The 71870-nt window shown below is 42.2% G+C and overlaps 3 protein-coding genes across 12 annotated transcripts in view; 1 reads left to right on the top strand and 2 right to left on the bottom strand.

The window, feature by feature from the left end:
* The window catches only part of LOC123929349 (zinc finger protein 883-like), an 11167-nt gene extending 1122 nt beyond the window's left edge, over positions 1 to 10045 (bottom strand). The window contains exons 1-2 of the mRNA XM_045984898.1: positions 9890 to 10045; positions 2366 to 2592 (exon numbers count right to left, since the gene is read on the bottom strand). Coding sequence (XP_045840854.1) covers positions 2366 to 2592; positions 9890 to 10045 — 383 coding nt within the window. The remainder of the gene's footprint in view (positions 1 to 2365; positions 2593 to 9889) is intronic.
* A 1972-nt stretch (positions 10046 to 12017) lies between these two features.
* Positions 12018 to 14625, top strand: LOC123929348 (tripartite motif-containing protein 16-like). Its single transcript, XM_045984897.1, has 2 exons — positions 12018 to 12098; positions 12901 to 14625. The coding sequence occupies exons 1-2, from the start codon at positions 12018 to 12020 to the stop codon at positions 13495 to 13497; spliced, it is 678 nt and encodes a 225-aa protein (XP_045840853.1). The 3' UTR covers positions 13498 to 14625.
* Positions 14626 to 20873: 6248 nt separating this feature from the next.
* Positions 20874 to 53209, bottom strand: LOC123929579 (zinc finger protein 624). Of its 10 annotated transcripts, none has more exons than XM_045985416.1 (7): positions 51859 to 53206; positions 50925 to 51238; positions 46996 to 47084; positions 43998 to 44063; positions 31683 to 31809; positions 30880 to 30975; positions 20874 to 23955 (listed from the first exon to the last, which is right to left on the bottom strand). In XM_045985416.1, exons 3-7 carry the CDS (start codon positions 47080 to 47082, stop codon positions 21737 to 21739), a joined length of 2595 nt encoding a protein of 864 aa, XP_045841372.1. In that variant the 5' UTR covers positions 47083 to 47084; positions 50925 to 51238; positions 51859 to 53206; the 3' UTR covers positions 20874 to 21736. The 10 variants fall into 10 exon arrangements, with proteins under 10 accessions (XP_045841372.1, XP_045841373.1, XP_045841370.1 ...); XM_045985417.1 differs by lacking the exon at positions 50925 to 51238 and adding an exon at positions 47971 to 48093; XM_045985414.1 differs by lacking the exon at positions 50925 to 51238.
* Between the last annotated feature and the right edge of the window lie 18661 nt (positions 53210 to 71870).

Genomic DNA, 71870 nt, shown 5'->3' with positions numbered 1-71870 from the left:
GTTTCATCTACATTAAAAAAAAAAATCGATTTCCCCATATAAACCCGGCCTTAGGCATCTGGATCATTGCCTCAGTTTGTAAGGCAGACCTCATTTAAACCTCTTCTTTAGTAAATGTAAGAAAGGAAAGCTACCTGGCTTTTCCCTTTATCTTAGAAATGCAACTCAAGATGTAGGCATTGATATTCCATTCCTTTCCTTTTATAAGCATAAAGGAAGGCAGAATTCAGTGTATAAACTGCCATTTGTTCTTTGTATTTTAGTTCTTCCCAGACCCCTTTCCGAGGATTTCCATGACAGTAATAGCTAATACTTGTAGTAAAGGTTTACTCCATGCTAGACACAGTTCAGGCACCTTCATATGCGTCAACCCATTCGTTTCTTCCAACAACGCCCTTAAATAGGCACAGCTTATCCCTATTTTGTAGAGGAGGCCACTAGGACTCAGAAAGGCAAAGTCACTGGCTGACCTGGAAACAGTGTGGGGCTGAGATTTAAACTCAGGGAGTCGGGCTCAAGAGTCCTTGTTCTTACTCTTTTTACTCCACTGACTCTCTGCACATGTGTATATGTACGTGTGGCCCTGAGATAAGGATCGAGGAAGGCTACTGAGTGGGCCAGTCCCCAGGGCACAATGGAAGCACTCATTAGGCATGGTAGAAGCATCAGGGACTGATGGGATTATAATGTCAAAGGAACGAGACTGACACAAAGTGAAAATCAAGCAAAGCTTTATTTCACACCAAGCATCAGAAACCAAACCAACCGGTCAGGGCCACCTCTTACGTAGAGGTGACAACAATGAGGACGCCGCTCCCGATGACGAAGAGGCGAGGACGACAACCCTGATGACAGACTCTGGTACCCATGAGGCCACTCCGACAAGGCCACTCCCTGGAGGAGGCCACTCCCCAGACGAGGCCACACGCCAGACGAGGCTGCTCCAGACGATGAAGAGGCCGCTCTGGACGAGGCTGCTCAACTAGGAGGCTGCATGCCAACGAGGCCGCTCCCCGGAATGACGCCGCTCTGGCGAGGCCGCTCCAGTGAGGCCTCGGCTGGGGGCGGCGAGGCCACTGGCGGCGCTGCTCTCGACGACCCAAACGCTATCACTCCTACGACTACCCTAAGGGTCCCAACAGCCACTCTAAGGGCTATTCTAACTCCTCCTACTTCTCCCCCCTCCCCCCAGCCTCACAGACGAACCTTTATAGAGGTGGCTGAGCCCGGCCCACACACAGGTGGCCAATGAGATTTCAACTCACCACAGTTAATATATGCGCACCCCACTGATTGGATACGGCTATCTGGCCTGGCCCGCCCCTATATCCGGGGTTTACAGTTCCTCTGGCTAATCAGGCCCCTACACACTGACCGTGGATGCAGCGGAGGAACCCGGTCCTCCTGGGGGGTGGGGGGAGGGAGCGCGGGGTCATGTTCGAGAGTGCACAGGACTCCGTCTGGAGCCTTTGGCGCCTGCGCGGGTGAAACTGCAGGCCAGATTGTCCCGAGCCGAGGAAGGCCCCCGTTCGGATGGTGTCTTAAATCCATGTGGGGGGATTTCCAGCAGGGTGGGCTGGGTGCTGTCCCGGTCTCCTCCTGACTCCTCTTCCTGCTTCAGGACTCCCGTGTTGGTGTGAAGGAGCCCTAATCCGGCCCAATTCCCTGCACGTGGATGCACTTCTCCGACTTTGCTGTAGTGCTGAGGGCTAAGATTTTATTTCTTCCCTCTTCACCACGGCATTGAACTTCTCAAAGAGTAAAGATGGGAACCCTTTTGTCCCCTCCCTCACTTGGGGGAGAAATATTCAGGCCGATTCTTTAATGACAGTAAAAATATTATGTAACAGGGTAAGAAAATGTTTCCAGGTATTTGGGGTGTGCAAAATAAAAGTCCAATATTTTAGTCCTTACTATGAATTAATGTCTCTAAATTTTTATTTCAAACCTTCCCTCACCATCAAATTCCTCCTTGAAAGACCTAAAATGACTTATAAAACCATTATGAATTTTCTAGTGTTAGGGTCCATGATCAAAGGAATGAGACTGACACAAAGTGAAAATCAAGCAAAGCTTTATTTCGTGCCATGCATCAGAAACCAAACTGACCGGTAGGTGCCCGAGCCTTGCTGGGGGCCACCACCTCCCTGGCCTGGGGACCCTCCTGGAGGCTCCCTGCCCCACCCTCACTCTACCACAGGCCGCTCCCTGGACGAGGCCGCAGCCAACGAGGCTCCCAGCAAGGCCAAGCATCGAAAACCAACCAGTCGGGGCTGTCTCTTACAAAGAGGCGCTGACGACCAGGACACTGACCCCGACTACTTCCCTTACCCAACGACTCCCGCTACCCGATGACTCCCACTACCAGACGACTCCCGCTTCCCGATGATGACGCTCCAGCAGCGTTGCTCCCTGGCGAGGCCGCTGCCCGGCGACGCTCATGACGCTCGGGCAGCGCTGCTCCCAGTGAGGCCACTCCCCGGCTGGCGAGGCCGCTGCTGGGCTGGCTAGGACACTCCCCGACTGGCGAGGCCGCTGAGGCTGCTCCCAATGACTCCTCTCCCAGCTTCTGACTCCTCCTGCTCTATCCCCCTGCAGCCGCACAGAGCAGCTTTTATAGAGGTGGTTGAGCCCCGCCCACACACAGGTGGCCAATGGGATTGCAATACACAGAGAAAACTGCACAGTCATGCTAGGTCGGCCACACACAGAAAAAAATGGCTAGGTAACACAGAGGTGGCCAATTGAATTTCAATTTGCCCTAGTAGATATATGTGCTCCCCACTGATTGGATGTCTTCACCTGGCCTGACCCACCCTTGTATCTAGGCTTTGCAAGTAAGTTCCTCTGGGAGGGGTGGGGTCAATCTAAGTTCACTACATAAACACAGAATGACTCCCTCTGGCCAACCAGGCCCTTACATTAGTAGAAACACCGAAGTAGGCTTAAAGAACCAGTGTTTTGTTTTGTTTTTTTAAGATTTTATTTGTTTATTTGACAGAGATCACAAGTAGGCAGAGCGACAGGCAGAGAGAGAGAGAGGAGGAAGCAGGCTCCCTGCAGAGCAGAAAGCCTGATGCAGGGCTCAATCCCAGAACCCTGGGATCATGACCGCAGCTAAAGGCAGAGGCTTTAACCCACTGAGACACCCGGGCACCACTGAAGAATCAGCTTTGAAAGGAAAAATGCTCACCAGGGAACTGCAGACTAATCAATTAAATGTCTGACTTTACAAAACAATTTGGGTTTGAGGAAGTAACCTCTTGCAAAGCTTTACACAACAGTTTGTATTTGAGTAACAGTTAATTATTGTTTTAACAAAATGGCTCTTGGGGCCTTGGGTGGCTCAGTTGGTTAAACAACAGACTTCCACTTGGTTTCAGCTCAGGTCTTGATATGGATGGTGGGATCCAGCCCCATTTATATGGGTTTGTGCTCAGCGAGGGAGTCTGCCTGAGGAGTCTCTCCCTCTACCCCTCCCCACCTGTGCACGTGCTCTTTCTCTCTCTCTAAAATAAATAACTCTTAAAAAAAGAAAAAGGCCCTTATAATTTTTCCGTTATTTTTTTCCTGTGTGTGTGTGTGGTGAGGATAAGTCAATACGAAGACCCATGAATCACTTAGGGGTTTGGGTTTAAACACGCAGTCTTAGCATGGGCTTCCCCAACGCTGACTCAGACAAGAGTTTAGGAGGCAAGTAGTTAATCTGGGGATGATCCTAAGAAGCATGGTGAGGGAATGGGGGAGTGAAACAGGAAGGAAAGTCAACAAAGGGCAGTTAATGAGCAGGTGACCATTGAGGCTCACTGCTTCTGTGGACCCCCTGAGAGACTTCGTAGACGGTGCCTCAGACTTGCCCAGGAAGGGTCCAGGAACCTGGGTATTTATTCACCAACTTCCATTCCTCATTGGTTGAGGTTTGCTTTTGGAGTCTTAATTGGCACTTCTGTCCAACTTTGACATATAACTTTTTTTTTAAGATTTTATTTATTTATTTATTTAGAGAGCATGTTAAAGGCGGGAGGGCAGAGGCAGAGGGAGAGAATCCCAAGCAGATTCCACGCTGAGTGTGGAGCCCGAGGTGGGCTCGATCTCACGACCCTGAGATCATGACCTGAGCTGAAATCAAGAGTCTGATAACTTAACCGGCTGAGCCACCCATGTGTCCCATGAGTGGTTGTATTTTTAAGATAAAGTGCCAGGAGTGAAATGGCTTGGTTAAATTATACACATATTTTATATATATTTTTTTAAAGATTTTATCTATTTGACAGAGCGAGAGTGGGAACACAAGCAGGGGGAGTGGGAGAGGGAAATCAGACTTCTTGCCCTGATGTGGGGCTGGATCCCAGGACCCTGGGATAACGACCCGAGCCAAAGGCAGACACTTAATGACTGAGCCGCCCAAATGCCCCCAGATAATACCCGTATTTTAAACACGTATTGTCAAGTAGTTGCCCACCCAAAAGTCACCTACGGACCTTCCCCCAGAGCTTGTGTTGCTCCCTTGGCCGTGTGAGCAGAAAACGGAAGGGCTGCTTGTGACCGGAGAATCGCAGTGGGTAGGCCGGGCAACTGGGAGGGCTGGGGCTAGGCTGAGGGGAAGAGTTCTTCATCTCTTACTGCTCACAGAGGACAGAAATGGCAAGCGAGGACAATATCAACGACAGATTTCTTGTACCTCATTTAGATGCTGAGGGACAAACTTCCCGATATTTTTTAGGAAAACAGTAAGGCAAGCATATAAAAAAGGGGATTTTAAGCTAGGGAATCCCAAATTTTTTCATTTTTAATCGGAGGATCGTTGACATATGCGTGTCAGTATACAACACAGTGACGGGCTGATTGCACGTGTTATGGAATGCTCACCATGGTAAGGTGGTCACCATTGATCACCACATATTATAATGCTATCGGCCATATTCCCAAAGCTTTACTTTTCACTTCTGTGACTTATTTATTGTATAACTGGAAGCAGTTTTCTTTCCTATTTTGCCTATCCCTCTACCCCCCTGCCTACCCTTTGGCAACTACCAGCTTGTTCTCTGTATCTCTGAGTCTTTTTCTGTTTTGTTGTTTATTTTTTTAGACTCTACGTATAAGCTGGGGAAACTTGATTTTACACGTTCTTTATTGGAGAGATGCACCTTCTCTCATAGAGAGCCACGTGTGGAACTTGGTACACCCAAGGGTATGCTGGGAAATTCTCAGCAACTAGCTTCTGGGAGGGAGAGCGGGGAGAGTCCCGATTTGTAGTATTAGCCATTTTCTGCGGTGCAAGTAATGCCGTCATGGCTGATTTCAAGCTACCAACAGCACCGTCAGGAAAACGAGCACGTTTCCTAGGAATTTGAAATATCTTGACATTTTCCCAAGTGTCTCCATAACCCATAGTCTCAAAGATCCTCTGTTTTCTAACTCCCACCTAATCCCAACTGAACTGTATATCTTTGCCATATAACTATCTTTTTTTTTTTAAGACTTTATTTATCCTGTTAGCAGGACCACTTTTAAAGATTCCAAGTGACATCAGCACCAGCGTCTGTGTGAGTGGTGACCCCATGCCCGTGCCCGGAGTTACGTAGAGCACAGGCTCGGAAGAGTAGTAGAAAGATTTCTGCGGAATGTCTCTTCTCGGGAACGTCCGTGTTTGAATAAGACTGTGAACGCCTGAAACTAATATAACACTATGCTCACCAAACTAGAATTTAAAATAAAATGACATTACGGTGGCGTAGTCAGTAAAGCCTCTGACTCTTGGTTTTGACTCAGGTCATGATCTCAGGAGCATGAGATTGAGCCCTACATCAGGCTCTGTGCAGAGTGCTACGCCTGCTTACAGTTTCTCTCCCTCTCCTTCTTCCCCCCAACCCCTGCCAGCTCGCTCTCTCTCAAAAACCAAAAACCAAAAACCAAACCAAACCAAAGGCTTATGCTAGAAAGAAGCCGTACAATGCAGTAAGTGAGGAACGGCCTTCAGTAATCACGGAAACCTAATGTGATATAAAATAATCCATACTTGAAAGAAACCCTCCGAATATTTCAAAAGTGGAAGACCCTTGACCGTGACCCACATCTTACTCCTCCAACACTCACACCAGAGAGAAGAATATGGATGCAACCACTGTGTCGAAGCCCCTGGTCTTAGCTGCCCCCTTACTCTTTTTCGGACAATTCACACTAACAAGAAAGCTTACAAATGCTGTGAATTTGAGGGGACCCTGTCGTCACTGAGGTTTTACTCTGCCTCAGTGGATTCATCCTAGAGAGATCATATAAATACAGCAAAACCTTTTGTTTTCAGTTAACCTTAATCAGCACCAGATAACTTACATATAATGCATACAATAAATATGAATATATTAATATAATGAAAGTGAGAATACAATTCATATAGTATTGATATCAGATAATGCGCACTGGCAAAAACAACACCGCCCCAGAAATACAATAAATGTATCGGGAAGCTGTGGTTTAGAATTCTATGCTTATTCAGCAATTACAATTCTTATAGGACCCCCAAATCCTGGAATTAAAATAGATAAATAAAAAGACTCTGATAACACCAGCTCAATTTTACACAGGATAATCCTTACTGGAGAAAATACGTACATTGCAAAGGGCACAGCAAAGCCTATGGCGGATCATTTCCAGTCGTCTCTAATCATAGATTTCAGAACTGCAAGGGAGCTTCAAATATCTAGTATTAATCTTGTTTCATAAAGAAGGAGATCGAGATCTGGAGAGATTAACTGTGATGCCCAAGGCCATGTTTGAGGTTTTTGTTTCTGTGGTTTCTGTGGGTTTGGGGGTGCGGGAGTAATCAATAGCAGAGGTGAATTTCCACAGACACCCCCCACCCCACTCTCCACACCCCACCGGCCAAACACTTCTTGGTAACCTGGAGACTCTAAGGCAGTAATACTGTGAGTGCAGTGGACATAGGGATGCTTCCAAACAGGGTCAATCAGTCGGCTGAGTGAGGGACAGGAGACGACCAACTTACTGTTTTGTGGCACTTACTGACAGGCACTGGGCTGAGGCCACACTGTAGGGGGCTGTGAATTCCTGCTGTAGGTCTGGGAGCGGGGTGTGGGGCACCCGTGCTGGGATTTACCGGAGGCAGTTGGGGATTCACTGGATAAGAATGGCTTTTCTTTTTCTTTCTTTTTGAAAAGATCTTATTTATTTATTGGACAGAGAGAGCACAGGCAGTGAGGAGGGGCAGAGGGAGAGGGAGAAGCAGACTCCCCACTGAGTAGGGAGCCCAAGGTCATGGACCCCGAGATCATGACCTGAGGCAAAGGCAGATGCCACCCGGGAGCCCAAGTATGGCTTTTCTTGCTACTGAATTTAAGCGTCAGAATATTGCAAAGCTATGAAAAGAATTGTGTGTGGGCGCAACCATGGGTCAGAGGTCGCTGGTTCCAGCTGCCATTAGAAACAGATCTCGTAAAGATAACTTGCCTACTGTAATATTTTTTTAAAGATTTTATTTATTTACTTGACAGAGACATAGATCACAAGTAGGCAGAAAGTTAGGCAGAGGGGGAGGAAGCAGGCTTCCTGCTGAGCAGAGATCCGGATAAGGAGGTGGATCCCTGGACCCTGAGATCATGACCTGAGCTGAAGGCAGAGGCTCAACCCGCTGAGCCACCCGGGAGCCCTGCTGTAATATTTTTGTGAGTGAACGAATGAGCACATCTTGTATGTTTACTGTACATTCACGAGACGTCCGTTCTCTTAGATCAGGGCTTCTCAACCAAAGTCAGTTGTGCCCTGTCCCCTTTGTGGGGGGAGAATTGCCAGCCTAGAAACCTCTTCAGTTGTCATAACCTAGGGAGAGGGTGTCACTGGCATCTAGAAGACAGAGGCACGGGACGCCACTAAACATCCTACAGCACAGGGGACAGCCTCCCCCCCACCCCACCCCCATTTATCGGGCCCCAAATGGCAAGAGTGCGGACACCGAGAAACCCTCAGACGCGCAATTTACCATGACTCTGTGTGACCACCAGATGGCAGTCATGACGCCTGCTGCAGAGCCGGTAAAGGAGTTCCCCAAGGGCAGAGGTGGTTGGAGCAGTCTTTCTCCTTTCAACACAGGCACAAACTGTTTTTACATTACGAAAGTGGAAAGAATTTCACAATAGGTTCAAATAATATACAGGTATATACACTGGGGGCCCCGGGTGGCTCAGTCGGTTAAGCGTCTGCCTTCGTCTCAGGTCAGGATCTCAGGGTCCTGGAATCCAACCCTGCATGGGGCTCCCTGCTCAGCCAGGAGTCTGCTTCTCCCTCTCCCCCTGCTTGTGTTCTCTCCCCTTCTCACTCTGTCAAATAAATAAATAAATAAAATAAGTATATAAATTAAAAAAACAAGGGTTCTTCTGTTCCCCCTTCAATTCCTACCCTTTAGAACTGTTTGATGTGGACCTGGCCAGATTCCTGTGTCCGTGTGTATGTACACACACATAACTATAGTCTTTTACTGTTGGTTTTGTTTCACAACTTATTTTAATTCTCAACATTATACTGTGGACCTAAGTAATTTAGGCTACCTCATTTTTTTTTTTTTTTTTTTTGAGGTACTGCATTTTTTTAAGTGGATACATAGTGTTCTGATAGTACAAGGACGAGAATTTATTTATATATATTCTTATTGATAGGCATTTGGGTTTGTTCCAATTTTTTGCTGATACAAGCAGTTCTGTGGTCTTGCTGTTATTTCTGTACGACAGGCTCCTGGAGATGTGAGAGCTGGGTCAGAGTGTAGGTACATTTAGAATCTTGATGATTGGCAGTACTCATCCGTACTCCCATGAAGTAAAGGAATACCTATTTCCCCATACTCTTTCCTACACTGGATACGATCAATATTTTATCTTAATTTAGATTTTACTATACTGCATTCTTAGTGATTCACCATTTCATATACTTATCTGTATTTTCATCTTTATCAGTCCATGAATCGCCCATTGAATTGCCCATTCATTTCCTTTTCTCATTTTATATTGACCTGTTTTCTTTTTATGAATTTGAAGTACATTTTTAAAAATTTTTTATTTATTTATTTGACACAGAGAAATCACAAGTAGGCAGAGAGAGAGAGGAGGAAGCAGGCTCCCAGCTGAGCAGAGAGCCCGATATGGGGCTCGATCCCAGGACGCTGAGTTCACGACCTGAGCCAAAGGCAAAGGCTTAACCCGCTGAGCCACCCAGGCGCCCCTACTTTTCACGTTTGAGACAATTTCAAACTCACAGACAGTGGAAAAAATCAGACAGAATTCTGGTATACCTTTCATCAGACTTCTCTGAACATTAACACTTTCTGTAACTACGGTACATTGACCAAAACCAGGAACGAGCATCAGTTCGCTGCTATTAACCAATCTGTAGAATTATCCGAGTGTTTCACCCAGCGTGCCAACCAGTGTCCTTTTTCTGGCCCCTAGTCTGATCCAGGACCACAGATGTTTCCCTGCCTCCTTAGTCTCCCCCAGCCTGGGCCCAATCCCTTAGTCTGTCTTTCATGAGCTTGGCACTTGGAAGCTCCTGGCTAGTTACCAGATGACTCCCTTTTAAGTCTGGCTTGGCCAGAATTGGGTAACCTGGTGTCCTGTCATTGTGTGGTGCTGACCTGGTCTGTTAGCGTGTTTTAGAACACTGTTTCCAAGGGCGCCTGGGTGGCTCTGAAGGTTAGGTGTCAGCCTTTGGCCAAGTTATGATCCCCAGGGGTCCTGGGATCCAGTCCCGCACCAGGCTCCCTGCTCCTTGGGAAGCCTGCTTCTCCCTCTGCCCCTGTCTCTCCCTCTGTCTCTCATGAATAAATAAATAAAATCTTTTAGAAAAATAAAATAAAACACCGTGTTTCCGATCAGGACATAACCAGTCCATATGCTTTCATCTCCCCGGAGAGGCAGGACTGCGTATTTTTATGACATTTGGCAAATTTATCTTTTTGGGACATGCCGTTGAATCCTGTTACTGGGGGTGTTTTCTGGGGTGACCGCTGGTTGGCTAAAGGCGGGACCTCCTCCTCCATGGAGCCCCAGGTTCCGAGGACCGTTTCCTGTTTGTGCCGCGACTCCTACTTTTCCTCAACCTCTCCACTTCCACATAGTTTCCTTTATTTATTCTTTCCTGCTTCCTGAAGGAAGCACATCTGTGTTGTTAGACACAGATCCAATGAACACAAGAAACCAAACACGCTTTATTCCTGACATTAGGATAAAGATGAAATAGATCGTATTATAACCTATGTTCTTAGGCATGACGGAGGTCTTTTTCCATACCCGATATTAACTTTGTCTTTTTGGGGATTGTTACGAACTTTGAGGCTTTTCTAGAGTCCACTTGTTGGACCTGTCAAAGTCATGCGGCTCAAATTGCCAACTTGACCAGTGGGGACCACTCTTTCTCCTTTAAAGAAAGGATTTATTTTTAAAAAAGATTTTCTTTATTTATTTGACAGAGAGAGATCGCAAGTAGGCAGAGCATCAGGCAGAGACAGAGGGGGAAGCAGGCTCCCCGCTGAGCAGAGAGCCCGATTCGGGGCTTGATTCCAGGACCCTGAGATCATGACCTGAGCTGAAGGCAGAGGCTTTAACCCACTGAGCCACCCAGGTGGCCCAAAATATGCCTTTTTAAAACACATTTTTGGGGGCACCTGGTGGCTCAGATGGTTAGGCATTAGCCTTGGTCTCAGGTCAGGATCTCCAGGTTCTGGGATGGAGCCCGCATCAGGCTTCCAGCTCAGCGGGGAGTCTGCTTCTCCTCCCTCTGCCCTCCCCCTGCTTGTGCTCTCTCTTTCTCTCTCTCTCTCCCACATTTTTTGAGATATTACTGACATATAACGTATACTGGTTTTGCGTGTACAAGGTAATGATTGACATACACCTGTGTTCTGAAATGAAGAGTTTGGTTGGCATCCGTCACCTCACATAGTTACAAAATTCTTTTTTTAATGATGAGAACTTTTGAGATCTACTCTCTTAGCAGCTTTCAGATCTGCAGCACCGTCTCCTTAACGATAGTCACTGTGCTGTACACGACATCCCCTGGGCTTCTCTTATAGCTGGAACTTTGTACCTTTGGCTGCCTTCAAAAATACGGAATGCTTCACGAATTTGCATGTGACCTGTGCCCTCGGACTGTGCTCATTTCTGTATCATTCCCATTTTGTATAGACGCTGCCAAAGTGAACATCTGTATGCCTTCCTATGGTCCTCGGTTCACATTCATGTTTTTTTTTTTAAGATTTTGTTCATTTATTTTGAGAGAGAGAGCTGGGGGAGGGGCAGGTGGAGAGGGAGAGAGAGAAAATCTAAAGCAGATTCCATGCAGAGCCTGACATGGAGCGCAATCTCACGACCCTGAGACCCTGACCTCACTGAAATCAAGAGTCGGACAGCCAACCGACTGAGCCACCCAGGCGCCCCTTCATCTTTACTGTTAACTTTGTAGATTGATGTGTCCTTTTTTTCCTTCTAAAGTGATTCATTGACGGCTAAGAATTTCCCTTACAAAAACAAAACAAAAAACCCCACAACAACAAAAAGGAATTTCCCTTCCCTAGACACAAAGAAATTTGGAAAACTCTGGGTTAATCTAAAATAATTTTTTATATTAATAGATTTTAAATAGACTGGAATATGCTAATTCACTTGGGAAATATATACTGAACATCTCTGAGCCAGAAGTCCAGAATCCAGTCCCATGAGAAAAGTGGAGTTTATAGATTAGAAGGAAGACAGGCACGAAACAAACCCGTAAATAAAGAGATGATACCCATTGTGTGGAGTACCATGACGCTTGAGAAGTCGGAGGACTCTGAGAGAAAGTGGTGGCGAGTCACAGAGGGCCTCCTTGAGGACATGAGCCCTCAGCTACAATTTGAAAGAGCAGCAGGAATCCCCCAGGCTCAGGTTAGGGCGATGTCATGGAGAGAATGGTCTGTGCTAAAGCCCCGAAGTGGGCTCAGCGTGGCATGTTCCTGAGGTCGGGAGGGCTGGACCATGACCATCAAGGGCCAGAGGGCAGGAGACAAAGCTGGAGACACGGGAAAGGGCCAGTCATCCCTGGCTGTGCAGGCCGGGGTGAGGGGTCACTGCTTCCCTCTGTGGCAAGAGGCATTATCCAAGGTCTTAAAGCTGGGGTGACATGATTCACCTTAGCCTGTACCCTGAAACCTGCTCCATGGCTCTGGGGGGGGCAGGGGATGGGAGGGGGTCAAGACGGAGCCTCATGGCCAGCAAGGAGCCAGTTGTATGACTCTGGACTAGATTGGGGGTGAAGCAGTGATTTGCACAGAAGTGGAACCAACCAGGCGTGGGGCTGTCTGTGTGTTGCGGGGGGGCAGTGGTGAGGGTGGGGGCAAGGAAATTTCCAGAATAACCTCAGTGTGACTCCAGAAACGGGGCACACGGAGGTGCCATTATTTTTGTATTCTCTGGGGTTGGGAAAGGAGTGTTTGAGGGAATGGGTGAGACTTTACCGTGCTAAGTATTGGTCAAATTAAAAAAAAAGAATCAGGAGTGGGAATGTGAGTGCCTATTTCCCCAAACCCTGGTCAACAGTGAGAAGACGTCGAGTGCCCGGCTTTCAATATGTATTTTTCGAATGAATGAGTGACTAAATCAGGGGGTTTTATTTCTTGGTTCAGCTCCGCACATCGCACAGTCAATGCCAAGCAATTTGAACTTCAGAAGGGAAGGAAGTGGCGTGACTTGTGTTCTCTGCTCCCTGGTCTTCGCCCACCGCTTTTCTGCGGGGAGCAGTGGCCTGGGGGAAACAGAGCCGAGGAGAGCGATGGTTTCTCTTACCTGGGGAGCGGGATGGGTTCCGAGTGTCCTGTCCGGGGCAGCTGTCCCTTCCTGACCTGCCTCCCCGCCCTTCTCCCATGTCCCCTCAGATGCATGTGACATCTCTTTTGACCCGGACACGGCGCACAGGTATCTCCGGCTGCAGGAGGACAATCGCAAGGTGACCAACACCACGCCCTGGGAGCACCCCTACCCGGACCTCCCCAGCAGGTTCGCGCACTGGCGGCAGGTGCTGTCCGCACAGAGCCTGTACCTGCACAGGTACTATTTCGAGCTAGAGATCTCGGGAGCGGGCACCTACGTTGGCCTGACCTGCAAGGGCATCGACCGGAAAGGGGAGGAGCGCAACGGTTGCATTTCTGGAAACAACTTCTCCTGGAGCCTCCACTGGAACGGGAAGGAGTTCACAGCCTGGCACAGCGACACGGAAACCCCGCTCAAAGCCGGCCCTTGCCGGAGGCTGGGGGTCTACGTGGACTTTCTGGGGGGGGTCCTCTCCTTCTATGGGGTAGAGCCCGATGCCGTGACTCTGATCCACAAGTTTGAGTGCAAGTTTTCAGAGCCGGTCTACCCTGCCTTCTGGCTTTCCAAGAAGGAAAACGCCATCCGGATCATGGATCTGGGGGTGGAGCCCGAGAAGCCCATGCCAGTGTCCACCGAGGCTGCGCCCTAGACCCCGGACTCCTGCTGACCACACAGACCGGCCGGCAGCCTGCATCTTAAGGGGGCCTTGGGGATGGAAATGTCTGCCAGTGGCTTTAGGAATCACGTGGGTTCCTGCAGGAGGAGAGAGGTCTCTGGCTTTCCCGTTACTTCTGCTGGGCTGGTCTCCGTGGTCTCCACTCCCTAGGCACCTACACCCCGTTTCTCATCTTCTAGTGATGTTCTCCTCTCTGCTGAGGTGAGTGTCGCACTGTGCCCGGGCTCGGTGCCCTCTTCAGCGCGATCACAGAGATGCGGAGTGATCAGAATCCATTGCAGACGCTATGCTGCGTCGCCTTCGCCCCAGACACTGTTCTGGATGCCGCATGGCCATCGACTCCCAGCTTCACGGTAGCTCCCTGGGGTTCCAGGCTCCCGTCATCCTCAGTTCGCAGATGAGGAACCCGTGGTCCCGGGGTGTGGGGATGGTCAGTGAACTTGCTCAAAGTCATTGCACTCACACGGTGAGCGTGCGGCAGGGCTGGGGTTGGAACCTGGGCAGGTGGGTGCAGAGATTTTCACCACTGCACGATGCTGCCCTCCTCATTCCATCCCGGGTGCTGTGTGTAAGGGAATAAGCTACACGATGAGCTCCTCAGCGTGGACATCGCGTCTCTTAAACCCTCCGTGCCTTCGTGCCCACTCCGTCTGGGCGGGCCGAGCAGCTGAGACCTCACTACCTCACCCCGCAGCTCATCAGACTTTTGGATAGTGACGATGCTAAGAAGTGTCTTCCCAGAGTCAGAATCTTAGTCCTCATGACCTCTGGGGAGGGTCACCTCAAGATGTGGACTTGTCCCATCTCTCATTCAGAGGTCCGCCCTTCAGATACTTGGAGGCAGTTCTCACGCACACCCTCCGGGAAAGTCATCTTGTTTTCACACTACATTTCCCACTTTCCTTCATAACTTCTGGGTCGTTTCCTGTGAACCGTGTCAGGCAAGTCTCCTCCTCTGTCAGTCTGATGGTCCTTTCTCAGAGTACTTCGCTTTGAGTCACTTACCTTGTGTCCAGAGACCCTGCCCTCTATTGTGTCCAAGGATTTATACAGTGTAGGATTTGAATCGTTTTGATCGCATTTTTTGAAATTTGAATTTTACGGAGCTCATTTTTTTTCAACTTGAATTTAAAATTTCATTGCATCATTGCTGCTCCCTGAGATGCTTTTGATTCTTGATTCTGGAGCCCAGAGATGAGTGCTCCTTCCTAACCTGCTGTCCCCCACAGAGCTGGTCAACTTCCCTAATTAATCTTATTGATACATATTGATGAGGGGAGGGTCAAAGACAGAATCTGGCAGCCCCTAGTCAATGCCTTTCAAGTTTGCAGTAAGTTACGCTTTGGAAAAATGTGCACGGAGGTTGCCCACCTTTAGCCCTTCGTCCACCAGACACCAGGAAGGACTTTTCCAAAGGGAGAAATCAAGACACGTCTGTCTTTCCTCGTTCCACCTGTCTCCCAAGGCTCCCAGGAGAGAAAAGGAGAACACCTCGGCCTGCCTTGTTTTTATGGAACCACTGTGGCTTATTGGTGCAGCTGCTCTCTTTCCTAAATGCTCACCCACTTCTTGATTAACCCGTTTTCAGATTTCTCTGCTGTGAGTTAACATCAAGTTGATGAGTCTGTTGCTTCCAGAACCTACCTTATTTTTCTTTGTAAAAGCTGAGACAGTTTTGTGTGTCCCCATCGTCTATCACTTTTCCTCATTTCTCGAAGATCACTGCCTGGCTTTGGTCACATTGGCAAACAGTGTCTGTGTCGTGAGATGTAGCTTGTTGAGCTCAGAATGCCGGAACTCTTATAGAGGGACCGTTTGGGCGGCTCCTTGACCGACTCGACTTCTTTCCCTGCCAGCTCCTTTGTTCATTCAGTTTCAGTGTCCACGCTCCCTTTTTGATACGGAAGATCAAAGCAAAACTGAGAGTTAGAAACACCTGCTTTCTGTCTGTCACTGCTTCCACTGACGGGCTTATCTTTTTGCTTATTCTTCGTTCCCAAACAGGAATTGTTTAAATTGAAAAAATTTTAAAAAATAAATAAAACAAGAGAACAAAGGCCTATTTTATATTATGTCATTTCCTCCCCCAAACTCTGTGTGTGTGTGTGTGTGTGTGTGTGTGTGTGTGTGCGTGCGTGCACACCACCCTTCTGTATTTACCTACGCTTGCTTCCTCTTGCACTGTGTAGATGCATTTGGAAAAAAAGTCCGAACTCGTCAGGGGCTCCTTCTGGTGCATGATTGTTTTGTTCCATTACTAGATCACTTGTGATTGTGGAGTCAGAATATAATTTTAGCCACTACATAATTCATTCTTGTCTCAACTTGTTGAAGTTCAAATGCTTATGACATTCTTTTCCAGGAATGTTAGAGAACCTGAGTCAATTCCCACATCCTCCCAAGCTTCATGATAGGATGAGGAGATATGAATTTTGGCCCAATTGTGGAACCCTTATTTCTCTAACCGGGTTCAGCATGTTTTTGGACTGATGGTCCTGAAATCAAATCAAATTAATTCAACACATGTGGCATTTTAACATGGAAGCCAGTATGCTACAACAGGGACCCAGAACATAACTAGATGTATCTTTTGATCACAAGAAGTTGACATATATATATATTTTTTTTAATTTTTAAATTAAAACAATTTTTTTTGAAAGAGAGTGGGGATTGGGAGGGACAGAGGGGAAGAAAAAGAGAGAGAGCATTTTTAAAAAAGATTTTATTTATTTATTTGATAGATGGAGATCACAAGTAGGCAGAGAGGCAGGCAGAGAGAGAGAGAGAGGAGGAAGCAGCTTCTCCATTGAGCAGAAAGCCCGATGTGGGGCTCGATCCCAGGACCCTGGGATCATGACCTGAGCCAAAGGCAGAGGCTTTTTTTTTTTTTTTAAGATTTTATTTATTTGACAGAGAGAGAGAGAGAGATCACAAGTAGGCAGAGAAGCAGGTAGAGACAGAGGTGGGGGGAAGCAGGTTCTCCGCCAAGCGGAGATCCCGATGCGGGGCTCGATCCCAGGACCCTGAGATCATGACCTGAGCCAAAGGCAGAGGCTTAACCCACTGAGCCACCCGGGCTCAGCAGAGAGCCCATTGTGGGGCCCAATCTCATGACCCTGAGATTATGACCTGCGCTGAAATCAAGAATTGGACGCTTCACTGACAGTCCCAAGAAACTGATTTCAATTTAAGTGAAAAGTGATAGAATCTGAAGAGCTAAATAAGAATCCACTATTCAAGGGGCATTTGGCTAGTAGAACATGGGACTCTTGACTAGGGGGCTGTGAGTTCAAGCCCCACACTGGGTGCAGAGATTACTTAAAAATAAAATCTTAAAAAACAAACACACAAACAAAGGAATCTACTATTCACAACAGCACCCGCCAAAGCAGTACGGACTACGTCCCTCAATTCCGTGTCTGAGGTACTGCCTCTAATGTCATGTCTTCTCGGGCCATCTTGAATTTTCTGTTGTGTCATTCACTGACCGTCTATCTGATTGCTCCCCATCTCTACAACCAACCACCCCCATTTTGGGGCTCGCCACTCCAGCCCCATTAGCAAAGACAGATACAGAAGAAATGGTAGCGTGCACGTTTCCTGCTTCTCCTCGCTCCCGGAGCTCAACTCCCCTCCCTCTGCACCCACCGTGAGACACGGTGGTGGGAAGGCAGGAGGTCTTGCAGGGAGGGTCACTGTATCGTGTTCAGCTGAGACACACACGCAGGGCACACACTGTGTACGGCTCAGGTAGAGTGACTGGTCATCCAGGCTTTGCTGGGACATGTTTAGTCCCTTTTTTTTCTTAAGATTTTATTTATTTGACAGAAAGAGAGATCACAAGGAGGCAAAGAGAGAGGGCGAAGAGAGAGGGGAAGCAGGCTCCCCACTGAGCAGAGAGCCTGATGCGGTGCTCCATCCCAGGACCCCGGTATCATAACCTAAATGGAAGAAAGCCACTTAAGCGACTGAGTAACCAGGCACCCCCAGTAATAACTTCTGAAAGAATGAAGGATTTGTGTTTATTTTTGCCTTTTTAAAAAAATTAGGTGTTGTTTTTTTTTAAAGGAGTGTCTACAGCCAAGGTAGGGCTGGATGGTACAACCGTGAGATCGAGTCCCGCGTTCCACTGGCCAAGCCAGCCAGGCACCCCGTGTTGATTTTTTTTCTTTTTTAAGATTTTATTTATTTATTTGACAGAGGTCACAAGTAGGCAGAGAGGGAGGCAGAGAGAGAGGAGGAAGCAGGGTCCCCGCTGAGCAGAGAGCCCGATGAGGGCTTGATATAGGACCCTGAGATCATGACCTGAGCCACCCAGGCGCCCCCCCGTGTTCATTTTTAAAGCGAAGTCGGTTCACAGACTCGGACGCAAGCATAGCTCACAGCCGGGCTTCTCGAAGTGCAGTTTCCCCACCACCACGTCATCACCAACCAGAAATTTCTTAGAAATGTAAATTCTGGGGCTCCCAGCCTGGATTTAGGAATCAGAATCTCTGGGGACTGGGCGTGCAGTCTGGTTTATTAAGGCCTCGGGGCCATAGTGAAGCCCCCGTGAAGTGTGGGAACCCCTGGTTTCCATCTCTCTCTCCCTAACGGGCTCTGCGTGTCAACCACCAGCTGCTGGTTCCCAGCTTTTCCGGGAGGTCTCCGTCCTCCCCATCGTGGGTCATAAAACACGTGGAGCCAATGTCCTTGTGTTCCACCTGCTTCCGTCAAAGTCAAAGGGCAATTGAAAGCCTGGAAACTGCTCAGGAGCAGAGACTTTGCTCAGTTGACGTTGTAACACCGCAGGGCGGAGAGATGGTGATAAAATGTGAGCTTCCCCCGCTTTCCCGGTAACGACCTGGGATCGTTCTTCACACATTGTAAGGTCCCGCTCAAGTACATCCCTTCGCTTGACCCTGACTCTCACCCGTGAGCTGGGCCCAAGGACGAGCTCCGTTTTGCAGAAGGGGGGCAGCAAGGGAATTACCGAGGGGCGCGTCGCTGGCCACAGCACAGCCTGGTCTCACCCACACCCCCTACTCCGGCCCCCGGCCCGGTCCCGACTTCCTGCTGGGGAGCCCGGCAGGTGGCAGCGGGTGCAGTCCTAGACGGGGCCGCGGAACAGGGTGGGGTGAAGCAGCCCTACCCCCGGGGCTCTCCAAACGCTGCGAGAGGGTGGGAAAGGGAAGTAGAGACTGGGGCCGTGTGGGAAGAGTCTCATCCGAATCGTGGAGAACAGGGGGCAGAAAGGACAGCCAGGGGACTGGCACGCAGTCTACAGGCTGCTGGCGGCCTGGGTATCTGGGAAATCTCCAGGTGGCCTTCTCGGCCCCAAAGCCTTCCTTTGGGAAATGTTTTCCTCTCCTGGGTCTCAAGGCTGATGAGACCTATTTGCCTGCCTGCCTCTTTGGGTACCAGCGGCGCTCGTGCCCCATCATTGGCTTATCCCTCTGGTCACCTTGCAGGTAAGATGCCGTGTGTGTGTGTGTGTGTGTGTGTGTGTGTGTGTGTGTACTGTGTGAGTGGAATGCAGAGGCAGCAGAAAGAAATTCCATGCTCACCTACTTAAATTAGTCCTCATAGCACAGCACCCTGCGTGGTGGGGATTATGTGTTTTCTACAGATAAGAAAACAGGAGCTCAGGGAAGCGCGAGTACCTCGTTCAAGGTCACACAGCTAGTAAGGAGCAGCAGTGGGGTTCCAGCCAGTCTCTCTGACTCCCAGGTTTGTGCTCCCCAACAGGGCCACCGCTGGCCCTCAGCATGGGATCAAGACTGAGCTGGGTGGGCAAAACCGCTTTGATGTAGGCCAGCCTCTCTGATTAATTTGGACCTTCAGAAACAAGCCGCTTTAGGGGCGCCTCTGTGGCTCAGTCAGTTAAGCGTCTGGCTCTTGATTTCAGTTCAGTGTGTGATCTCAGGGTTGTGAGATCGAGCCCCACATCGGGCTCCCTGCTGGGTGTGCAGCTGCTTAATATTTTCTCTCTCACCCTCTGCCTCTTCCCACCCTCCCAGCCCACCCTCTGCCTCCCCCTCTAAAAACAAATAAAACAAGGCAAAACAAAAAACATGAGCTACTTTCAGTTTGTAGTAGTTCTGGGGCATTGATAGTGTATCTCCTGCACAGAGACCCAAACCCTATGCGTGTGGGAACTCTTTCCTCCTGGCCACCCTCCCCAAGAGGTTAGAAGCTAACCCACCTTCACCTTTTCTCCAGATACTAATTCAGGCATAAGAGACCAACCTGTTAGGACTGATCTCCTTCCCAGCCTGATTCCGGTCCCCAACCCGACCCTTGTGTGAGACTGCCTTTGCCACCGAGCCAGGCAAGGATATCCAGTACCTTTTTCTAACTGTGCCTAGTCTCCGGACGTGGGCACCAGAAATGCTGGGTTACCCCAAACATTTTGGCGTCATCTAGGGAAATCATTACAACATCGACAAGAGCAGTGACAACTGGCCCCACACGTCTGATCTAATCCTAGTGGGAAGCTGTAATTTTTTTTAAAAGATTTTATTTATTTGACACAGAGAGAGAGAGATCACAAGTAGGAGAGAGGCAGGCAGAGAGAGAGAGGGAAGCAGGCTCCCTGCCGAGCAGAGAACCCGATGTAGGGGTCGGTCCCAGGGGCCATGACCTGAGCTAAAGGCAGAGGCTTAACCCTCTGAGCCACCCAGGTGCCCCAGGGAGAGAGAGAATCTTAAGCAGGCTCCCGCACAGAGCTTGATCTCATGACGCTGAGACTGTGATCGGAGCCCAAACCAAGAGTCGGACACGTAACTGACTGAGCCACCCAGGCGTCCCATGTGTCTGTCATCTTTCACCTCAGGATCCCAAGTTTTGTCTTCATCATTCTAGTGTTTTTTTCTTTTTCTCTGTTCTATTTCACTCTCTTAAAATGCCCTGTACACATAAAGCTCTGTAATAAAGCAATTAGGTATTAAAATTGTGGAAATACCTTGAGATCAACTAGTGTAGCTATAACTAATTTTAACAATCACTCTCCTGCTGTTCCGCAGAATGGTTATGTCACCATTTATTCCCCCATTAATGGTCATTCACTTTGTCTCCGCTTTGCCTCTACAAACAATAGTTCAACAAAACCCCTTAATTGTATTTTTATGCACTGATGATGTCACTTCTGTGGGGGCAGATTCCCAACATGAGACTGCTAGGTCAAAGGATTTTTATTTTAAAAATTTATTTAAAAACTTATATATTGCCGAATTGCTGGTGGAAATGTAAGTTGATATATAACCTTTTTGTAAAAGTAGATGGTTTCCCAAAACCCACTAGCAAAAGATCTCTTAATTTCTGCCAACTTTACGAAGTCAAAGTGATAGCTCATTGGTTGCTTTGTTTTGTGTAGGGTTTTTTTTGTTTTTCATTGGTTATTTTAATTCACATTTCCCTGAGTACTTCTTAGATTCATTAACATTTTCAGAGATTAATCGCCATTTACTCTTCTATGACTACCATCTAGTCCAGATGGATTAAAGACTTTAATGTAAAAAATAATCAAAATCTTACAAACAAATTAGGGATTAAGGAGAACTTTTTGACTTTTTAAAAGAGTAAATTAACAATCCAAAAAGGAGAATATATAAATATCTTACTGTGAAAAATTAAAATGTTCTTTTACTATATAAAAAAGCATAGACGATCACTAGATTAAAAAAATCTGCAACACACATGAAAAAGGATGAATATTTCAAACAGATAAAGAGCACCTCCAGATTTGTAAGACAAACCAATACAAAAATGGGCAAAAAAATGTATAGGCAATTCACAGAAGATGATTTGTTGAGTAAAGTATGAAATCTGGATGAATATTTTCATTTGCCCATTATTTTTCTCTATTGTGAATCTTCTTAGACCTTCTAAGATTTATATGATGGTATGCTTTACCACATTCTTATGTTTCTAAAGTATCTCTCTCTTTTTAAAAGACTATTTATTTGAGAGAGCATGATAGAGAGAGCAAGAGCAGGGGGAGGGGCAGAGGGAGAAGCAGACTCCCCGCTAGCAGGGAGCCCGATGTGGGGCTCGATCCCCGGACCCCGGAATCATGACCTGAGTGAAGGCAGATGCTTAACCAACTGAGCCACCCAGACACCCCCCTCTAAAGTATCTCTTAAGTGTGTATTTTCTCTGGTGAATTGTCCATAAAAGACACAGTTTCATTCCTCTTGTGGTGTTGGCATCTGGATGAATGCATTATTAATCTTTATATTAGCAGAGTTTCTCTTTGATGGATTCTTTGATGTACAGTAAGGCTGGAGCTACTCCTAAAGGCTTTCCCACACTCATTACATTTATAGGGTTTTTCTCCAGTATGCTTCCTCAGATGTACAGTAAAGTCTGAGTTGGTTCTGAAGGCTTTTCCACATTCTTCACATTTATACGGCCTTTCCCCAGTATGAATTCTCTGATGGAGAGTTAGCTGCGATAGAGTGATACAACCTTTTCCACATTCCTTACATGTATAGGGTTTTTCTCCAGTATGTGTTCGCCAATGCACTGTAAGGTATGAACCTCTCCTAAAGGCTTTTCCACAGACATCACATTTATAGGGTTTCTCTCCGCTATGGATTTTCTGATGTTCTGTGACATGTACCATCTGGCTAAATGCTTTCCCACAGTCATTACACTTAAATGGTTTCTCTCCAGTATGTGTTCTTTGATGGGTATTAAAGCCCGAGTTACTTGTGAAAACCTTCCCACACTCATTACATTTATAGGGTTTTTCTCCAGTATGCCTTCTTTGATGTACAGTAAGTTGTGATGTGTTAGTGAAAGCTTTCTCACATTCGGTACACTTATATGGTTTCTCTCCAGTATGGGTCCTTTGATGTACAATAAGGTATGACTTAGTCCTGAACGATTTTTCACAATCATAGCATTTATAAGGTTTCACTCCAGTATGAATTTTCTGATGCTCTTTGAGATTTACCATTTTGGTAAATGCCCTCTCACAGTCGGTGCATTTATATGGTTTCTCTCCAGTATGAATCCTCTGATGTACAGTTAGGTGTGATTTTATTCTGAAAGATTCCCCACACTCATTACATAGGTAAGGTTTCTCTTCAGTATGAATTCGCTGATGTATAATTAGGGATGAAGAACGCATGAAGGCCTTTCCACATTCATTACATTTATAAGGTTTCTCTCCTGTATGCATTCTGTGGTGTACAGTAAGGCATGAATAATTAATAAATGCTTTCCCACATTCATTACATTTATAGGGTTTTTCTCCTGTATGAATTCTTTGATGTTCTGTGAAATTTGCTATACGATTGAATGCTTTCCCACATTCATTACATTCATAGGGTTTTTCCCCAGTATGAGTTCTTATATGTACAATAAGGCTTGAATTACTTCTGTAGGCTTTCCCACATTCATTACATCTAAAGGGTTTCTCTCCAGTATGAATTCTCTGATGGACATTAAAAATTGTTGTATTCTTGAAAGATTTCCCACACTCATTGCATTTATATGGTTTCTCTTCAGTATGGGTCTTCTGATGTACACTAAGATATGACTTATTCCTAAAGGCTTTCCCACAATCATTACATTTGTAGGGTTTCTCTCTATTGTGAGTTTCCAGATGTCTTGCAAGTTTTGATTTATCACTGAAAGCTTTCCCACATTCACTACATTTATAGGGTTTCTCTCCGGTTTGAATTCTCTGGTGTTGGTTAAGGCGAGCACACTGGCTAAAAGATTTTCCACAGACATTGCATTGATAAGGTTTCTCCTTAGTATGAATTCTCTGATGTACCATAAGTGATGAAGAAGCAATGAAGGCCTTTCCACATTCATTGCATTTATAGGGTTTTTCTCCTGTGTGAATTTTTTTATGTTGACTGAGATATGAAGGCTGGCTAAACATTTTCCCACATTCATTACATTTGTAAGGTTTTTCTTTAGTGTGAGTTCTCTGATGTTGAATGAGCAATGACCTATAACGAAAGGACTTTTCACATGTACTACATTTATAGGGTTTTTCTTTATTATTGTATGTTTTCCCCAAGGTAAGTTCTGAAGTAGGCCTTATGGCTTTGCCGCCTTCTGTATCCTTGCAAAGTTTCTTCCCCAGATGGCTATCTGTAATCAAATCTAAATTCTCAGTGAAATTCTCACGTGTTTGGCATTTGCTGTGGGGTTCTTCCGTGATAATGCCTGCTTCAGGAAAAAGAAGAGATCCAAATCTAAATCTTCTTTGCCCAGAGGGAATTTTCTTATGAGTAACTATTTTTTGATTCAAATGATTTTCCTGTCTATTTTGTAATCTTAATATCCTTTCATTCCATTTCCATAATCCTCCCATTCTGGAGTTCCATAGAACATTCTCCGTGAGTTTATCTATTATGGTCTCCTGTGATACATCCTCAGAAACATCCTCTGTTGATACAGCATTCTTGGTTGCAGGTTTGGTCTCCAACTCTGGGGGAAGAGAAAGATAAATCAAATGACTCCTATTTCTGAAGTTAGGAAGATCTCAGTAAACAAGAAAATAAAATGGAAACCTTAGCTGATAATGAATATAAAGTTTTAACTGCTTGCAAACTGGCCTTGTTTTTAAGAAGACGTATGTTTGAAGGAGGCTAGTTGAGCCAAGAACCAAAGCAGCAAATTCACTTTCCTCCTACAAAAAAAATTCATTCATGGTAACCCTCCTAGAATCTAAGTATCTCAAATACTTCTCTTTTCATTCCCTTTATAATAAACTTTTTTTCCCCAGACCATTCTTCATAGCTTGTGATTATTTTTTTGATTCCCATTTACTCTACAAACCAGACTTTGTTCCCAACCTACTTTCTATTTGTTCTCACTCTTGTTTGCTAGCTTTTTAAATGAGGGCTTGCTCAAATGTCTGTGTCTGAGTAGCTTATTCAAATCCTTTGATGTAGTTTTTAATAACACATTAATGGAAAACAACACTTGCTTTTTCAGAAAGTAGGCTGAACAGTAAATTAGTCAAAATTAATGTTTATAGTTATTAATATTTCAAATAATGATAATAATTATCAAGGGTAGTTTTGCAAGCTTCTTATGTCTTAAGATCATGCCTAAGTCTGTCGAAAAAAAACTGAATAAAAACTACTTACACACTGAATTTTAAAGCCATGAAGTATTCCACTATCCACAAAAAAATTGATCTAATTTGTTTTTAAACATTTAGAAATAATTGCCTGAAAATTAATTAGAAATTTAAAAGAAGTATAAAAGTGCAGAGCACCTGAGTGGCTCAGTCAGTTGAGTCTCTGACTCTTGATCTTAGCTCGGGTTTTCTCAGGGTTGTGAGTTCAAGCCTCACGTTGCACTCCATGTGGAGCCTACTTAAAAAAACAGAAAGTATAAAACTGTTCTAAAAGTAAACTACCGGGGAGCCTGGGTGGCACAGTCAACTAAGTGTCCAGCTCTTCTTTTTTAAAAAAACATGTTATTTATTTATTTGACAGACAGAGATCACAAGTAGGCAGAGAGAGGAGGAAGCAGGCTCCCTGCTGAGCAGAGAGCCCAATGCGGGGCTCGATCCCAGGACCCTGGGATCATGACCTGAGCTGAAGGCAGAGGCTTTAACCCACTGAGCCACCCAGGCGCCCCAAGTGTCCAGCTCTTAATTTCAGTTCAGGTTGTGATCTCAGAGTTGTGAGATCGAGCCCTGGGTTGGGCTCTGTGCTGTGTGCAATTTGCTTTAGATTCTCTCCCTCTCCCACTTCCGCTTGTGTTCACGCTCAAATAAATCTTAAAAAAAAAAAAAAAAAAAGGTAAAATATTGGGGCATCCAGGTGGCTCAGTTGGTGAGTATCAAACTCTTGGTTTTGGCTCAGGTCATGATCTCATGGGTTGTGAGACTGAGCCTTGCACTGGGCTCCACACTCAGCAGAGGGTCTGCCTGAGGATTCTCACCCTCTGCCCTTCCCCCCACGTGTGCATGCATGCACGTTCAGTCTCTCTCAGATAAATAAATCGTTTTTAAAAAGAGTAAAATTTTAAATTGTATATACAAGCAAATTTTAAGACAACCATCCCACAGTGTAAGCTTTTTTAAAAAGACCAAGATTTGAGGGGCACCTGGCTGGCTCAGTTGGTAGACCATGCAACTCTTGATCTCAGGGTTGTAAGTTTGAGTCCCATGTTGGGTGCAGAGATTACTTAAAAATAAAACCTTAAGAAAGAAAAAAAGGACAAAGATTTGAATTCAAAGATACCAAAGAGGAGAACCCAAGAACCCAGTTCACTTAAATGTCTAACTCAACTAAGGCAACCGGGGATGGCGACAGCCTTCACCCCAGCAGCCCACCCCAGCAAACAGTTCTCCATGGAGAAAGATTACACAATCCAGAAGCTCAAACTATTTTTACAGGTTCTCATATCAATGCTTGACAATGAAAAACAATACGCATACAAGAAGATAAAAGTCTCATTACAAAAAAGTCAAGAGAGGGGCCCCTGGGTGGTGCAGCTGGTGAGTGTCCGACTCCTGGTTTCGGCTTGGAGGGTTGTGAGATCAAGCCCTGCACTGGGCTCTTTGCTGAGCCAAAGAGTCTGCTTAATTTTCTCTCTCTCCCCTCCCCACCCCCATTCGCTTTCTCTCTCAAATATTAAAAAGAGAGAGAGAGAAAAGAAAAAAGTCAAGAGAAAAAAAACAGATAATAGAAACAGATTTAAAAGGTATCCAGACAGTTGAGGTTTCAGACACAAACTTAAAATAATCATGATTAGTACATTTAGGAAAATAAGACAAAACCCTTAATTTCACCAAATAATTGGAAAGTTCAAAATAAGAATCAAGTGGCAATTCTAGAACTGGAAAAGAAGAACTCAAAGACTAAAAGCACAATAGATATGACAAATGAGAGTGTTAACAAAAACAAAATGGAAAATAGGTCAGTAGACAATATGCATATTGAAGTACAGAATATGAAAAACTCAAAAAAATTATTTAAAAAAACATTATAGAAACATATAGGATAGAGTGAAAAGGTCGATCACAGATGTCCCAGAAGACTAGAAAGGTGAGTGAGACAGAATGAGATGAAAGCAAATTCAAAGACATTAACACCAAAGCATTTTCCAAAAGAGATTAAAAAAATAGCAAGTCATAGATATTAGAAGCCAAATGTAGGAGAATCCCATGTAGGAGAAATACAAAGGAAATATAATATATTATGACACATTAAAATTATATGAATTTCAAACTTCAGTGTCCATAAATAAGATTTTAGTGGAATATAACCACATTCTTTGGTTAACATTTTGTCTTTGGATGCTTTTGTGCTTTCAATTGCTAAATGGTATAGATGCAACAGAGCTATCATTAATTATTAATATAATTAATATTAATTGAATTAATAATTAATTGAATTAATTAATATAATTATATTATTTTTGTTTAATTAATTTAAAATTAAAGCAGTATTAAAAAAAAAAAAAGAACAAGGGCTCCTGGATGGCTCATTTGCTTAAGCATCCGCCTCTTGATTTTGGCTCAGGTTATGATCACCAACCCCGTTCAGAAAAGAACAAAGCTGGGGGTTTCAGTCTCAGATTTCATGATATATTATAATGTGGCAGTGATCAAAACAGTATAATACTGGCACAAAACCAGACACAGATCAATGGGACAGGATAGAACAGAGTCCAGAAATAAACCCATATTTATGTGGTCAATTAATAACAAAGGACACAAGAATATACAACGGGGCAAGACCATGTCTTCAAGAAACAGTGCTGGGAAAACTGGACAGCTCCATGCAGAAGAACGGCACCGGACCACTTTCTTACACTATATGCACAAAATAAACTCAAAACGGACTAAACACCGAAGTGTGAGAGCTCAAACCATAAAATTCCTAGAAGGGAACATAGGCAGTGATTTCTTAGACACTGGGCACAGAACATTTTTCTAGATAAATTTCCTCAGGCAAGGAAATCAGAAACTATTGGGATCACACAAAGCTAAAAAACTTTTTGCATAGTGAAGGAAATCACCAACAAAACAAGAAGACAACCTACTGAATGGGAGAAGATAATTGTAAATGATATAGTCTGATAAGGGCTTAATATCCAAAAGAATGCAACACCCAAAAAACAAATGATTCAATTGAAAATGGGGAGAAGGCAGGAAAAGACGTTTTTCTGAAGAAATACAGAATGGCTGATGGAAACATGGTAAGATGCTCAACATCACTACACATCAGGAAAATGCAAATGAAAACCACAATGAGATACCAACTCACACATGCCAGAAAGGCTGAAATAAAAAAACACAACAAATAAGAAATGTTGGTGATGGTGAGGATGGGAAGAAAAAGGAACCCTCAAAAAAAAAAAAAGGAAATCTCATTCACCACTGGTGGGAATGTAAACTGGTGGGAAACAGTAGGTAGGTTCCTCCAAAACTTTAAAACAATTATCATAGGATCCAGTCATTCCACTACTGGGTACGTACCCAAATAAAAAAAACAACAACAACAACACTAATTTGAAAAGATACATGTACCCCTACGTTTATTGCGGCATTATTTACAATAGCCAAGCTATGGAAGCCACCCAAGTGTCCACTGACAGACGATTGGATAAAGGAGATGTGATGTGTACACACAATGGAATATTACTTGGCCACGATAAAGAATGAAATCTTGCCATTTGCAACAACATAGATGGACCTAGAGGGTATTGCTAAGCGAAATAAGGCAGTCAGAGTTTAATACAGGAAACAAAACAATGAACGATGAAAAAAGAGATTAAAGAAAACCCCAGACTCTTAAATACTGAGAACAAACTGGTGGTCACCAGAGGGGAGGCAGGTGGGGGATGGGTGAAATAGGTGAAGGGGATTAAGAGCACATTTATCTTTTTTTTCACTTTTTTTAAAAATTTCTTTTCAGCATAACAGTATTCATTGTTTTTGCACCACACCCAGTGCTCCATGCAATACGTCCCCTCCCTATTACCCACCACCTGGTTCCCCAACCTCCCACCCCCCGCCCTTTCAAAACCCTCTGGTTGTTTTTCAGAGTCCATAGTCTCTCATGGTTTATCTCCCCTTCCAGTTTCCCTCAACACTCTCTCCTCTCCATCTCCCCATGTCCTCCATGTTATTTGTTATGCTCCACAAATAAGTGAGACCATATGATACTTGACTCTCTGCTTGACTTATTTCGCTCAGCATAATCTCTTCCCGTCCCATTCATGTTGCTACAAAAGTTGGGTATTCATCCTTTCTGATGGAGGCATAATACTCCATTGTGTATATGGACCACATCTTCCTTATCCATTCGTCCGTTGAAGGGCATCTTGGTTCTTTCCATACTTTGGTGACCGTGGCCATTGCTGCTATAAACATTGGGGTACAGATGGCTCTTCTTTTCACTACATCTGTATCTTTGGGGTAAATACCCAGTAAAGAGCACATTTATCTTGAGGAGCACCGAGCCATGAATAGAATTACTGAATCATTACATTGTACATGTTACTTATACTTGAATAAAAGATCTATAATATTGATATCTGAAAAGAATATGCATAACACCCACTGAGTTACCGATGGCATAACGATAAAATTCTCAAGTGAACTAGAATCCATTTCTTGGGATTCCATCCCCACTATCAGCTTAACCCAAGTTACAATCTCTGCCTAGACTATCGTAACAACCTCATTACCTGGTTTAATGTCCTCAAGCTCAATTTCCACACACAAAGTTATTTCCTAAAAACCCTTCATTAAAGTCCATCAATGCCTTCACACTCACTTTGATTAAAGTCCAAATGGTTACCATCACCTACAAAGCTCTGAGGAGGCAGGCGGTTGTCTACCCAGTCTTCTGCTTGCTTAGGCTTTACTCATAGCAGCCTCCTTTTCATTTTGAGAACACATTTCATTCTTTTATTTATTTATTTATTTATTTGAGAGAGAATGAGTGAGAGAGAGCATGAGAGAGGAGAAGATCAGAGGAAGAAGCAGACTCCCCAAAGAGCTGGGAGCCCGATGCGGGACTCGATCCTGGAAGTCCGGGATCGTGACCTGAGCCGAAGGCAGTCGCTCAACCATCTGAGCCACCCAGACGCCCTCATTCTTTTATTTTTTTTTTAAGATTTTATTTATTTGACATAAAGAGACACAGCAAAAGGGGGAACACAAGCAGGAGGAGTGGGAGAGGCAGAAGCAGGCTTCTTGCTGAGCAGGGAGCCTGACATAGGGCTCGATCCCAGGACCCTGGGATCATGACCTGAGCCAAAGGCAGAGGCCCAACAACTGAGCCACCCAGACGCCCCTCCTTCGTTTCTGTGTCCAGTCCTTTGCCTGGAATGCCTCTCTTTTCCTCCTCCCTTGGCTGGTTGCTTCTGAATCTTCAAGGCAGATGTCGCCCCTCAGAAGCCTTCCTTGACCATTTGGAGGAGGCACCCTCATCCCAATCCCAGTCACTCTTTCATATCCCCAATTTATCTCATAACTGAAGACTGTTACAACCATTATTTCACTTCTTTTTATTTTTATACTTGTTAATTTCTCAAAATTGAATCTTCATGATGGCAGGGACCTGGTCCATCTTACTCATTGCTCTAGAACTAGTATATAACCCACTACGCAGAATACAGATATCCAATAAATATTCATTAAATACATAAATAAATACTGTATTTTGACTTTCCACTGGTTCCTTGTATTTTCAATTAGCAAAGAACCTGGAGGAGAAGAGGAGCGTGCCCCCAGAATTGCAGCAGGCTTACAGGTGAAGAAAGTGAAATAATGAGTAAGTAGGTCTGGCTTAAACGGAACCAGTGGGGACCCTTAGGAAAGCGTTTTCAGGAAAATTAGTGAAGGAAGAGATGTCAGGAAATGGTTAAACAAATGAGAAAAATGTAAAGTTAAAGTTAACTTAAGAGGACAGAACTGAAGGGGTGCTTCCTGCATGTCTGAATGAAGGACTAATTACGAAGATCATGTCAAGGAAAGTAAAGTAGGATGGGAATCAAAAGTAGAGAGGAGAAGCAACAGGACAGGGAAAAAGAGAGAGCGAGCAAGGGAGGGAGAGACTCTCTTCTTCTGAGATAGTTTTTTTTTTTTTTTTAAAGACTTTATTTATTTGACAGATCACAAGTAGGCAGAGAGGCATGCAGAGAGAGAGAGAGGTAAGCAGGCTCCCTGCTGATCAGATAGCCCAATGTGGGGCTCGATCCCAGGACCCTGGGATCATGACCTGAGCTGAAACCAGGGGCTTAACCCACTGAGCCACCCAGGCATCCCGTGAGATAGTTTTGAGAAAGGACACTGCCCAAAATATTTCAGAGGTTCTGCTCCATCCATAACCTATGAACTTGAATGAAATCCCGTCCTCCTGGTTCTTACGCACTCACCTGGGTAGGGGGTTCTTGAAATTTCTCTCACTACCACCCATGGTCCTTTTCCAGCCTCCAAATGAGATATCATGTCTGGTTTGGAAACTGCGAGCCCTGTTCAGAGAAAAATGAATAGGACTTGACTGTGTCTGTGAGTAAGAACTACTGCCAAATGTAGTCTCAGCTCTTAATCTTCAGTGCAGAGTGGTTCTTATGGAAAGTTCTAGACACGCACTGCCCAATACAGTTGTGAATAGCCACCGGAGCTATTTAAACTTAAATTAGTTAAAACTATATAACATTTAAAATTCAGTTCTTCCATTGGAATAGCCAGATTTCAAGCTCTCAGTAGCCCCAAATGGCTAGTGCCTGTCCTACTAGACAGCACAGACACAGAACATTCTATTGTACGGTGGTGTTACAGATGAGTACAAAGGAGCCCAACACTATGACTCTAGGTTTTCTGGGATTATAGATCATGGGAATAATCTGAATTTAGAAAGAAAACGAACACATCTGTTCCTTTCTTTCTGGAGGTACTGATAACTCCCATTTACAAAAATGATCAGAAAAAACTTCAGTCCTAAATCTGGGGAGCTGTCAACAATCTCCAAGATGCCAATGAAATATGTACTTCTTACTCCACAATGGGTGGGCCATTTAATTAAGAGCAAGGGATAGCATGATCCCAACAATATCCCCCTAATATAAGATTTTAATGCTTAAACTCTAACCCCAGATCAGTTAAGTACTTTAGAGGCTCTGTATCTTCAGCACACCTGATCACGTGGGTAGGTCCGGGAACCAGAAGTCATTCTTACCCAGGGAGACAAGATTCCTATAATTCTCTAGCATCACATCCTTGTGTAGGTTCCTCTGTGAAGGGTCCATCAACCTCCACTCTTCTAACGTGAAGTCTATAGCCACATCTTTAAATGTCACGGGATCCTAAAATAAATACACTGTGATCACCCAGGGACTACACAATGAGACCTGTTGGGCAGAATAATACATACAAAACTGGAGGAATACTCCAGAAATCAGAATCACCAATGACCACTGAAGTCAACCAGTTCAACCCTCAGAGGCTGAGTGAACCTCTCCAGAGATAAGAACCTAAAACCACAAGAGGAAGCCCATTCGATTTCCTGAGTTTTACTTGAAGCACGATTTTCTTTTCAGACTACTTAAAATCTGGATTTCTCTAATTTTGAAATATTGGTCTTACTACATTATCTGGAGTCAAACAGCATGGTTTCCTCCCTCCCTAGAATGTCCTAACATTTGATAACAGCTAGCAGTTTCTACCCAAATCATCCTTTCTCCCTCAAAACCCTGGGTTATCTATACTATCTGCTCTTCCTCAGTACCAAATGTACAGAATATGACTTAATAAAACATACAGTTTATCATTCAGGTTGTAGATACAGAATATTGTAAGCTCTGTCTTTGAGCAAGAAAAAATAAGAAATCATGGGCACTCTGGAGAACTTCTTTGGTCAGGGTATGAATTACATAGGTGCTTGTATAAAAAAATGCAAGATTGAGCCATACAGTTTTTTTAGTGGTTACCTGTTAGAAGAAGAATGGAACAGAGAGAGTGCAGAGGACTGGAATTAGAAGCTAGACTCTTTTGAATATTTCCTGTTTTGTAGACCATGTCAATGTATTATGAAAAAATTAAAATTTTAGTCATCCCCAAAAATTAAAAGGAAAATGAAAGCAGTTTGAAGCACAGACATTCATCAAAGATGAAATATTTTAAGTGACTTTAAAACAACAATTTTCTGTATATCCTTTGTGAAATATACCCCAAGAAGAAAAAGAATGGCAAAAAGCAAAAACTATGTTTTCAATAAATAATCATACTGTTGGTGGTAGTGATGAAAATGCTATTTTGTAACTGCTGTGTGCACAGTGTTTGCTAAAGCAAATTAGTATATTGACGTCACTGAGAGCCAATAAAGGTGGCATGACAGAAAGAAGATATAATGTGATATTGGTGAGATGATGCAGTAACTCCATAGATCCAAATTTGAATTGGAAGTATCAGTATAAACTCGTGAATTATTTTAGTTTTAAGGAAGAAAATAAAATATATTTCCTAGTTTCATCCATGGAAAAGGCATAAAAATACAAACAATAACTAATAAGGTAATATTATGCAAGCTAGAAATGGCCTCTAAGTATTACTTATCACTAAATGGAACAAAGGCCTGGAACATTCTGTGATACCAAAGGCAAGGCAGCTATCAAAGACTACTAAGATCATATCTAAGACGCAGGAGAAACTTGAAGAGGCTCCCACTACTTAATAATAATGGGATAATTTGACCATCAGTGAGGATAATAAATACAATGGGTTTCAAAAACACACATTTAAGTTCATGATTCCATATACTACTATAAAAATACTCAATTTTTTTTTAATATTTTATTTATTTGACAGAGAGAAATCACAACTAGGCAGAGAGGCAGGCAGAGAGAAAGGAGGAAGCAGGCTCCCTGCTGAGCAGAGAGCCCGATGTGGGGCTCGATCCCAGGACCCTGGGATCATGACCCGAGCCGAAGGCAGCGGCTTTAACCCACTGAGCCACCCAGGCGCCCCAAAATACTCAATATTTTTGGAGGATGCCTGAAAACTGATAAATAGAAAGAATTAACCTTTTGTCCTTTTCCTATGGAAAATATTTACAGCTTTCACAGTAATCAATTGTGATCACACAGCTGGTGAGGAGAGATTTCTCTTTATGGAAGGATTCCAGCTAATACATGAAAAGGAACAACGAAAATAAGAACATCATCATTTTGAAACCTCTAACGAATTAAAGGGTCATCAGTGGCTGCTAATATACCAAAGAGGCCTTAACTAGGCATTATGTGCCTTCTGGGAGTATACACCAGATATGCGCCAAAACATTTTGAAAAGAATCAAATCAGAATCTGACTAAGCCTCCAGATCCAACTAACAATATACTGGAAATACAGGAGACAGAGAAACATCTTAAATAACCCTTATTTAACAACCAATAAAAACCCATGCTGTATGAAATTCTAAATCAATACTGTCCAACAGAAGTGTATTGTCCAATAGAAATGTATTGAAAGTCACATATGTAACTTAAGGTTTTCTAGCAGACCCATTAAAAATAAAAGGAAACAAGTGGAATTTTTAATATTATTCAGCCTAATATATATGCAATATTATAATCTCAATACATAATCAGTGTAAAAATTATTAATGAAACACTATCTTTTGTACTAAGACTTTGAAATATGACACACATTTTAATTTTTTTATTTTTACTTTTTTAAGATTTTTTTTTTTTATTTGACAGAGAGAGATCACAAGTAGGCAGAGAGGCAGGCAGAGAGAGAGGGGGAAGCAGATTCCCCACTGTGCAGAGAGCCTGATGTGGAGCTCGATCCCAGGACCCTGGGATCATGACCTGAGCCGAAGGCAGAGGCTTAACCCACTGAGCCACCCAGGCGCCTCATGACATGCATTTTAAATTTACAGGTCATTCCAATTTGGACTAGTTACATTTCAGGTGCTCAACAGCCGTTTGTGGCTAGTGGCTACTCTACTGGGCAACAGTACAAATAAGTACAAATAACAGTACAAAGAAAGTACAAATAACGTGGGTTTCTTTAACGAATTATTACAAGGAGAAAAAAAGAGGGAAGCGGGAAACTCTAGCCTAAAAGTGACCTAGGAGACAATATTAACCAATCATAACATATGAATCAACCAGGGAAAAAAATACCAAGCCAACATTTGATAATATTAAGGCTTTTTGCTGATTTTTAGCTGAAACTATGGTAATATACTTAACATTAAGAAACATGTTATAGAGGGGCACCTGGGTGGCTCAGTGGGTTAAACCTCTGCCTTCGGCTCAGGTCATGATCTCAGGGTCCTGGGATCGAGCCCCACATCGGGCTCTCTGCTCAGCGGGGAGCCTGCTTCCCCCCACCCCACCATCTCTGCCTGCCTCTCTGCCTACTTGTGATCTCTCTGTCTCTCTCTGTTAAATAAATCAATAAAATGTTTAAAAAAACATGTTATAGATACATAACAAGATAGTTACCGATGTATGCTTGAAAATAATTAATGAGAGAGGGTAAGATTACAAATGAAATATGATTATCCGGGGGCTGATCATTGCTGAACACAGGCATTAGGTACAAAGGGATTCATGAAACCACTCTCTCTTCTTTTGTATACATACAGTGCATAATATTTGTCAGGTACTGATCTAAGGCCTTGTTATGTAATGACTGAGTCCTCCCAAAAAGGAAGGTGCTAATCAGAAACGTGAGGCATGAAAAGGTTCCATGTCTTGTCCACATTCTCAGAAAGGTCAAGTCTAGATGCAAATTCAGGCAGTTGGACTCCAGGATTCGAACTCATAATCCCTAACTCATGATCTAATAAACGAAAGATACTGACTAGCTCATCAGCCAAAAGTCTCGAGTTAGATTTTATTTGTCTATGATTTGCTCTATATCAGAAGAAACAGATTTCCTCTGTGGTGTTTTCCTGCCGTATAGATCTGTATACTTGTCAACTGTTTAACCCCTTTATTTATTTGTACCTGAAAGTCCATGAAACAAGCTTTTCATTCTGCTAACAGTAAACTACAGCTAATGTGGGAGAGCACCACAGTACATAAACTACTGTTAAACACTTCACAAGTCACTCAAAGTGTAATGAACTTACTGGGTTTTCTTTTCTTTTCCCACCAAGAGCTAAGCCCCAAGTTAAGAAGACCCTCAGCTCTCACCTTTGGCTTACCCTGAGGTTCTGTGACAGCAAGAGTTGTAAACTCCTACTTAAGACTAGGAAGAGAAGGTATGCCCAGCACATACAAAAATCTTTTGACAAATGTTAGAAGACTTGCTGGTTTAAGACGTTTAAGGAAATCTGTGTCCAGTCATTAATTACTATGTCGACCCAGCAGATACTTGAAAGACTGCACATGACAAAGAATACAGACTTTACTGAATTAGTCCACAAAAGTCACGAAACAAAACAGCGCAGCAGCAGCACCAACAACCCTGGGGACCGCAGAATCTGATTTCTAGAATTGCTGCATCGTTTTATTTAAAATATGTGTTTTGAGGGGTGCCTGGGTGGCTCAGTGGGTTAAGGCCTCTGCCTTCAGCTCAGGTCATGATCCCAGAGTCCTGGGATAGAGCCCCACATCGGGCTCTCTGCTCCGCAGGGAGCCTGCTTCCTCCCCTCTCTCTCTCTCTGCCTGCCTCTCTGCCTACTTGTGATCTCTCTCTGTCAAATAAATTTTTAAAAAATATGTGTTTTGAAGAACAGTTAAAAGATACACAAAGAAACAAGAAAGCCTGGGCTAAGGTTAAAAAAAAGTCAATGGAAAATGTCCTTAAGGAAGCCAAGAAATTGTACTTTCCAAATGAAGATATTAAATAAATATTAAAAGTATATTCAAAGATCTAAAGAAAAGCAGATCTAAAGAATTAAAGGAAATTATGAAAATGGTATCTCATGAAATAAGAAATTCTGTAGTTGGAAAATATAATAACTGAAATAAAAAATTCACTAGAGAGGTTCCGTGAAAGGAAGGAGCAAATTGAGCAGCAGTAGAGTGTGAATGTTTGTGTCTCCTTCTCCGTCCCCACTTTCATGTGTCAAAATCATAATGCCCAGTGTGATGACATTAGGAAGTCCGGCCTTTGGGAGATACTTAAGTCATGAAGGTGGAACCCTCATGAATGGAAGTAATGCCTTAGTAAAGTAACTCCAGAGAGATCCCTAGCTCCTTCTGCCACGTGAGAGTACAGTGAGAAGTCTGTGACCCAGAAGAAAGCCTTCATTTGAACATGCTGGCACGCTGATATCAGACATCCCGCCTTCAGACCCGTGATGAGTAAGTTTCCCTTCTCTATAAGCCACCCAGTCTTTTGTCTATAGAAGCCCAAACAGACTAAAATAAACAGGCAAAAAAAAGAGAGAGAGAGGGAGAGAATTGGTAACTTGGAAAAAGATAAAATGACATTATTTAGACTGAGGAACAGAGCAAAATAGAATGAAAAAAGCGAACAGAACTTCAGAGACTTGTGGAACAATGAGCATACCAATATATGCATGATGGGAGTCCCTGAAGGAGAGCGGGAAAAGAGGCAGAAAAAATATTCAAATAAATAATGGTTGGGGCACCTGGATGGCTCAGTTGGTTGAGCATCTGCCTTCTGCTCAGACTGTGATCCCAGGGTCTTGGGATAGAGCCCTGCATTGGGCTTCCTGCTCAGTGGGGAGCCTGTTTCTCCCTCTCCCTCTGCCCCTGCGCCCCCACCGTTCATGCTCTCTCTCTCTCTCATGGTAAAAAAAAAAAAAAAACTCCCCAAATTTGGTGAACATTAATCTGCACATACAAGAAGCTAAAAGAACACTAAGTAGGGTAAAATCAGAGACCCATGCCTACATATGTCGTAGTCAAACTGATGAAAAGACGGAGAATCTTGAAAGAAGCAAAACAGAAAGAACTCCTTATTTGCAAGGGATCTTCAGTAACGATGTCAGTTGATTTCTAACCAGAAATCACTGAAAGTAGAAGGCTGTGTTACAACATTCAGAATACTGGAAGAAAAAAAGTCAACAAAGAATTCTACAGCCAGCAAAATTATCCTTCAAAAGTGATATATAAAAAATGAGAGAATTCACTCCTAACACATCTGGCCTGCACTAAATTCCTTTCAATTAAAATGAAAGGACACTAGACAGTAACACAAGTCCACATAAAGAAATAATAAACACCAGTAAACATAACTCTACAGATAACAATATAAACATATGTTCATTTATAAATTTTTCATTTCTTATTTTCTGTTATTTTTTATTTTTCAAAGATTTATTTATTTGTGGGGCACCTGGGTGGCTCAGTGGGTTAAAGCCTCTGCCTTTGTCTCAGGTCATGATCCCAGGATCCTGGGATCGAGCCCCCACATCGGGCTCTCTGCTTGGCAGAGAGCCTGCTTCTCCCGCTCTCACTCTGCCTGCCTCTCTGCCTACTTGTGATCTCTTTCTATCAAATAAATAAATAAAATCTTTAAAAAAAAAAAAGAAGAAGACGACATTTGGCCAACAGACACATGAAAAGATGCTCAACATCACTCATTAGGGAAATGCAAATCAAAACTACAAAGAGATATGACCTCGCACCTATTAGAATGGCTAAAATCAAAAAACCAGTTGGTGAAATTGTGAAGAAAAGGAACACTCATGCACTGTTGGTGGGAATGAATCCTGGTGCAGCCACTGTGGAAAACAGTATGGAGCTTCCTCAAAAGGTGAAAAATAGAACTACCCTATGATCCAGGAATTGTATTTCTAGTTATATATCTAAAAATATGAAAACACTAATTCGGAAAGATATATGCACCCCTATGATTACTGCAGCATTATTTACAATAGGCAAATTACAGAAGCAACCCACGTTGTCCATCGATAGATGAATAAAGAAGATGTGATATACATGTGTGTATACATAATGGAATATTATTCATCCACCAAAAGTGAAACCTTGCCACTTGCAACAACATAGGTGGATCTAGAGAGTATAATCCTAAGTGAAATAAGTCAGTCAGAGAAGGACAAATATCCTATGATTTCACTCATATGTGGAATTTAAGAAACAAAACAAATAATTAAAGGAAAACAAAGAGAGAGAGAGACAAAACAAGAAACAGATTCTTAACTATAGAGAACAAACTGATGGTTACCAGGGGTGAGCTGGGTGGGGAGATGAAGGAAATCGGTGATGGGGATTAAGAGTACACTTATCACGATAAATACTGAGTAATGTACAGAATTGCTGAATTACTATATTGTACACCTGAAACTAATACACTGTATGTAACTATACTGGAATTAAAATTAAAAATTAATACAAAACAAATTTATACCTTAAGGAACTAGAAAAGGAATAACTAGAAAAGAAACTAAAAACTTTTTTAAAGAAGAAGAAAATAATGAATATTAAAATGGAGATAGGGGCGCCTGGGTGGCTCAGTGGGTTAAAACCTCTGCCTTCGGCTCAGGTCATGATTCCAGCGTCCTGGGATTGAGCCCCGCATCGGGCTCTCTGCTCAGCGGGGAGCCTGCTTCCTCCTTCCTCTCTGCCTGCCTCTCTGCCTACTTGTTATCTCTCTCTGTCAAATAAGTAAATAAAATCTTTTAAAAAATAAAATAAAATGGAGATAAACAAGATAGAGAATTAAAAAAGAGAGAAAATCAACAAATGCAGAAGTTGGTTCTTTGAAAAGATTACAAACCCTCAGCTAGACAAAGAGAGAAGATTCAAACTGCTAAAATCAGGAATGAAAAAGGAGACATTACTACTGACCTTACAGAAATAAAAAGGATTACAAGAGAATACTAGGAACAACTGTATGCCAACAATTTAGAAAACCTAGATAATATGGGCAGATTCCTAGAAAGACACAAACTACCAAAACTGACTCAAGATGACATAGGAAATACAAATAGGTCTATAATAATTAAACTTCCCACAATAAAAGCCCAGGTTCAAGTGGCTTCCTGAATTCCCACAAACATTTCAAGAAGAATTAAAACCAATCTTTCACTAACTCTTCCAAAAAATAGAAGGAAATAATCATCAACTCATTCTATGAGGTCAGTGTTAGATAGATGTAAAATTTAAGGAAGAACCAGGCAGAATTAATTCAGTCTGATTCAGTTTGAATCCTGCAACAAAGAAAACACAATATATGCCACAGCCAAATGCGATTTACCCCAGGAATACAAAATTCATTTAATATCTTAAAATCAACCAACATAACATATCATATTAGCAGAATAAAAAACAAAACGCACACAACTATCTTAACAGACTCAAAAAATTACGTGACAGAACCCAACAAACCATAAATAGAAGCAAGCTTCATCAACGTGAAAAAGACCATCTACAAAAGCACGAATCTAACATCATACTTCGGTGAATGGCCATATGCATTCCCCCTGTGATCACAAATCTCACAAGGATGTCCTCTCTCCTCACTTCTATTCAACACTGGACTGTAAGTTTTAGCAAGAAAAACTAGAGAAGAAAAAGAAATAGAAGGTATCCAGACTCGAAAGGAAAAAGTAAATTTCTATTTGGAAATGACATAATCTCTACATACAGATGATATTATCTCACATACAGAAAACCCTAAGGAGTCCACACTCATGCACATGCACATGCAAACAAACAAAAACTCTTTTACAATGAAAAAAACTAGTTCAGCAAGGTTCAGGACACAAGATCAATATACATAAGTCAACTGTTTCTATACATTACCATTGAACATTGCAAACAAGAAATTAAGAAAAAAATCCATTTAGCAAAAGGAATAAAACACTTAGGAATGAATTTAACAAAAGATGTGCAAGACTCATACATTAAAAATGACAAAATATCACTACAAGAGACTGAAGGACACTTAAATAAATGAGAGGACATTCCATAATTCTTCCTACTAGAAAACGTAGTATTAACACAGGAATATTTCCCAAATTGATCAACAGTTTCAACACAAGCCCTAAGAAAAGACTATCTGCCTTTTTTGTAGCTATGGAAATGTTAGAAAGTATCATTGAAATACTGGTTCTACTCAAATTAAAATTAAAACCAGGGCACCTAGGTGGCTCAGTCAGTTAAATCTTTGACTTGATCTCAGCTTAGGTCTTCATCTCAGGGTTTTCAGTTCAAGCCCCAAATTGGGCTCCATGGTAGGCGTGAAGCCTACTTAAAAAAATTAAACAAAACTAAGCTCAGCACTTATAAACAGGATGCAGAATTTAAGAAAGAGCCAGACAGAATTAACCTTCTCCCAAGGACTCCCTGTCAGAACAAAAATAAACCACATGAATTACTCACCATGTCAAAAATAATGGTATTTTCCGACAGTTCATGATTCAAAGTCGGAAACTATTAATATTTTCACCTTAAAAATTTTTAAGTCTAAGTTGTCAACGTTAAAGGACAAATTTAAGAAGGATTGGCCCAGTATTAAATTTCAGAAAGACTATATAAAAATTATGTGTAAGAGTCTCAGAATGTATGTTGTCACGAAAGCAAAAGAAAAGCCCAGTTTCACATAAAATATTCTTGGAATAAAACCAAATTCCAAAGTGTAATTTTAAAACTTAAAAACATAATTCTGGAAGAAAAAAAAAGGAGCTGAACTTCAACATATTCTTTTTTTTAAACCATAATTATCTACAAGAGAGGAAGTAAGAATATAAACGGGGAAAAGACAGTCTCTTCAACAAAGGGGTGTTGGGAAAGCTTGACAGCTACATGCAAAAGAATGAAACTGGACCACCTTCTTATGCCCCACACAAAAATAAAGCAACAACGAATTAAAGACCTAAATATAAGACCTGAAACCATAAAACATCTAAAAGAAAACAAGGACAGAAAATTCTTGGACACTGACCTTAGCAACAGTTTTCTGGATCTGTCTCCTCAGGCAAGGGAAACAAAAGCAAAAGTAAACAACTGCGACTATATCAAACTTAAAAGCTTTTGCATAGCGGAAGAAACCACCAACACAAAAATGGGAGAAGGTATTTGCAAACCATACATCTGATAAGGAGTTTATATCCAAACTATAAAAAATGCACACAACTCAGCAAAAACCCCAAGTAACCCAATTAAAATTGGGCAGGGGACCTGAACAGATATATTCCCAAAGAGGACATATATAGAGATGGCCAACAGACACATGAAAGGATGCTTAACATCATTAATTACCAAAGAAATGCAAATCAAAACCACAATAAGAAAATACAGCTGTCAGAATAGCTAAAATAAAAAAGACAAGAAATAACAGGAATTGGCAAGGGTGTGGAGAAAAGGGGCCGCTTGGGCACTGTTGGCAGGGATCAAGCAGGTACAGCAGCTATGGAAATAGTATGGAGGTTCCTCAAAAAAATTAAAAATCGGATGACCATATATGATCCAGTAATTCCACTGCTACTTACCCGAAGAAAATGAAAACACTAATTCAAAAAGATATATGCACCCTTATGATTATTGTAGCATTATTTCCAATAGCTAAGATATAGAAGCAATCCAAGTGTCTACCAAAAGATGAACAGATTCGGACGTCTGGGTGGCTCAGTCGGTTAAGCGGCTGCCTTTGGCTCAGGTCATGATCCCAGCCTCCTGGAATCGAGTCCCACGTCGAGCTCCTTGCTCTGCTGGGAGCCTGCTCTGCCTCTGTCTGCCACTCTGCCTGCCTGTACTCTCTTGTCTCTCTGACAAATAAATAAATAAAATCTTTTTTTTTTTTAAAAAAAAAAGGGAAGAATGGATAAAGATGTGAGATATGTATACGATTCAGCCATAAAAAGGAAAAAAATTTTGTCATTTGTCGTTAACACTGATGGACCTAGAGGGTAATATGCTAAGTGAAATGAATCAAGGACAAACTCCGTATGACTACACTTACATGTGAAATCTAAAAAAAACAAAATAAAATGAACAAACAAAAAACAGAAGCAAGCTCCAAAATATAGAGAACAAACCGGTGGTTCCTAGGACGGGAGGGTAATGAGTGAAAGAGGTGAAGGGGATTAGGAGGTACAAACTTCCAGTTATGAAACAAATAAGTCACAGAGAAGAAAAGGACAGTAGAGAGCACAGTTAATAATACTGTAACAGCTTTTTATGGTAACAGATGGTAACTATAGCTACTGTGGTGAGCACTTTGTAATGTACAGAGTTGTCCAATCACTTTGCTAGACGCCTGAAACTAACAAACTTTGTACAAAACTATACTTTAACAAAAAAAATTTTTTTTAATTCTTTTTTTTGCGTTTTTAAAGATTATTTATTTATTTATTTATTTGAGAGACAGAGATCACAAGTAGGCAGAGAGGCAGACAGAGAGAGAGAGGAAGGGAAGCAGGCTCCCCGCTGAGCAGAGAGCTGGATGCGGGGCTCAATCCCAGGACCCCTGGGATCATGACCTGAGCCGAAGGCAGAGGCTTTAACCCACTGAGCCACCCAGGCGCCCCTAAAAAGTATCATCAACAGAAGGCCAAGAAACGGGGCGCCTGGGTGGCTCAGTCAGTTAAGCGTCTGTCTTTGGCTGGGGTCATGATCCCAGCGCCCTGGGATGGAGCCCCATGTGGGCTTCCTGCTCGGCAGGGAGCCTGCTTCTCCCTCTCCAGCTCCACTGTGCTTCTGTTCCCTCTCTCGCTATCTGTCACAAATAAATAAAAATCTTTCAAAAAAAAAAAAAAAAAAACCAGAGCCCTAGGTTTATGTAAGTCTTTAATGAGACATCAGCCGCTTGACAAAGCTGATTCAAAGCAGACACAAAAACAGGTGTCTACTGATAGCAGAAAAAAGAATATGCCAGAATAAGACATGTCTAATATGACACTGAAAGGGAATACATTTATTTTTTGCCTTATTTCTTATTTCTAAGTTTTAGGTAATTTTTCTTACATAGTTCATAAATTTCTGACTTTGATATTTTTTCGAAAAGTCAGGTTGATTCTGTACTCACAAGTAAGAAAGTAAGCTTAAATGATAATGAAATAAAAAAATCTAAACTAATTTAAACACATCTTAAGAATGTTTCCACTCACATTGATGCAACCTTGGTATTTCTTTTTCATTTTTCTTTATTTGAGAGAGACAGAGTGTGAGACAGAGCAGGGGAGAGGGGCAGAGGGAGAAGGAGAAACAGACTCCCGGCTGAGCGGGGAGCCAGATTCCAGCTCCATCCCAACACCCTGGGATCTCGACCTGGGCCAAAGGCAGACGCTTAACTCACCGATCCACCCAGGAGCCCATTCTTGGAATCTTTAATGATACTGAGTCTCACAATGCAAATCGAGAATCAGAGAACGTCATAAAGGATACTTCATCAACTAGCAATGACAATGTGACCATCTGCCACATGAGGGCTGCCACCACTGAGAGAAATGAAACCTGCCAAATGGATGGGACCAGCCCTAGGGTTACTACACTTATCAAGCAAGACGGTGTTCACTGTAAACTTGCAATGAACGAGGAACATTACGAACCAGGGGCAGTAAAAGGGACCCTTCTCCATCCCCTTACATACATGTTAAGTATTACCTTTACCAGCTCTGGCTCTTCTGGCTGAAGGTGAAGATCGTTATCTGCCTGGGAATCTTCAGGATTCTGAGGGGATATAGGATAAGATCTTTCAGTGACAGGCGGCCTATGACCGATAGCAGAGCCTCAACAACATCTGTCCACAGTGGGCATGGCATATACAGGATAATCTCTTTTATTGTTTTATTTAGGGCTGAAATTAATATCCTGGAGTAACATCCAATTATAATTTTCTTTGACCTTGTTTAAGACAAGGACAAACATAACACTGAGACAGTGGGGCGCCTGGACGGCTCAGAGGGTTAAGCCTCTGCCTTTGGCTCAGGTCATGATCTTGGGGTCCTGGGATGGAGCCCCACATTGGGCTCTCTGCTCCGCAGGGAGCCTGCTTCCCCCTCTCTCTCTGTCTGCCTCTCTGCCTACTTGTGATCTCCGTCTGTCAAATAAATAAATAAAATCTTAAAAAAAAAAAAAAAAGACTGAGACAGATATAACTGCACATTTTCTAAAGCAGGCTTCCAACAAAGAACCTATCACAACAAAAGTTAATTTATAAAAAGAGGCCTTCAGATGCCACACAATTTTAGATGTAGGGTTGAAATGTATTTCTCAGAAACGATCTCTCTCACTCAAGAAAAGTAGTCAAGGGCGCCTGGGTGGCTCAGTGGGTTAAGCCGCTGCCTTCGGCTCAGGTCATGATCTCAGGGTCCTGGGATCGAGTCCCGCATCAGGCTCTCTGCTCAGCAGGGAGCCTGCTTCCCTCTCTCTCTCTCTGCCTGCCTCTCTGCCTACTTGTGATCTCTCTCTCTCTCAAATAAATAAACAAAAAATCTTTAAAAAAAAAAAAAAAAAAAAAAAAAGAAAAGTAGTCAAAACCTGCCAACATGATGTATTTTTCACAGCTGAAAATCATTACAGTGTTGTGGGGGGGTCCAGGGGACCATATCATATTTCAGGGATTTCTCACTATATTGTTTTCTTCCAAACCTTATAAACTGTATCCCCATGAGGGCGTGATTTTATAGATGAAATGGTCTTTTATTGTATCTTTCCATTAGCACTTAACAATTTTAGGTTTTATGTGTGCATTTTAAAAACTATGGGTAACATAACCATCTAAAGTCCATTGCGAAAAAATGTTATCTTTCTCCTCTCCCAAGTTCTTATCTAAAAAATATCAATATTTAGCTTCCAGAAAATGTGAACATCAACATCTGATAATTAGGGATGGGTTTGACCACGTCAATACTAGACGAATGCTTTGGATCTACTGATCAAATGCAATATTTTGGTTTTTATTTATCTTTTCTCTCTCTTTTCAAAAGAAGGCTCCATGTGGAGGACCTGAACGCAGGATCTGAACCCAAGACCCTAAGATCAAGATCTGAGCTGAGATCAAGAGTCAAACACTCAGGGCACCTGAGTGGCACAGTTGGTTAAGCCTCTGCCTTCAGCTCAGGTCATGATCCCAGGACCCTAGGATCCCACCCCGCATCGGGTTCCCTGCTCAGCTGGAAGCCTGCTTCCCCCTCTCCCTCTGCCTGCTGCTCCTCCTGCTTGTGCTTTCTCCCTCTGTCTGTCAAATAAATAAATAAATAAAATCTTACCAAAAAAAAAAAATCAGATGTTCAGCCAACTGAACCACTCAGGCGGCCCTCATTTATCTTTCAAGGGTATGTTTTAAGGACTATTTTCACTGTACATCCCAACTACGAAGAATAAAAGATCACCACTGCAGGTTACTGCGGATTATTACTAGAACAAATTATATTTGTTGGTATCATCCTTCTTCGGGATCTCCTATTTCAGAAAGTCATGCTACAATATAGCTTTTATCACATTAACACCTATCTCAAACACATTCACACACACGTACATACGTACACTTAAATGTCTTCAGGGAAACATTAAAAGATTCAGCTTTAATATCTAATTCCCAGGCTTGTTTTTCATAACTTTCCCACTGGAATCACTAGCTCACTGCACTGTTCTCTGCCGCAGAGCCTTGCCCTTGAACTCCCTTCTCACCTAAAGTACCTTCACAAACACTTTAAGACAATTTAAGTCATTGGATCATTGTCGGGGTACCACCTTAAGTCTCGCTGCCCTCATGAGCTTTTTCATAGACCAATTTTGCCCATACTCATGTCCCATTTCTTTTCTTTTTTTTTTCTTTTAAGATTTTATTTATTTATTTACCTGTGAGAGAGAGAGGGAGAGAGAGAGACCGAGCACAAGCAGGCAGACGGGGAGAGAGAAGCAGGCTCCTATGCGGGACTCAATCCCAGGACCCTGGGATCACGACCGGAGCCAAAGGCACCAGCCTAACTGACTGTGCCATTCAGGGGTCCCCATTTCTTTTCTTTCATAGCAATCATCTCTTTATCATATGGCTAAGCAACTACCATCCACCTAAATAAATTATGGAACTATTTCTTTTGGATGCCTTACTCAATGAGACTGTAAGTTCCCTACAGCCAAGCACTGTGTCTTAAACATTTTCTTTCTCTCCATGTCATCTATGAAGCTCGATCACTTCATAATGGGTAGAAAAGAGATCACTGAGAGTGGGCACAAGGGGACTGGTCCCTCTCAATTAAGAGGGTGTGTGGGTGTGTCGGTGTGTGTACATATTTTTCCAAATTTTCCTAAACAAAATTTCCAATTTAAAATATTCCATTCTTCTATCCCATAAATAACTGAAATTTCCTGGGAACTATACAAATTGAACATCACAAGTACATTTCCTAGACTCTCTATCAAAACTAGCAAAAGTATTTTTTGAAAGCTCATGTGCCTTGATAATTGGTTCAATATGTATAATGAATCTTTTTATAGAGTCCAAGCTTACTATGATGAACTCAATTTCCATGGGTGAAACAATTTGATTCAGTTACCAGAAGGGATGTGGGTAAGGTAGAGAAGTCACAGACTTCAGGAAAACCGACATGCTCTCAACCCAAGAGGCAGGTCAGGACCCGAAGAAACCCCAACTTACCAGAGGTCCAACTGAAAAAAACACAGCAGCCATAATCTCTTCCTCTGTGTTCCCCTCTCTGGCAAGAGTGGAGTCCTGCAGAGGCATACCTAGACAGAGAAATAAGCCATGAAAACCCACCCGGCCTTGGAAATCGTAGACTTACCCAGCTGGAATCCTGACATTACAAGAAAGCAATGACTTCCCTAAAGCAATGACTTCCCTAAAGAACACAAGATTAACCCTCCAAACTCAGTGAGAAAAAGTGATCCTTGATCCTGGAGATCGTGTCATTTTAATGCCATTAAATGTAGTCATGGCTAGCAGGCCAGACATTGTACAAGGTTCTTTTAATCTGAACTTCACATCAATCCCATGGGAATTATATTCCCTTCCCACTGATCAGGAAAATGAAGCTTAGAGAAATAATACTATTTATCCAAGGCAATGCATGACCCCAAATCAGTCTAATTCCAATGCTCACAACTTTTCCATTAAATCAACTTGCTACGTGATGTGGAAGAAAACAATTTAATCTTTCTTTGCCACAATCACCTGTTCATCTAAACATGAAACATTCCATGAATCTCTTCTTCCTGTCTTTCATGTGATGATCAATTTGCTAACATTTTCAGAGATTTCAGCTACAACTTCCAAACTTAAAAGAAGCCCTGATATGTTTCTCTCAATCTCATATTCAAACAGATCTTTACCTAGTCATTCCGTACCAGGCAAACCCAAGTAAGAAGGAAGCAGGGGGAAAAAAGAAAAAAAGAATACGACCCAGCTAATGCTGAGTTTGGCTGCAAAACAAGAGTCTGCAAACTCTTACAAAACTGTTTGAAATATTTGTAAACATTCTCCTAATTAAAGGGCAAAGTTTCAGGATGATGCTGCAAGACATAGAAAAGGGCAGTGGTGCGGTAAGAATTAAGCTTCCCAGATTTCGTGAAATTCTTTTTAATGACAGTTTCCTAGGAAGTCTGATGCTCTCACCAAGCAGTAGGGTTTGCAGGGCCCAAAGGAATCTATGCAGGATCACGCTGAGTCTTTCCCTGCTTTACATAGTCCATTTGCCTCCATTATGAATTCATATCCAAGACCTTTGTATTCAAAAGCCTAGTCCAAAGAACAGCAGAACAAATATTAGTGGAGAGCTTGTGAAAATGCAAAATTTGAGGTCCAACTCCAGAACCGACGGAATCCAGAATCAGCTTTTTAATAAGATCCCTAGCTGACTCATGGGCACACATCAAAGTTTAAGACGATATGGATCTATACAGATCATGCCAACAAATGGACAACCTAGAAGAAATGAGTAAAGTCCTAAAACATACAATCTACCAAGACTGAATCACGAAGAAAGAGAAAATCCGACAGACTGAATACTAGTAAGGAGATTGAATCAATAACAAAAAGTCGTTCAAAAAACAAAGTCCAGAACTAGGTAGTTTCACTGGTGAATTCCACCAAACATTTAAGACAAATTAGTAGCAATCCTTCTCAAACTCTTCCAAAGAACACAGAGGAAGGAATACTTTCAAACTCACTTTACAAGGCCAGAATTATCGTGAAACCAAAACCAGGCAAAGACACCACAAGAAAAGAAAATTAGATGTCAATAACCCTCTTGAATATAGATGCAAAATACCTCAACAAAATACTAGCAAACTGAATTCAACAATACATCAAAAGGACCACACACAATGACCAAGTGGGATTTATTCCAGGGATCCAAGAATGGTTCAACATCTGCAAGTCAATCAATGTGATGTACACCACATTAACAAAATGAAGAGTAAAAATGATATGATCATCTCAAGAGACGCAGAAAAAGCGTTTGCCAAAATTCAGCATCCATTTAGGATAAAAACTCTCAATAAAGGCCATGTATGACAAGACCACAGCTAACATACTCAGCGGTAAAATGATAAAGCTTAGAACAAGACCAGGATGCCCATTCTCATCACTTACATTCAGCATAATAGTGGAAGTCCTAGCCACAGCAATTTGGCAAGAAAAAGAAATCAAAACTATACAGACTGGAAAAGAACCGTTACTTTTCGCAGATGACATAATGTTATATATAGAAACCCCTAAAGACTCTGCCAAAAACCTGTTAGAATAAACAAAAAACGGTGAGGATACAAATCAACTTACAAAAATCAGTTGTGTTTCTATACACTAATAATAAACTGTAAGAAAGAGAAATTAAGAAAATAATCCCACTTCGAATTGCATCAAAAAGAAAAAAATACCTAGGGATAAATTTAACCAAGGGGCTGAAAGACCTGTGCATTGAAACCAGAAGATATTAAATGGAAAGATATTCTGTGCTCAAGGATTAGAAGAATCAATATTGTTAAAATATCCATACTACCCAAAGCAATTTATTGGTTTAATACAATCCCTATCAAGTACCAACAACATTTTTCACAAAACTAGAACAAAGCATACTAAATTTCCTCCAAAAATTAAAAATAGTACTACACTTTCCAGCAATTCCACTTCTGGGCATTTACCTGATGGAAACATAAACCCTACCTCAAAAAGATATCCACACTCATATGTTCACTGTAGCATTAATTACAACAGTCACGAAATGGAAGTGTTTGTTGACAGATGAATAGATAATATAATACCCTCAGAGGAATATTATGCAGCCATAAAAGAGAAGGAAATCTTGCCATTTGTGAAAACGTGGATGGACCATGAGGGCATGATGCTAGGTGAAACAAGTCAGACAGATGTAGACAGCTCTCACCTCGCTGCTCTGTGGAATCGAAAACAACAAACAAATCAACCCCCTACCCCAAACTTGACCTCACAGATACAGAGAACAGATTGCCAGAGATGATTGCCAGAGGCGGGGGTGAGCAGTGGACGAGATGGGCAAAGGTGGTCAAAAGCGATAAACTTCTAGTTATAAAATAAGTCCTGGAGATGTAATGTACAGAATGGTGACTATAGTTAATTATACTGTATTATATATGTTAAGTTGATAAGGATAAATCCTAAAAATTCTCATCACAAGAAAAAAACCTGTAACTATATATGATGATGGATATTAACTAGATTTGTAATGATCACATTGCTATCTATATCTGTATCTATAACGATTATTTTATATACCTGAAACTAGGATAATATTTATGTCAATTATGTTGCAATTAAAAAATGAAGTACTAAGTATCTCTGTAGATGAAAAAAAGCAAGCAAGCTCTCATTATAAACACGCATACATACACTAAAATAAACCATCAGGGGCGCCTGGGTGGCTCAGTGGGTTAAAGCCTCTGCCTTTCGCTCAGGTCATGATCCCAGGGTCCTGGTATCGAGTCCCGCATGGGGCTCTCTGCTTGGCAGGGAGCCTGCTTCCTCCTCTCTCTCTGCCTGCCTCTCTCCCTACTTGTGATCTCTGTCTGTCAAATACATAAATAAGATCTTTTTTTTTTTTTTAATCTTAAAAAAAGGGCGCCTGGGTGGCTCAGTGGTTTAGGCCGCTGCCTTTGGCTCAGGTCATGATCTCAGGGTCCTGGGATCGAGTCCCGCATCCGGCTCTCTGCTCGGCAGGGAGCCTGCTTCCCTCTCACTCTCTCTGCCTGCCTCTCTGCCTACTTGTGATCTCTGTCAAATAAATAAAATCTTAAAAAAAAAAAAAACTTAAAAAAAAAAAAGAATGACTGAGTCATCATTGCTTTTTAAATCTGTAAGGATTAATAAACTCCCCCTTGGCAATATGCCAGATAGATAATGCTACCGAAATATGTTTAATACCAAACTGTGCCATAAACATCTTTTAAAGTTTTAAATCAGAATAACTAATGCTACTTAAAATTCAATAAACTCAGCTTGATCTCAGTTATGTAAAAATAATGCACAGAGACAAAGATAGCAAGTAAATAAGCTAAAAATGCACTGGGACCCGAGCGCTGGCCCGAGGCGCTCACCTTCCGTTTTTCTTCAATTTCCACGTAGACAATGGGGAGGAGTTTGGTGTAGGTTCTAACCCCGGTTTGGCTCCTGTGGAGACACGCCACAAGCAAACCACCTGAGCTCGAGCAAATCCTGGGAGCAGCTGCTCCTTTCACCTCCGACATTACACAGGAGACGTCCCGGCCGATACTTCGTTCACCACCGTCATTTCCGAGATATTGTTTCTGGAGATTGCGGCTTCACCCAAGCCCTGTCTACCCAAGCACTGCGGAAGTATCAGGGACTTGAGAAACTTCCCGCGCTGTGGCTCCGAAGCAGCTTTGTTATTCTAAAATAACGAAGGGGGCCGTATTCTCCGTGAGAACTTCAGCGCCTGGGACCGGGGCAGCATTTCCCAACCAAAGCAATGGTGCCGTCACCACGTCAGGGAGAGACAAGGGACTTAAAGTGATGATGTGAAATGCCATAAAATGAGGCAGGACAAACTGCCCCGGGCACCGAAGGACAGGAGTTCGTCCTCCTGTCAGGTCACCAGGTGTGAAACCGTCCGCCCCGCCGCTTCAGAAGCCCAGGAAGCCTCTCCTTCCTCCCGCCTCGCCCCTTCCCCGAAGAGCGCATCCGGGTCCCCCTCCTCCCTCCGTCAAAGGCGCGGGACTGGGAAGAGGCGGCCGCGGGGATCGCACCACGCAAGCCGGACCCCGCGCCCGACGCTTCCCGACCCCCGAGCCGCGCCCACCGCCGAGGGCTCCGCCGGCTCCCGAGCCAGGCCAGCGGGAGACCGAGCCGAAAGCCAGGCAGGAGGCCCAGCCCCAGTCGCCGCTCGGGTGGGCGTGTCGGCTCAGGGACCAGGACTCTGGAGGGTCGGCCACGCCCCGGGCGCCGCCGGGAGCCAAGCGCCGAGGGAGGGGCGGCGGAGAACCGGAGCCAGGCGCCGGGGGCAACAAGTACCTGGCCGCCGAACTGAGGACAACTGCGGGAACTCCCAGAGCGGGGCGGGAACGCTTCCATCAATGGCGCCCGCTTGGCGGGGCCGGCCTCCAGGCAAGCCACTGCGCCTGCGCAGCCGGCCTCCCGAACTACAGCGCCCAGAATCCTCAGCGCGGAGCGGGTTTTTTTGTGTGTGTTTTTTTCCCCGCCCCCCATTTTTCTTTTCCTTCTTCTACTCTTTTGTCTGCGTTTAAGAGGGAATTGGATGTGTTCATCGACCGTTTGGGTGACCTAAAAAATCTATTCAAATTGAACAAACTTGTATTGAGAGGCCATAACCATGTGTCAAGCATTAGCACGAGCGAGGCAAAAGATGACATCACCCCTTGACTCTGAACGTTTCAGGGTGACTAAAGAAATTAAGTCAATGATAGAAGATACAGGCCTTCTGTAAATTAGCTAAAACTTCGGATGCCAGTAGAGTTGGTAAGTGCGTGTGCGCACTGTCGCTTGTCTTTCTTGAATTAAAAATCGGTAATGCTTTCATTATAATTTCTGGCTTTTTGATCTAGAGCTTCCTCAACTCATCCAAATTAAAAAAGAATATTTATATTATTTATAGTAACATTTTATCTTATTATTCATATTGATTTTTATTATTATATATTATATATGATAAAGCATGCATTTCTTTGCCTCTGTTCGTGGTTTAATGCCCAAAGGCCATATTTTCCATAGTGAAACAGGCTCCATAAAGTCTCTAGGGCAGTTTCCTTCAGTGAAACCATTTCCTCCCTAACCCAGTCCTACTCCGTGTGCCTTGGATTGATTGCATGCTGCTGTGATTGTGTATGGGGCCCACACAGGGTGAGCATATGGGGAGCATATGACATGTGGGGATCTGCAGGGAAATAGCTCAGTGAAGCTGAACGTTGTAGAACTGGGATCTCAAAAAGCCAGTGGATACCTTTGGAGAAAGTATGACATGTGACACTGGAACTATGAAAGGAAATATTAGAAGTGGGAAATCAAGCTATTGGAGATAAGAAGTATATCTGAAATGAAAAAAGAAAAAAAAACAGTAGATTATGAGCTGATTAGACACTGCAAAAGGAAAGAATCATGAATTCAAAGTCACAGAAATAGAAACTGTCCAAAATGAAACACGGGAAAAACTAGAGCATCGGTGAGTTATGGTACAACATGAAGTAGCCTAACTGTGTGTAATTAGAATGGTAGAAGGAGGGAGAGAGATAGGAAGTAGAAAAATATTTGAAGAAATAAGTAAATACTGTCAAAATTCGATGAAAACTATGAACCCACAGATCCAAGCAGCTCAGTGAAATTCAAAGAAAACACATGAAGAAAATCACACCAAGGCACAGCATAATCAAATTGCTACAAACCAGTAATAAAGGAAAATCTTAGAAAAACAAAGATATGTGTTTACTGAGTTCAAAGATAATTACTTTTCATTGGGAGGGGGGGTGGAGCAAAGCAAGCCAGAGGACAAGGGAGTGCTTTTAAAGTACCGAAAGGGGGGAAAAACCTGTCAGCCCAGAAATTTATACCCATCAAAATATTGTCATAAATGAAGGTAAACTGATAGTGACATGAGATGGAATAGGAACACTTCTCTATGTATCTCCCATTAATTACAGCTAAAAACCCTTGATACTATATATAAAACAAATTAAGAAGACTCTGAAAGTTGGACAGGAGGCAGGCCAGCTACGGATCTTGCAACTGGGGAAAGACACAGTGGTAGGTTTTCTACATTTTTGTTTTGTGTCCTATATCCTCACCTGGGTGCTGGAGAAGCTGGCAATCCAATATTCCAATGGGTGCAGATACCAAAAAAGAAAGAGAGAAAAAGCTCCAAGGAAAGCTTGTCGCTCTCCAGCTAATGGACCAAGGAAAGGACAGCCTAGAGTGACATAAAACCTTTAAGGAAATAACCACTTTTCTTCAGCCAAACACCACAGAAAAAACTGTGGTCCTACCTCATCCACAACAACGAAGACTGAAATGGGGTGCCCTTCTGTCCTTGCAGGGATAGTGTCAGAGCAGGCAGCATGGGCAGCTGCAACCTTCATTCCCACCCAGCTAGTAGTATTGAGCTTCCCTACACACAATGTCAGTGACAGCTACATGGAAGTGGTAAGATATGCCTCTCTCCTAGACAAGGTGTCGTTAATGGTGATGGTTTAGTGAGGAGCCTAGAATTCTACCCCTGTGCAGCAGGAACAAGAAATTCCCCTCCTCAGAGCTGTCAATAGAAGCCGAATTTCTTGGACTTGAATTCCCACCAAATAATAATAGTATAGTGGTTAACATCCTTCTCCCATCAGAGTGGTGTCAGGGGAGGCCTGCTAAAACACAAATTTGACCAAAATTTGATCTCTAAATTTGACCAAAGACAAAAATCTTCATATGCAAGATGCTAAGAAAATGCCAACTGCAGTCTAAGACAGATCATAATCAAATGCCGAGAACTAAAGATGAAGAATCCTGGAAGCAACAAGAGAAAAAGGACACTGTACAAGTAATGGAAAAACAATTCAAATTACAGTAGACTTCTCATCAGAAACCGTGGGGTCAGAAGGAGATGAAACAACATTTTACAAGAAAGGAAGTAACTGGAAACCCAGAATCTGAGTTTAGTCAGTGACAATGAAGCAAACATTCTTCCCATCATGTTTCTACCCTTGTACTGCAATTTAAAGGTGCACGGAAACAAGAGAATACATTGTTTGATATAACATGCTAAGATTCTTCCTGAAGGTGAGCCAAAAACTATTTGATGATAACACTCAATAATTTAAAGCAGAGAAACTAGAAGAGAAGCTAGAAGTGAAAGAGTAAGAAACAGCGTGGGTTAAAAATAGATGATGGGGGGGGGAGTGCCCCAATATGTAGTATATAGTTAAGCAGGTGCATTCTGATTGCAATGGCGACAGATGGTCTTATTTGAAGTTGTGCAGATGCTAAGATAATTCATGAAGAGGTTTGCCGAGCACAGAAGAGTCAGAAGCGTAGTCCTCTCTTGGACCCTGGAAGTCAGAGCTGGCTCAGAGGATGCATAGCCGAGAAAAGCTTGGGTGCTCACTGCAGAGATGCTGAGCCGGTTTCCCAGAGGAGCATTAGCTTTTCATAGTGGAATATGTCAGGTCCTGGGAATGGCTTTTTTTCTGGATTCTATAGAAAATACATACTTCTTTGGTTCCATACAAACAGTTACACTTGAAAATCAAAGTTTTCTCTATCCCAGTTTCATAGGAATAGCAAATTTCTGCATTACCTCAAGATTCGGTATTCAAACAATAGCGAATTGCCAGATTTCATTTTTATAAAGATTTCACCACATATGTGATGGTGTCATCACAACAACAGAATATTCTTAAGTAAGAATATTTCACATAATCAGAGCTACAGAAAAGCAACTTGGTCGTCATCTTCATGATCTCCCAAAATGAAAGTTTTGACAACTTAAAATAGATGGTTCTATATTAGTATTTCCCAAATATCAGGTATTCTTATCAGGTACTACACATTTAAGACTTTACAACTCTGGAAGTTCTTTCCAAGTGTTACCAGCATTTAAAAAATCATAGAAATTGTTCTTTGCTTTTGTGTTCTAAAGAACTTGGGGAAAGTAACTTGGTAAGCCTCAGCCATGGTTCTTTTCTAGAGATTTCCTTACATTTGTTAATGATGTACATGTATATATACCATGTCCAAATTCGTTTATGCATATCCAAATCCTTGTTTCCAACTCTTTTGTATAGCACCAGGATTTCAGGAGTAAGAGAGTAGGAGAAATTTATTTTAAAAAGATATTTCTTTTAAAAAAAGGGTCTTTGGGGCACCTGGGTGGCTCAGTCATTAAGTGTCTGCCTTTGGCTCAGATCATGATCCCGGGGTCCTGGGATCGAACCCCACATCGGGCTCCCTGCTCAGTGGGAAGCCTGCTTCTCCCTCTCCCACTGCTGCTCTGCCTACTTGTGCTCTCTCACTTTCTCTCTCAAATAAATAAATAAAATCTTTAAAAGAAAAAAAAGGGTCTTTCTGTACTTTGAAATTAGAGCTAAAAATTATGTTTTTATATATTTTTTAAGATTTTATTTATTTGATGGATAGAGATCACAAGTAGGCAGAGAGGCAGGCAGAGAGAGAAAGAGAGGAGGAAACAGGCCCACTGAGCAGAGAGCCCGATGTGGGACTTGATCCCAGGACCCTGGGATCATGACCTGAGCCGAAGGCAGAGGCTTTAACCCACTGAGCCACCCAGGCGCCCCTATGTTTTTATATTTTTATTTGCAGAATTTCTTTCTTACTCAGCCTCACTGTTGCTGTTGAACTTAAATGAACTGGACTCTTGAACATAATAAAAATAGTATCTAAGAATTCCATATTTTCATGGATGGTTAGAATGAGATCATTTTAAGTTACATTAGTTCTTGGCCCAATGCAAACTGCAGCTGCCTTTAGGCATAATGTAACAAACAAACAAACAAAAAATCCTGTGTGTGCTGGGCATTGCTAGGATGTTCAGTTATTGACTTAACATGGATCTAAGAGCTTAAAGGGGTAATACTGAGATGATTTTGAATGAGTCCTTTTTTTTAAAGTGCACACATTATAAACATAAGTGAAATACAAGTTTTCATATATATTTCATACATTTATTTGCATGTATTGAGCTTTTGTTCTAGATGGAAGAGGGAGAAAATGCTTTAAACTTAGTGCTTTGTCTAGTCTATCTTCCTTAGGATGGACATTATTTTATTTTATTTTAAAGATTTTATTTATTTGACAGACAAAGATCACAAGTAGGCAGAGGGAGAGAGGAGGAAGCAGGTTCCCTGAGAGCCTGATGTGGGGCTCGATCCCAGGACCCTGGGATCATGACCCGAGCCGAAGGCAGAGGCTTTAACCCACTGAGCCACCCAGGTGCCCCTGCCCTCAGATGTATATTTTAAAAGTACGTGGCGGAGAATGAATTACATGGCTCCTTTTTTTTTTTCTTTCCATTAAGGGCATAAACTGCAGAATACAAAAAGACTTTTAAAGATCCCTTGTATGTATTTGATATGCATTCTCTGCAGATGAAGTCTGACCACGGAAGAAATCCAAAGGGTGAGAAATGAGGTGTCTAATGGCTGATGTGTGTGAGAGGAGTGGTTGCACGAGTGCCTTGCACTTGCAGAGTTCGTTAAGGCAGAGTGTGCGTACAGTGAACATGCAAGAGACGGCAGTGGGGTCATCTCGGAGGTGAGAGCTAAAGCACGTGGGCTTTTAGCAGAAGCAGCGGAAGTCACTACCAGCTTCCTAAGAACTGAGGAAGGTAGAAGCAATTAGTGCTCAGATGCATGAGCACATACTGGAATTCCAGAAAGACGAGAAGATTCCAGAAAGATGGGAAGATTGCTCAAGAACCTGTGGAGGGGCCCCTGGGTGGCTCAGTCATTAAGCATCTGGCTTCAAGTCAGGTCTTGTCCTGGGATCGAGCCCTGTGTCCAGGCTCCCCGCTGAGCAGGGAGTCTGCTTCTCCCTCTCCCACTCTCTGCTTGTGTTCCCTCTCGTTGCTCTGTCTCTGTTAAAACACACACACACACAACAAACCCATGGAAGTGCTGAGTCACTTTTACACCTCCACAAAGTCCACAAAGCTCAAGAACAGGCTACAGCAGTACCAGCCAAGGGCTTTTCTTGGCCCTCGTCCCTCTCTTAGCTCCAAGTCTGGAGGAGCTGTAGCAGCTTTTATTGAGATAAGAGGAAGGAGTCGATCGTGCCCTCCTCCAGCACAGACCTGTATGCAAACCCCGCATGAAACAAAGAGCAGAAGGGAAGCTTAACTTTACAAGTTCACATTGGAGGGGCGTCTGAGTGGTGCAACGGGTGAAATGTCAGACTCTTGGTTTTGGCTCAGGTCATGATCTCAGGGTCCTGGTCTCAGGGTCATGAGACAGAGCCCCCATGACAGGCTCTGTGCTCCACATGGAGTCTGCTTGGGACCCTCTCTCCCTCTGCCCCTCCCCCGTGCATGCTCTCTAAAATGAACAAATCTTTTTTCCTTTTTTTTAAGATTTTATTTGACAGAGATCACAAGTAGGCAGAGAGGCAGGCAGAGAGAGAGGAGGAAGCAGGCCCCCTGCTGAGCAGAGGGCCTGAGGCGGGGCTCCATGCGGGGCTTGATGCGGGGCTCGACCCCAGGACCCTGGGATCATGACCAGAGCGGAAGGCAGAGGCTTTAACGCACTGAGCCACCCAGGCGCCCCTAAAATGAACAAATCTTTTTAAAAACTCAAATTCACATTGCTTCTTAATTATATGGAACCAGCCATTTTAATTTCTAAGTTGTCCTACCTTTTACAATTACAATCAGAAAATCTCCTTTTCCCCAAATGTTATGGGGCTCCTTTCCCCCAAATTGTGATGGACAGGATTCAAGACACCTCTATTGCCATCCCTCTCACATGTGACCCTCATTTGGTTCATATTCATGTGAACAGACTTTGCCTGAATTTTCAGCCAAAGGAACAACCAGCCATCTATGAAATTTCCAGTGAAAGTGACACAAAAATAAAGTTGCTCCCTCCTCCTTCCCATGATTTGTGTTTAACACCCTGGTTACCCTTCCCACAAGAAAGGGGAAATATATTTATGATGTAGTGTTGTGGAAGGCTGCGATAAGGCTTGAGACGAGGACCAAACCAGGCCCTGACTTGTGTCTCCTTTAAAGTCCGAATAGCCTAACAAAAGGCTTATTAGGATGGAAAAGTTGAGTTGCACTGAGAAAGGGTCTGTGCTGTGTTGCGCCCTCGCCTACGTGACTTCCCACACATTTACTAGTTAGAGGAGAGTTTTGGGTGGGGTCATAAATTCTTAACTGGTCCTTGCCCTTCCAGCACAGCTCTTAGCACACTCTAGGGTTTGTTGTTACTCCTTTGTAATTAACCATCCGAAGACAAAGACCACTGGCCTTGGAAGATCTGCATTTAGACCTTGAGAAGTAGTTAATGGGGAAGTCTGGAGGGTTTCATGCGTATGTAACAAATTCGTTCGTAATTAGCTCCTGATGGACACTTCTTTGTAATTATTTCTGTTAGCTATATAATGCCTCGCTGCCCTGAATAAATTCGGCACTGTTGGACATCCTCCTCAGTGCTCCTCCTGCCCCCATCTCTGTCTCTTTAACTTCTTTTCACCACCCTCTTACCGATTTGCGCGACATAATGTTAAGTGAAAACATCTGCATACTGAGATTTTTTTAAGTTCATTTACTCCTTATTAGTAACCATTACACCTAATGTGGGGCTCAAACTCATGACCCCAGGATCAAGAGTCACATGCTCTTCTGAGAGAGCCAGGCACCCCCTCATCTGTGTAATAAGATAAAAACTACAAAATATGTATAGAAAAGTAAAGCCTAGAGTAAACATGTTATACCACTTATTTCTGGGTGGCAAGATTTAGGTTGTTTACTTAACATTTTTCTCTATTTTTACCCTTATTACAGTGTTATTTTTACAATAAAACACATGGCTATTTTATTTTTAGAAAAGACTTGAGGGGTGCCTGGTGGCTCAGTTGTTAGGAGTCTTCCTTCAGCTCAGGTCATGATTCCAGAGTCCTGGCATCAAGCCCCACATGTGGCTCCCTCCTTGGAGGGGGAACTGGTTCTCCCTTTCCCACACCCCCACTTGTGCTCCCTCTCTTGCTGGCTATCTCTGTCAAATAAATAAGTAAAATCTTTTAAAAAAAGACTTGAAATAAATACGCAAAAATTATGAAATGATTATTAGGATGGTTGGGTTATAGGGAATGTTTTCTTTTTTCTATACTTCTTAGTATCTAGCAGAATAATTACATAGGTTTTATAAGATAAAAATAATTTTTAAAATTTTGCTTATCTTTGTGTGCTAAATTATACATGTGTTACTGATTTTTCTACCAAAGGTTTTATTTTACTAGTGAACATAATTTTTTTTTAAAGATTTTATTTATTTATTTGACAGAGAGAGATCACAAGTAGAGAGAGAGGTAGGCAGAGAGAGAGAGGGAAGCAGACTCCCTGCTGAGCAGAGAGCCCGATGCGGGACTCGATCCCAGGACCCCGAGATCATGACCTGAGCCAAAGGCAGCGGCTTAACCCACTGAGCCACCCAGGCGCCCATTTTTTTTTTTTCTTTAAGAGACTGATGAACTAGGGGCTTTTGTTTTCTCAAATTTGAAGTTGAATACTTACTTCATCAATTCATTCTCCTACATTTGTTGTGCTATACAATTGATTTCCAAGATGTTTTCCAAGGTATTCGGTGAAAACTGAAAGAATGATATTTGGGGGAAAAAAATCCAGGTCAATAACGGTTCATTTATAAACTCTAAATTTTCTAGTAAGTCACAAAACTTGATATATAATTAATTTCCCTTGATTGTTATAGTTTTAAGTTTTCACTCTCCAGAATTTTTTTGATGGATATGAGTTGTAAATAATTGCTGAAGATTTTCCTTCCCATATTCATTAAACATATACAATGTATTTCAGCATGCATTCTCTGACATTATATGGCATCTTGTATTCCTTATAGCCATACTCTTTGCTGTGTTCTCTGATGTACCCTAAGGCTCGAGCTACATCTGAAAGCTTGTCCACATTCTCGTATAAAGTTTTTCTCTAGTATGTATTCCGTAATGTACAGTAGAGTCAGAATTACTCCTGACAGTGTTCCCACATTCCTTCCATGCATAGAGCTTCTCCTTGATATGAACTCTCCAAAGAAGGGTAAGTCGTGATACACTGATAAAACTTTCCAGATATTCCTTCTCTCTCGTATGTGTTCTCAGATGCACAGCAAGGTTAAGAACCTTTACTGAAGGTCTTTCTACATTCATCACATTTATGGGGTTTCCTCCCCAGTTTGAATTCTCTGATGTTCTACACCATGTTATCATCTGGCTGAATACACTTTCCAGTCATTACATACCAGTAGTTTCTCTCCTGTATGTATTCTTTGTTGTTGTTGTTTTTTTTTAGATTTTATTTATTTATTTGACGGACAGAGATCACAAGGAGGCAGAGAGGCAGACAGAGTGAGAGGAGGAAGCAGGGTCCCCGCCGAGTGGAGAGCCCAATGAGGGGCTCCATCCCAGGACCCTGAGATCATGACCTGAGCCGAGAGCAGAAGCTTAACCCATGGAGCCACCCAGGCGCCCCTCCTGTATGTATTCTTTGATGGGCACTGAGGCCTGCATTACTGGGTGAAGACTTTTTCACACTGATTACATTTGAAAGGTTTCTCACCAGTAGGAGAGAATTTATGCAGACTGAGCTGTGACATGTCAGCAAAAACTTTCCTACATTCATTAATGTTTTTTCTTCCTTATGGGTCTTTTGATATACAATTACTCCTCAAAGATTTCCCACACTAGGTACACTGAGATGGCTTGAATCCAATGTGAATTTTCTCACGTTCTGTGAGACTTACCATTTGAGTGAACACTTTCTCACATTCAGCAAGCACTTTATGGTTTCTCCATAGCACAAATTCTGTGGTGAACAGTTAGGTGTGAGTTTAGCCTGAATGGTTCCTTGCATTCATTACTCCCCTGAGGTTTCTCATTTGTATGAATTCTGACGAACAGGAAGAGATGAGGAACATGAGGAGGCCTTTCCACATTCACTGCTTGTGCACAGTTTGTCTCTCGTGAATTCTTTGACATAAGTAAGGCTTGATTTATTTCTAAAGGCACTCCCACATTCGTTACATGTACACATGTAAAGACACGTATATGGCTTCTTCCTTGCATGAATTCTCTGACGTGCCCTGAGGTTTTGTGTACAACTAGATGATTTTCCACATTCACTACTTTCATGGGGTTTCTCTCCAGTATGGATTCTCTGATGTATGGCAAAATCTGGGAAACTCCTGAATGCCTTCCCACATTCATTGCATTTATGTGGCCATTCCTCAGAATGGGTCCTCATGTACAGTAAGGTATAAATTATTGCTAAAAGCTTTCCCACAATTGCCACATCTGTAGGGCTTCTTTCCAATGTGACTTCCTTGATGTCTGGTGAGTTTTGATGTCTGACTGGAGACTTTACCCCATTCATGACATACATACATTTTCTTCCAGTATGAATTCTCAGTAGTTGGGGAAAGTGTGCACATTTCCCGAAGGCTTTTCCACAGACAGTGCTCATAAGGTTTGTCTTCAGCATGAATTTGCTGATAAGTGATTGAAGTTGAAGAAACAGGAGCACCTGGGTGGCTTAGTTGGTTCTGCCTTTGGTTCTCTGCCTTTGGCTCAGGTCATGGTCTCAGGGTCCTGGGATCGAGTCCTGCATTGGGCTCTCTGCTCGGTGGGGAGCCTGCTCCCCACCCCTGCCTGCTTCTCTGCCTACTTGTGATCTCTCTCTCTAATAAATAAATGAAATCTGGGGCGCCTGGGTGGCTCAGTGGATTAAGCCGCTGCCTTCGGCTCGGGTCATGATCTCAAGGGTCCTGGGATCGGGCCCCGCATCGGGCTCTCTGCTCCGCGGGGAGCCTGCTTCCTCCTTTCTCTCTCTGCCTGCCTCTCTGCTTACTTGTGATCTCTCTCTCTGTCAAATAAATAAATAAAATCTTTAAAAAAATAAAAATAAATGAAATCTTTTAAAAGTTGAAGAAACAATGAAGGCTTTCCCACATTGATTACATTTATAGGGTTTTCTTCACTGTGAATTTTCTCATGTTGATATGAAGGGCTGCAGGTTGAACTTGGAACTTTTCCACATTTATCCCATTTAGATTCATACAGTTTCTCTTTAGTATGAATTCTGTGGTGTTGAATAAATGATGACCTAAAACTAAAAGCTTTTCCACATGTATTACATTTGTAAGTTTCTCTTTACCATTAATTATCTTATCTATTTTAAGTCAGGAGGCCTGCCTCACATCTCTGTTGCCTTTAGTAGTTTGGAAAATTGTCTTACCCAGGTTAGTTCCTGATGGAGTAATTAGCTCAGAGTTTTGTTGACAACTTTGTCCATATAGATCGCTTTGGTGATCACTGTCTTCTGTAAGAATTCTCTGTTCTTTAAAGAGAATAGACTTCAACAAGAAGTAACTTTCTCGGGGACAGTTTTTTCATGGGTAATTATTTTCCATTCAAAATTTCCTAACTATTCTGTCTCAATAACCTGTTATCTCTTTTTCCAGGATTCTCTTAAACTAGGGTCCTGTGCGTCATTATTAATGAATCTTCCTATTATGGTCCCCTGGCAAGTTTCTTCAGAAGTATCTAGGATCAGGTTGCTTAGTTTCAAGTTTGATCTTGTAGTCTGAAAGAGATGGAAAAAGCAGAAAATTGGGCGCCTGGGTGGCTCAGTGGGTTAGGCCGCTGCCTTCAGCTCGGGTCGTGATCTCAGGGTCCTGGGATCGAGTCCCGCGTCGGGCTCTCTGCTCAGCGGAGATCCTGCTTCCCTTCCTCTCTCTCTGCCTGCCTCTCTTGTGATTTCTCTCTGTCAAATAAATAAATAAATAAATCTTTTTTTAAAAAAAGCCAGAAAATTATTTCCAATGTAAAGGGAAAGTTAACTGCTCTAGTGTAAACATGATAGTGAAAGTGAAAAGGATCAGCTTTCTACTACACAATTACTAAAATGAGTTCCAATCCTTTGTTTAAAACATGCAAACATCAACATCACAGTGAATTTTCATTGTATTAGCTTTTCGTCCCATGACCATCTACACATGGAATATTATATAGCCACAAAGTATTTCTAAAAGACAAAAGTAGGGTGCCTGGGCGGCTCAGTTGGTTAAGCATCTGCCTTTGGTGCAGGACATGATCCCAGGATCCCGGGATTGAGTCCTGCATCAGGCTCCCTGCCACTCCCCCTGCTTGTGTGCTCTCTCTCTGGCATATAAATAAATATAATCTTAAAAAAAATAAAAGACAGAAGTATTGTACTAGATATTTTAAGGTTTTAAAAAATAATATAAAAGCAATATATGAATGTATATAAAATATAATCCCATTTCTGTAAAAACAATAACCAATGTCCCCAAATGTGAATATTTATGTACATATATGTGCATTTGACTACAGAGAAAAATATGTCAAAATACATATGTTTGTTAACATGGGTCACTGGAGGTGGGGACAGGGGAATAACAGAGAGAGGGCCTATCAAAAGAGAAAAAGAAAATTAAAGACTACTAAATATAAATAGTAAATGATTCATGCATTTATTTAAAATTAAGTATATTTATGGAAATAAGGGTTTAAAAAATTAAATTTATTTTCAGCAAATGCAACTTATTTTCTAATATAACTATTTAAGTGATATTTTGACAACATACTTATTTTACGTTTTAGCATCTTTTATTACCTTTAGCATAAAATCCCCTGCTTTACTCATATTTGATACAACTTATATACCAAGATTACAACTACAGTGAAAAAAGTATTTATAACTATAATATAGATTTAGGATAGAAGAGAAGGGTAATGATATTTTTAAACTGTCCAACTTAGAAAATAAAAAAAATTAATGCATGAAAATTTATAAAGTTAACTAGAGTCCATAAAAGTTATCATATATTAACTAATGATTGAAAAAATTTTTTCTAAATAATTTGCTTTATGACAATTCCCTCAAAGTTGAAAGAGACAAAAATTCATGATCATAGTGCCAATTAAGTAGAACATATATAAATGCTTGGAAACAAACAGGAATTTTAAAAAGCAAAAATTCTTCAAAATGCAAAGAAAAACTATTTAAGGACAGATTAAAAAACTATAGAAAAAAAACTATAGAAACTCTCCACAGTGCATATAAAATGATAGTTCTTAAAATACAATGACAAAATATTCATTTACAACATTCTTTTTTTATTTTTTCAAGGGCTGTTCATCTACAAGCTGTAGTAAGATTTATTTACTTCCTGTTTTCCCTACCAAAGACGAAATCTTGGAAACAGAAACTATGTGTCATGGAGTTTATTATCCATGCTGAATACTTGGCAAAGGGCTCGTATAATAAATAATAAGAAGAATGAATTATTTAAAGCCCTCTTTCTAATATATTCCCACATGTAGATATGCTCAGGGAATGAGGCAGATTCTCAAAGGAGAGTGGTATCAGAAAGTAATTAAACAACATATTTTTCACACAAGACTAGAATAAAAAAGCGTTTGCAGTGAAAAAGATTTTTAAAAATATTTCTCTAAGGGATGCCTGGGTGGCTCAGTTGGTTAAGCGTCTGTCTTTGGCTCAGGTCATGGTCCCAGGATCCTGGAATCGAGCCCCACATCGGGCTCCCTGCTTAGTGGGGAGCCTGTTTCTCCCTCTGCCTGCTGCTCCCCTTGCTTGTGCTCTCTTTCTGATAAATAAAATCTTTAAAAATAAAATCATGTATTTTATTTAGGATATTTTGGACATTTAGGATATTTTGAGATTAGAAACTGAGCAAATGCAAATCTGTGGAGACCTCAGTTCTCTTGTTTCCTGGAGATGAAGATCAGTGATACAGAATTCTGATACAGAATTCAAAGGAACTTTGTTGAAAATGTTTAAAGTATAAAAGATGGAATGAAAAATATTAGCAAGAAACAACAGAATACTAAAAGCCACCAAGAATATTTTAAGTAGAATAATATAGGGGTGTCTTGGTGGCTCGGTTAGTTGAGTATTGAACTTTTGATCTCAGCTCAGGTCTTGATTGTGAGGTTTTGAGTTCAAGCCCTGCATTGGGCATGAAGTCCACCTTGAAAAAAAAAAAAAAAGGAATCATATGGATCATTTAGAAATAACATAATTAAGAGAGAACATTAAATGTCCCATACACAGTTATATTAATTATGTCACAAACACAGTTATTTTATGTACCACATGAGGAAATTATATAGTTACTTAAAAAAATTTTTTTGAAGATTTGTTGTCTTTTATATTTCTAGTGGAGATCACCTGGTATCTTCTGTAGGAGCAAGATGTCATATATGTTATTATTTCTTTTAATCAAGAGAAGCCAGGGTCTCAAATACAGTTTCCTATTAGGAGGAAGACAAAGAATTCAAATCAATAGGTTAAGGAATGGCTCAGGGGAAGCAGGAAAGGTATAATTTAGAGACCTAAGAAACTCTGTACATGTAGGTGCCTTTCACTAGCAATTTTTGGAAGTTCAAGACCAATTAAAAATTAGAAAAAAACAAGTCTCTCCAAATCTGTGACCTGCATGGAGAAAGATCAGAATGATAGTATGGGTAGGAATGCAGAAAAATATTTAGTTACTCAGGAAACTATGTGTATTATATAATGTGAAAAAAAAATTTCAAAAATGAAAGGTGTGCTCCCATATTTTGTATCACGATTCTGCTGGGAGTCGAAGACCCAGAGAAAGCAGCATGGGATGAAATGAGATATAGAAAACAAGCAAAGCATTTCAAAGATCAAAAGATGGGTCTTCTTCCTGTGAAACAGCTTTGACAAGCGTTAACTTAAATTTTTTTATTTTTTAGGGGCGCCTGGGTGGCTCAGTGGGTTAAGCCGCTGCCTTCGGCTCAGGTCATGATCTCAGGGTCCTGGGAGATTTATTTATTTAACAGACAGAGATTACAAATAGGCAGAGAGGCAAGCAGACAGAGACAGGAGGAAGCAGGCTCCCTGCTGAGCAAAGAACCCGATGTGGGGCTCGATCCCAGGATCCTGGGATCATGACCTGAGCTGAAGGCAGAGGCTTTAACCCACTGAGCCACCCAGGCGCCCCGGTTAGCATAAATTTTTATAACTTGAGAAAAATCTGCCTCCAACTAACATTTAACCACTGGCTTATGATTTGAAACTGGAAAACATAAGTTTCTTCCTTGGCTAGAGAGTTCCTAAATAGTTTAAAACTCTGTTAAATATGTAATATACACAAGAATGTCTATAAAAATCACTATGAATTGAACAGTGCACCCTTACCCAGCTTAAAAAATAAAACATTACCAATACATTTTAAGTCACCTGTGTGTCCTTCCTGAATTTTATCCTTGTAGGAGTATTAACCTATCCTAAATGTTGTGTTAAACATTTCCTTGCTTTTCTTTATAGTCTGAGTAAATGTATATGTATCTCTCAACAATACACTGATTAACTTTGTTTCTGTTAGAGAAATTAATTGTATCTATCAAATTTAAGTGACCACGAACTTAATATATACTACTATATGCATAAGATGTTATATATAGACCTAATGGTGACCGTAAATCAAAAAGCAGTATAGATATGCAAAAACTAAAGAGAAAGTAATCCAAGTATATCACCAATGAAAGCCAGAAAACTGTGGGAGAGCAAGAGAATAACTATAAAAATAACAATAACAAGTAACAAAATGTACATACCTATAAGTGAACTAAATGCTCCGGTCAAAAGACAGAGGGTGATGGAGGGGATAAAAAAAAGAAGACCCATCTATATGGTGCCAACAAGACATATGCAGATTGATAGGGAAGGGATGGTAAAGCATTTATCATGCAAATGGATGTGAAAAGAAAGCCAGGATAGCAATATTTATATCGGACAAAACAGACTTTATGACAAAACCATAGTAAGAGATGAAGAAGGATACTTCATAATCATAAAGGGAAAAAATCCAAAAAGAATATAAAACAATTGGGATGCCTGAGTGGCTCAGTCAGTTAGGTGGCTGCCTTTGGCTCAGATCGTGATGGCAGCCTCCTGGGATCGAGTCGCACATTGGGCTCGTGGCTAAGTGGGGAGCCTGCTTCTCCCTCTGCCTGTTCTGCCTGCATGAATTCCATCTCTTGCTGTCTGTCAAAGAAACATTTAATAATTTTTTTAAATAGCAAAAAATCTTAAGATTTATAGGAAGAAAGCTACAACATTTTTTTTTTTAAGGACAATAAAAACTTGAGCTCTCTCCTTTTCTCTGCTGTTGTGATGTGTGTGGTTGACTGTTTCTCGCCTTGTCTTCTCAAAAGACTTTCAGGAGGGCACCTGGGTGGCTCAGTTGTTAAGCATGTGCCTTTGGCCTGTGTCCTGCCCTGGGATGGAGCCCTGCATCAAGCCCCACATCAGGCTCTGTGCTCCCTCTCTCAATGTCTCTGTCAAATAAATAAATAAAATCTTAAAAAAAAAAAACAAACACTTTCAGGATCCAGGGCTTCCTGATCAAGAAACAAAAGCAGGACTGTCCCATTCCACAGTGGATTCAGATGAAAACTGGTAGTAAAATCAGGTACAACTCCAAGAGGAGGCACTGACGGGAACAGGCTGGGTCTAGAAGGGTGGCCCATAAGACCACACACATACTTACGCTCCTTGAAGGTCACACGCTTCTATCCTGTCACTCTGTAAACATCCCTACTACATAAACAAACAACAGTCTTGTCTCATCGTGGAAGTGATTTTTCTCTGTTACTATGCTTCTGCACCAGTAGGTTGGTTCAATAATATGTGAGACCTTTTGAGTGAAAAAAAAAAAAGGCATTAAAAACTTGAAAAATGGGAACCCATATCATGTTTCCTGGATTGGCAGACTTAATGTCTCTCAATGTCTCCCAGAATAATCTATAAATCCAATACAATTCCAATTATAATGGAATTTTGCCACATGGCATATTTGCTAAAACTTGGTAAATTGATTACAAAATTCTGAGAGTCAATGTGCTAGAGTAGTCAAGAAACTTTCCTTCCTTCTTTCTTTTTTTTTCAAGATTTTATTTACTTATTTCACACGGGGTGGGGAAAGCAAGCACAAGCAGGGGGTGTGGCAGGCAGAGGCAGAGGGAGAAGCAGATTCCCCGTTGACCGGGGAGCCCAATGTGGGGCTCGATCCCACAACCCTCGGATCACGACCTGAGCAGAAGGCAGCTGCTTCACTGACTGAGCCAAACTGGTGCCCCAAGAAACTTTCAGAAAAGGAAAATATCGGAAATATTTTCTACCAGATACCTGCTAGTGCTTTAAATCTCTATAATCAGGACTATGTGATGATCCTTGTGCACAAATGTATAAATACATCAGTCAGACAGATTAAGGAATAAGGAAACGGTATCAGGTACATAGATCAAGTTGGTTTATAATAAAGGCAGCATTTCAGACAACTGAGGAAAACATGACTCGTTCAGAAAATATTGCATCGGCTACAAATTTGGAAAGATAGATTTTTACTTCATTGATCTCTAAAAATAAATTCCACAATGTGATACATTTTCTCATCAGTACATGCCTGGCAAAAATGTTGAAGCTTGACATTTGAAACTTGACATTGATATTTACACGTACTGGAAATTGGTATTCTCATTCTCATTCATGAATGATGAGAATCTTTCAAAAGACATTTTTGAAGCCTCTATCAAAATCTTCAAAGTGGAAATCTTGTGATCTATAACACATTATTACAAGTCTGTAAATCATTTGTGCAAGAATTCTTGCTGTAGCGTGGAGTGTAAAAGCAAGGAAGTCAGCCACCAAAAGGGGAGTATATGAAGAAATTATGGTACAACTATATGATGCCGTATACCATCATTTAAAAGAAGAAGGGTGTTTCTAGTCACATTTGCACATACATGCACTCAAACAAGTGGGACAAAATCCCAACGGTCACATCCCAAACTTGCTAACAGTTATTTCTGTGGGGTGGGACTGAAGGGATGAGAAAAGACTTCACTCTTTACATTACAAATTTATTTGTTATTTAATGAAAACCAAAATAGCTGTTTAGAAACAGAAGGTACATCCTACCTCACACAAAACCGATAAATGTAGAGCAGCCATAACATCTTCCTATGGGATTCTCCTCTTTGAATGACGGAGCCCTGGGAAGACCTTTACCTGAAGACGAGGTAAAAGACATGAAAATCAAGTCTAGCTTAAAAGTTCCAGACACTTCGGACTCGAAATCCTGACATACCAATTCTTAGGAGTGTGATGTCCTCACCCAGGAGCACCCTTCAGGACCCTCACCGTGTCCCACCTCAAAAGGGTCACAAGAGTTGCTACATTTCCTCACAGATCCCTCATAGGGGCATCCGTGGTCCTTGCTGCCAGGGGTCTTAACACTGTCACTATTTTCATAGAGGCCAGCAATAACCACAAAGCAGATTAGCTCTGGATGTCAGAACACACATACAAAAAAGAGAAGGAAATGTTTGTTGAGTGCCTTCCTCGTTCCACGGAACTCTACTAAGGTTTACCTGTATCACTACATCTAATGTTTATTTCATCCCCATACAGAAGCTGTAATTTTGCACATTTTCTTTTTTTAATTGTTTTTAAAGATTTTATTTATTTGACAGAGAGGGATCACAAGTAGGCAGAGAGGCAGGCAGAGGGAGAGGGGGAAGCAGGCTCCCCGCGGAGCAGAGAGCCCAATGCGGGGCTCCATCCCAGGACCCTGAGATCATGACCTGAGCCAAAGGCAGCGGCTTAACCCACTGAGCCACCCAGGCGTCCCCATTTTCTTTTTAAAAAAAAAAGATTTTTTTATTTGGGAGAGAACTCATGAGCAGAGGGAGACACAGAGGGAAAGGGAGAAACAGACTGAGCTGAGAGTCTGGTATGGGGCTGGATTCCAGGATTCTAAGATCATCACCTGAGCTGAAGGCAGACGCTTAACTGACTAAGCCACTCATGTGCCCTTAATTTTGCAGATTTTCAAGAAAAGGAAACTGAGGCCGACAGAGATAATGTCCCCAATCTCTGGAAATAACATAACACAACATGACATATAACTACAAAAGATGCTTCTTTTTTATTTATTTGACAGGAAGAGAGAGATCACAAGTAGGTAGAGAGGCAGGCAGAGGGGGAGGGGGGTGCAGGCTCCCCGCACCAGTAGATTGGTTCAGTAATAAATATGTGAGACCTTTTGAGTAAAAAAAATAAAAAGGCATTAAAACCTTGAAAACTTAAAAATTTGATGCGGGGCTTGATCCCAGGACACTGAGATCACGACCTGAGCCAAAGGCAGAGGCTTAACCCACTGAGCCACCCAGGCACCCCCAAAAGATACTTTTATATATTATTTATTAACATATATAATTGATATACAACTCACTATATGAAGATCATATATTTCACCTTTTTTTCTTTTTTTTTCCCCTAACATTTTGTGGAGAAACAAGTTCTTTCTTTCGGAGAAGCATATAAAGAATCAATTTATTAAGTACTTAGGCAATTTTAGCTTCACAGAGAAAACATAGCTTAATTTAATCTCTTAAACAGTTTGTATAACATAATGTTTATCTGTAACTTGAATTAGATGTGTTTGTACTAGCTTATAGAACTCTGTGTCATCCTTCCCATTTCTAATGTTTGTAATTTACTAAGGTTTTGGGGGACTAAATATATAATATATAAAATATATAAATAAATTTTGTGTATGTTTCATGAATACTCAAAAACCAAGATATATATTTAAATTTACAGGTTTGACCTTATTTATACCTTATTTAAGCTCTCTACAAACCTATGTTTTTTTATTTTTTTTAAAGATTTTATTTATTTGACAGAGAGAGAGATCACAAGTAGGCAGAGAGGCAGGCAGAGAGTGAAGGGGAAACAGGTTCCCCACCAAGCAGAGAACCCGATGTGGGGCTTGACCCAGGACCCTGGGATCAGGGCCTGAGCCGGAGGCAGAAGCTTTAACCCACTGAGCCACCAGGTGCCCCTACAAACCTATTTTAAAGATCTAGCTTATGGGGGTCGCCTGCGTGGCTCAGTCCTTAAGCATCTGCCTTCAGCTCAGGTCATGATCCCAGGGTCCTGGGATCGAGCCCCCAAATTGGGCTCCCTGCTCAGTGGGGAACCTGCCTCTACTGCTCCCCCTGTTTGTGTGCTCTCATTCTTTCTGTGGGATAAAATCTTTAAAAAAAAAAAAAATCTAACTCGGGGCACCTGAGTGGCTCAGTGGGTTAAAGCCTCTGCCTTCAGCTCAGGTCATGATCCCAGGGTCCTGGGATGGAGCCATTCATTGGGCTCTCTGATCAGCAGGGAGCCTGCTTTCCCCCCATGCCCCCCCACGGCCCCTGCCTGC

Source organism: Meles meles, chromosome 18, assembly GCF_922984935.1.
Source record: "Meles meles chromosome 18, mMelMel3.1 paternal haplotype, whole genome shotgun sequence".
Taxonomy (NCBI): Eukaryota; Metazoa; Chordata; class Mammalia; order Carnivora; family Mustelidae; genus Meles; species Meles meles.
This window is presented reverse-complemented; position numbering and strand designations above follow the sequence as displayed.

What these genes read in the sequence shown, in the direction of transcription:
- LOC123929348 (XM_045984897.1), top strand. Translation starts at nt 12,018, where the DNA reads ATGACCATCAAGGGCCAGAGGGCAGGAGACAAAGCTGGAGACACGGGA. An exon ending in CCCTGGCTGTGCAGGCCGGG is followed by an intron (nt 12,099 to 12,900) that starts GTGAGGGGTCAC and finishes CCGCCCTTCTCC; the next exon opens with CATGTCCCCTCAGATGCATG.
- LOC123929579 (XM_045985416.1), bottom strand. Translation starts at nt 47,082, where the DNA reads ATGCCTCTGCAGGACTCCACTCTTGCCAGAGAGGGGAACACAGAGGAA. An exon ending in TTTTTTCAGTTGGACCTCTG is followed by an intron (nt 44,064 to 46,995) that starts GTAAGTTGGGGT and finishes ATATCCCCTCAG; the next exon opens with AATCCTGAAGATTCCCAGGC. An exon ending in AAGAGCCAGAGCTGGTAAAG is followed by an intron (nt 31,810 to 43,997) that starts GTAATACTTAAC and finishes TATTTATTTTAG; the next exon opens with GATCCCGTGACATTTAAAGA.